This window comes from Ictalurus punctatus, chromosome 14 (genome assembly GCF_001660625.3).
Source record: "Ictalurus punctatus breed USDA103 chromosome 14, Coco_2.0, whole genome shotgun sequence".
NCBI classification, from domain to species: domain Eukaryota; kingdom Metazoa; phylum Chordata; class Actinopteri; order Siluriformes; family Ictaluridae; genus Ictalurus; species Ictalurus punctatus.
In genome coordinates, this window is record NC_030429.2 from 2327941 (window position 1) to 2398062 (window position 70122).

Consider the following 70122-nt stretch of genomic DNA (forward strand, 5'->3'; position numbering starts at 1 on the left):
AAAAACAGAGCGATCCAGACAGTACATAATGAATCAAACGTATAAAACTTTTTGAAATAGATTATAAAAGAGCGCCTGTTCACTGCAAACTGTATGAATTGGCTACAGTGTGAATTTTACTTCAGATCAGCCGAGACCCAGAGCTACGGATGGTGTCCATATTCTGTTTAGTTCGTTTTGAGCTGGAGAGATAACGCTTCATGATGTAACAAGTAAAGACCACCAATTACCATCTTGAATAATTTGGTCAATATCAAGTTGACGTCTTGGACATCATCTAAATCTAAATCAGCCTTGCAGCACTGGCATCAACAACGTTACGTGGAGAACGTACGAGTGACTTTACTGTAACACAAAATCCACCTGAGTTACTTTCCAAACCCGGAGTAGCTTTATCTGGTGTCTGACTCCCTCTTGTGGGGGTTTAGGAATGGTGACACGAGAAAACAGTATACCCTATAAACCCTATAAAATGGTTCTTCAAGGGTTCCGTGGACAGTTCAGGGGTTTTGCACTTCATAAGGTTCTACACCGATCCCCTAAGGGTTCTATGTAGGGACAAAATGAAGGACCCTTAGGCTTCTAGATTTCACTTTTCACTCTCTTAAGTTTAAGGGGCTGCGAGACCAGGATAAGGGTTTGGAACCTGTGATTTTGCATATTTACACCAATGTTAGTTGGCACCCCATCCAGGGTGTCCCCCGCCTTGTGCACTGAGTCCCCTGGGATAGGCTCCAGGCTCCGGATATGCGGTACAGAAGATGGATGGATGGATAGTTCATCTCTTGTTCATGTCTTGCTCGCTCAGTGAGGATCATCACAGGCTACAAACAGGCTGGAAACCAAACGGTGGAGGAGAGTTTAGAGAGTGCTAATGAGCTGAATCTCTTTTTTAAAAGATTCGACTCCCAAGTGCCATTAAAGCGGGGGTCTTCAATCTTACCCACAAAAAGCAGGTGTGGTGATGTTTTGTTTTTTTTCCAACCAAGCAGGACCCACACCTGATTTCACTTGTTTATTCAGTTAATCTTAGTCTCCAATCAACTATCAAATGTGCCTCCAATTTGGCTGTAATGCAAATCTGCAGCAAAAACAAGATGTCCCAGCACTCAAGGACTACAGAAACATTACACTAATTTTCATGAAGACCTTTGAGAAGCTAGTCCTGAAACAGCTCAGACGACTGGTCACAGCACAGTATCAGGACTCCATACAGTTTGCCTACTAGACACACAGCCCATTCACACCTAGACAAACCTGGAGCTACAGTGAGGATTATGTTTTTGGATTTTTCCAGTGCTTTTAATGCCATTCTGCCTGACCAACTGGGAAACAAACTTAGGCTGATGAATGTTAATGCCCCTATAGATAGCTGGATCATGGACTACCTGACCAACAGGCCACAGTTTGAGCAACACCATGGTCCCTCCAGGGACTGTTCTATTACCTTTCCTCTTCACGCTCTACACATCTGACTTCCAGTACTACACCAGCTCGTGCCACCTGCAGACGGTCTCTGAGGACTCCTCTATTATGGGGTGTATTCGTAGTGGAGATGCATCAGAGTACAGAGGGTTGGTTGAGGTTTTTGGGATGCAGGAAAACCTCAACCTGCATCTTAACATGAGTAGGAGAAAGGAACTGGTGATGGATTTCCAGGTTGTTAAAGAGACTGCAAGACCAGTAACCATTCAAAGGAAGGATGTGGAGTGCAGTCCTACAGGTATTTGGGGTTCTACCTGAACTGCAGACTGGACTGAACAGATAGCACCAATGCGCTGTACAGGAGCAGATTCTTCTTCCTGTGTAGACTCTGGTCTTTCAATGAGTGCAGCAGGCTACTAGGGTTTTTCTATTTGGTGGCCAGCATTTTCTATGGTGTTGTATTCTAGGGGAGCAGCAGCACTGCTGGAGAGGTCAAGCATCTCTGTAAGCTGATCAGGAAAACCAAATCCATCATAGGACTGACCATGGACGCAGTTGAAACAGTTAGAGAGGATGGCAGCAAAACTGGAGATCATCTTGGAAAGTTCTGTCCATCATTTCCATGGTGTGCCGTTCAGGAGCAGCACTAGCTTTTGGCTCATTCCACCGTGGTACTCTAGGAAGTGTTATCGGAGGTCTTTTCTTCCAGACTTTATAATGCCTCGTCCAAATGGGACTTGCCTTCGGCCTCCCAGAATGACAGAATAACAGGACAGAATTCATTCATGTAGAGTTGTGCCCAAAAGTTTGCATACCCCCGCAGAACCTGCGGAATCATTAATAATGTTAACAAAATAAGATTGATCATAAAAATCCCACGTTGTTGTTTATTTAGTCCTGTCCTGAATCATCTATTTCACTTAAAAGATGTTTACATATCGTAAACATCTGTTATATGAAATAGCTTATTCACAAGGCAAGATTAGAACTGAATTCATAAAAATTACCCCGTTCAAAAGTTATCATACCCTTGAGTCTTAATACTGTGTCGTTACCTGGATGATCCACGACTGTTTGTCCTGAGCAGTTAAACTGCCCACTGTTCTTCAGAAAAATCCTCCAGGTCCTGCACATTATTTACTTTCCCAGCATATCCTACATATTTGAGCCCTTTCCAACAGTAACTATATGATGTCGAGATCCATCTTTTCATACTAAGGACGATTGAGGGACTCGTACACGAGTATTACAAAAGGTGCAAACGTCCACTGATGCTCAAGAAGGTAACACGATACATTAAGAGCCAGGGGGGTGTAAACTTCTGAACAGGATAATCACTGTAAATTATTTTGTTTAAAGATCTTTCTATTATTATTATTATTTATTTAGTACTGCCCTTCAGACGATAAATAAGAGTCTCCCAGAAGACAAAATACTAACAATTTACACCAATCATCCTGTTCAAAAGTTTACACCCCCCTGGCTCTTAATGTGTTACCTTTTTGAGCATCAGTGAACGTTTGCACCTTTTGTAATAACTTATGTAATGGACTCATGAAGAACTCTCACAACACAAAAACACAGTCGTGGATCATCCAGGTGACGACACAGTACTAAGAATCAAGGGTATGTAAACTTTTGAACGGGGTATTTTTTAAAAATAAATTCTGCTATTACCTTGTCTTGTGGACTGTATGTAAACATCTGTTATGTGAAATAGTTTATTCAGGACGGGACTAAATAAACAACAACATGGGATTTTTAGGATCAATCTTATTTTGTTAACAGTATTAATGATTTAGCAGATTCTGCAAGGGGTGTGCAAACTTTTGGGAACAACTGTACATAGTATCCCATATCCCCCAATCCAAATCTCACCATCTATTTACTAAGCCTAATTGTGTTATCCTTATTCAATCAAAAAATTTTGGGAGAGTTTGTTTATTTTTAAGATAGCTTGTTTACAATATTAAACCTCTGTTCATATTCGTTTTTGACTTATACATGCAAACATGCACATAGTTTTGCATTGTTTATGATTCAGAAAGGTATAAAAAACAAACAAACAAACAAACAAAAAAAACGGTCTGTTTAGTTATCATTATTCGTTACACCCCTCGTTTGAACGGCTCTTCAACTCGTAAATCCTGAAATGTTCAGCAGAAATATCCCATAAAAATGAAACTGGAAAAAAACAACTCGTAATTCCTACTCGGAGTTTCCCAGAAAGCGGCCATGTTGGTTTGACGTCACTCCGTAAACAGGGAACTGGTAGCTGAGGAGACTGACCCGAGTTTACGAGTTGAAAGTTCAAGTTGAAGGTCTCTCTCTCTCTCTCTCTCTCTCTCTCTCTCTCTCTCTCTCTCTCTGTGTGTGTGTTTTAACTGGTTGTAGACGGGGATTTTTACAGCTTCCCCTTGAACGCTGCATTACTGACGCTGCCAAGTTGACTTTTATTATGAACTGATGGCTTAAACAGCTAATTTCACCGTCGTGTCTCAGGTAAACATGTCTCAGGTGGTCTTCAGCAGGTTCTCCAGCTTCTGTCGTTTGTCGGCGCGGAGGTTCTGCACCCAGGCGACTTCTCCGTTAACCATTCGTGAGCAAGAGGACGGGATAAGGTTCAAAATGCAGCTGTTCAGTACCATTTACACAACAACAACAACAAAAACAAACAACACTTACCTTAGAAAAAGTTTCTATTTATTTATTTTAGAAAATTAAGATACAGATAGTTGAATTTTCTTTAATATAAAGCGGATAAACGTGTCATTAAAGTGAAACTGCTTAATATCTCCAAGCATAAACATGATGAATAGATCTTTATGCAGTTGTTGAGGGGGATTTGGCTCCAGGTGTCATCTTTAAAATGTAAGATTATGTTGTGATTTTTAGGAGGATCATTTTGAACAACCCCAAGAAGAGGAATGCTTTGTCTCTCGCCATGTTAACCTCTTTGCAAGAGAACATCCTGTCTGGTATAGATGACAAGGACCTGAGAGTCATCATCATAGCAGGCAGGTCTCATCTTGTATAGTTAAGACTGCAGTCATTAACGTGGGAAAAAAAAATCCAGTAACTTTTTTTTTTCTTGAACGTCTTTTGCTGACTAGCTCAAGGTCCAGTGTTCTCCTCGGGTCACGACCTTAAGGAGCTGACCTCGGTTCAGGGCAGAGATTATCACACCAGAGTGTTCAGGGTTTGCTCAGAGGTGAGGCCATAGTCACCAAACATTTACTAAAAATGGCACCGTCCTTCATCATCTTTTGTTTTCAGCTACATTTTTGTTTTTGTTTTCAGCTACCCACAATGCAACATTTGTAAACACACAGCCATTTTGATTTTATAGAAGAACTAATGGAGTGGTCCGGTCATGCAAATTGGCCTTCTTCATATTATTACACAGCGTTTGTGTAGTCGGTGGTCACCAAACCTGTTCCTGGAGATCTACCTACCTGGTGGCCATCTGACCATCTAATCACTGCCTTAAGAAGATCTCGATCGTGAAACGTGCAGGAAGGTAGATCTCAAGGAAGAGGGTTGGTGACCAGTGGTGCAGGGAATCAAAATGAAACAGCAGAGGACAGGCGTTTTTGTGACGTCACGTGAAAATAAAGGGTATGTAGTAACGGTACAGATGTTCATTTCATTTGAGTCATCTTTGCACATTATTGTTGAAGGTCATGACCCTGATTCAGGACCTCCCGGTTCCCGTGATCGCGATGGTGAACGGTATTGCCACAGCGGCAGGATGCCAGTTAGTTGCCAGTTGCGATATTGCCGTGGCGACGGACAAGTCAAGCTTCGCGACTCCCGGCGTGAACGTCGGCCTGTTCTGCTCTACTCCAGGAGTGGCCATTGGAAGAGCTGTTCCTAGAAAGGTGAATCTCCACACGTGAGAATTTTAAACCTTTTGTTTTTTTCCATCGAGCGTCCTGAACCCTGTCGTCTTTCCGCCAGGTTGCGATGGAGATGTTGTTCACAGGCCGCCCAATCACGGCGCAGGAGGCTTTGCTACACGGACTGGTGAGTAAGGTGGTGCGCGAGGAGTGTTTGGAGGAAGAAACGCTGGCCATCGCACGCCGAATCTGCGATTCTAGCCGCCCCGTGGTGGCTCTCGGAAAAGCGGCCTTTCAGAGGCAGATGGCGCAAGCACGAGATGCTGCGTACGCCACCGCCACAGCTGTCATGGTGGACAATCTGGCGCTCCGTGATGGGCAGGAGGGAATCCAGGCTTTTCTGGAGAAACGCCGGCCTCTGTGGACCAACAGCACCGAGAAAGCACATGACTGACCAGTAACAAACCACACGGGTGGCTCTAAAACAAACAACAACAACAAGAAAGCACCTTTGGATGTAATTAGATTGGAGACCAAGATGGAAAAGTGTGTATTCATAAACAAAGTGCCAGTTTCTGTATTGTGTGATGGCAGGTTTGGGATAACAGAGTGAGGTCATGTTAGGATCTTAACTGTAATAAAAACAGGCAAAAAAAAAACAAAACACTTACCCACTCACAAACTATTTGTTGTGCTCAAATCATTTATTTATTTAAATTAAACAACTGAAAAAAGGAACATTTCTTTAGAAATGATTATTTGCTTGAAAGGTAGGTGTGGGAAAAAAACTGACAAGGCATTTTCGGTCATGTTTATTTTAATTTTATCCAATAACCCCCACACCGTCAAATTAGATTTAGTTTCTTAATCACATAAATTTAAAAAAAACAGAGAAATTGTATCCGAGAGCGGAGTCATCCGTCTTGTCTTCACTTCTCTCTGCTAACTTATTGTCCAAATACATGTAGTTTATTCTGGAATGCCGGACAGGGAGATGATGAAACGTGCCCGTCTCCGGAGCGTGTATACAAATCGGAGTTAAGCGCCGGTGTGAGTTTGCGGGATTTTGAGACGGCGAGTGTGGGCGGCGTAGAACTATCTGGAAAGTGGATTCAGATGAAGCCTCTCCTGGTGTCTGGCGCTCGGCTCCCGCCTAGCCTCAGCAAGCGGCGGCTGAAGGGAAGCCCGATACGTGGTTCGTGACCTGGAAACGGGCCGATGGGGTCGTAGCGTGGGCGTGGCAGGATGCCCTGTGGAATGGGGGGCCTCTGATCGTGCTCTCCTCCGATGATGCCGGGCGGGAACAGAGGCGGTAGAGGAGGGATGTGTAATGGATTAGGAGGATAAATTGGGGGAACTGGAAAGAAGTAACACCTCGATCTGTATCTTCCCAGCTCCTTCTTTTGCTTAAATCGCTTTCTGTACATCTGTGAATTTTAAGTAACAGAGAAGCGTCAGTGAAGTTCTAACTTGTTTTTAAAATCATTTTTTAACAATTGTGCATTTTCAATTCCCGCACCTTTTTCCAGTCTGTATCTCTGTGCTCAGTGTCGGCTTGACTGTACACTGCACAAAGAGGAGAAAAAAACTGACGGTCCACAGAGCTCAAATATATATAATATATAATAATATATGAGAGAGTGCTCTAGTACAGTTGTCTGTTAGGTGTCATCAGTATAGTGTTCAAAATGCTAAACAATAACCTACACCTGTACGCTTAGACATTTGTGTGGTAGTGTGCACACTATATCTATTTTTGCTCTGTGTGACTGTATACACTAATATATATATATATATATATATATATATATATATATATATATATATATATATATATATATATTTAACTCGTTATCAACTCTATAGGACTGCCTGCGTGATGCGCTGATACCTCTGAAGTCACGGTGCAGGAGGTGTTTCCAGAGTGAGGCATCCTGGGTAGCGGAGTGCAGATGTCTACATACTTCGGACAGCGTTAGGAGAGAGTGCACGTCCAGCAGCCGCATTATCCTTAACAGCAGCTCTGGGGGCAGCGCAGCCAGACCAAACAGTGCAGGAAGACCCAGTGCTGCAGAGAGAGGGAGACACACACACACCATTTCATGTATATTACCGAACTGGAGGCCAGTGCTCATGAGGAATGGACTAAGATTCCTCAGGAACACTGCCAGAAGCTCTGCATCTCATTTGCAGCAGGTCATAACAGTAAAAAGGTGCTCTACTAAGTACTAAAGATGCTTGCCATGAAGGGGTTGAATCATTCTGAGACTGGAGAAATCATTCTAAGTTGAATTTGTTGAAACCACTTGAACCCTGTTGGATTTGTTCACTGAAAACTGTCAATTTTGAAAGTAAACCTGATTTGCAATGTGGGTCGAATCATTTTGATTGCTCGTGTATGTGGCTATAAATCTACCGTAACTAGTGCGCACAGGGGCGGCGCAGATTGAAGGACGTACCTTCTCTAGCTGCTGCAATGAGTGGGTAAGCCAACTGGTCCTTAAAAACACGAGACAGTTTCGGCAAGTCTCTGTAGGCCACTCCGGCGTTTCCACCTACGAAGTCAAACAGACAAATAACTATACATAACGCAGACAATAAGTACAAAAAAAAACTTTATTACAGTGTAAAAACATTTCATTATATGCCTGAGCTGAACAACTGTTCCGTGGTGTAGCGCGGTTACACACGACGACACACAGATATTTTCATTTCATTTATATTTCAGTGTCGCTTTCTGCACCTGCCCGCTCCTTAGTCACGTACGCGTCCGGTTTCAGTACCAGCTTCCGTGAACTCTCTACCACGCTGCTCGTCTTCAGAGTGGCTGCGAGAAAACAAAACAAAACAGCAACGGTGACAACACAATCGGAAGCAGCCGTGAAGAACATTCTTATTGGCGTCGGCAACAACGTGCGTACCGTTCACGACAAGTGTTTGGCCCATCGGCACAGCAGCCACCTGAGCCAGGCTGTTCTCACAGAGCGGGTGAGAGTACTGCAGCCTGTAAAGGCCCCCCGCCACACGCCAGCCGCTGGGCATCTCCCCGGCTCTGACGTCACAACCCTGCGGCACATCACACCATCAAACCACACCATCAAACCACACCATCAAACCACACCGTCTTGTTAATCGATCTGATTCTTTACAAAAAACATGGGCATGTCATAAATACTCAACCAATCATCAAGCTTTCTTTGTTTGACGTGTAAAAGTGATGTATAATACTGAATATTTAATATTGTCGGTTTATTATTGTCGGTTTAATATTGTCGACATACTGTCGGTTGCATTGCGTGTGACCTCTGACCTGTGGCAGGAAGCCGGTCTCCAGCAGTAAGACGTGTACCGCTAACAGCAGGCAGTCGGAGGCGCTGTTGCAGCGCGCCGCCTGGTACAGCATTTCGAGAGAGTGAGGGACCTTCCCATCCTCAGCTTCGCAGCACAGCATGGGCTCAGGGATGAAGAGGCCCACCGGCTCGTCTTCATCCTCACCTCTCTCCATATCCGTCTCGTCCGTCTCAGGAGCACATGCACTCTCTCCGCTCTGGTGGCTGCTGCTGGCGCCTGACTGAAGGAAACAATCGCCAGCAAAACTCACAGGATGCTATAATATTCTCATATTATTATTATTATTATTATTATTATGTGGAACGAGTCACAGTCTGAAACGTAATACACCAAACAAACCAAAAGTAAGTGAAAAGAACTGGCTTCTCGGAAAGAGAAAGCTACAGATGCCAAGATGTGGTTATGGTTTCACTTTCCTGACATCTTCCCGTCATTACCTGAGTCTAATCTACAGCATCGAAAACACTTCAAACAAAAGAATGTTAAAACGTCTGTATCGTGTACATCTCGGCACTCACCTCGTGTGTACCTAATGCGGCGGGACTCTCCGGTGTGTTCTGCTGAACAGCTGGGACGGCATGCGTCCGGCGAGAGGAAGGCGACGGCGAGGAAGCCGAGGAGTCGGTACGAGGCAGTATCACGCTGATCATGTCCCCTGACACCACGCCGCACGACGAGAGGGTCTGTCCTGTGTCCGTCAGAGGCTCTTCCCCGTTCAGAGACAGACTGAACTCTGTATCGGCGCTACATAGTGAAAGAGGAACACACACACACACACACAGAGCGGTTCTTAACACTTACAGAGTACATCAGCACAAAAAAAGCTGAATCTAACACGAGGATGTTCGACAAGCACATATAGATGTGAAAGGTGAGGTGTAAGGTGGGAACTTACCTGAGTCCGTGTGAAGGCAGCAGGTCCTCCTTGACCCGGGTGCTGAGTTGGGTCAGGGTCGGATCGGGTCCCTCCAGCTCCACCCGGCTGGTCCGCCTGTTCACTCTCACCCTCAGCTTCATGTTTCTGCACAGGGGAAGAGAGTTATCCCACCTCAGTCCACTCATATCTTACACAACGTTCACTATAAACCTTTAGCAGACTGAACAGTGTGTCAGACCTCCACATATGATCAGTATGTGACAGTCTGTTAGCTAGTTACTTCCCAAAGGTGATGATTCAGGTTGCTAGCTCACATTAGCTGACTGGTTCACCTGGTTATGTTTTTGCTGCACTAGCTTTCCAAAGTCTACACGAACTTCCTGCTTTGAACAAAATACAGCTCCGACACTCGAGTTAATCACTCTTTAAGGACGAGAATGTCAGTAATCATGACTTACCTGAAGTTTGTTTGTTTGTTTGTTTGTTTGTTGATACTGAAAGGGGCGTCCTGCAGTTTAACACAGGGCTGTGAAGACAGAAACGTTAAGATTCGTTCCAGTGGATTTGTTGTCGTTGTAAAAACACAGCTTTGAAATGCGCATGCAAATCACTTTTCCATTCGGAAAGTCTCCCCCGGTCCAGGCAGCTATACGAGTTGTTTTGATAGAAATGCTGCTTTCGGTTTACCGAAAAAGGGAAGAAGGGGAGGGGGAGGGGGAGGGGGGGGGTTTACATGGACGCCATAATGTTCGTAGTTAGCAACAAGCTAACTGTGATGAGTCATGTGTAATTTCCTTCTCAGGACAGCGACCTGTAGAGTCAGTGTTAAATATTTAACATGCATATACATGTCCCTACATGTAGACTGAGCTAACGTAAACACTCGTGTTTGTGTGTGTGTGTATGTGTGTGAGTGTTCATATACACACACAGTATAACTCATTTAAAGGGACTTTGTTTACTGTTGAGCGGCCATATTGGAATGACGTCACGCGTAGGAATTTCAAGCTGTTTTTGTTTTTTGGTTGGAAATTACAAGTTACGACGTCAGTCGATTCGAAGCCCCCAGTATACAGATATAATCCTTTGCTGCGGCTGTGTAACCGGCAGGGTGCAGTGTTGAGTTTGGTGGGATCGAGTAAAACCACCACCACACTGGAGAAGAAGAAGAGAGCGAGCGCTGTGACATACGACACAGGATTCTACTACAGCTTCCATTAATTGGTTTGAAAGGCTAGAATTAACAATGAGTCGCTCTTATAACGACGAATTGCAGTTTTTGGATAAGATCGACAAGACATGTTGGCGAATCAAGAAGGGGTTCGTCCCAAACATGAAGGTAATTCAGTGTCTATCTCTAAAAAAAAAAAAAAAAAAAAACGTGTTGTAGTGATTCTGAATCAATCCCAGATTGCTTTCTGCTCCATGTCAAACTGGGAGTCAGTCACACAGTTAGTGAAGTTGAACTAATGTTATTTACTCAACATTAAATGTTGTAAAGCCTTATGTGAAGTGCTTTATTCTTACGTCATGTAGCCACGTCATTAAACTGCTATAAAACTAGTTACATAACTGTTACACTAGCAGAGAAGAGAAGAGTTGAGTTACATGGCCTGACTCAGACTGACCTGACCTGACTCAGACTGACCTGACCTGACTCGACTCAGACTGACCTGACTCAGGCTGACCTGACCTGACTCGACTCAGACTGACCTGACCTGACTCAGACTGACCTGACCTGACTCAGACTGTCCTGACTCAGACTGTCCTGACTCAACTCAGATTGACCTGACCTGACTCGACTCAGACTGACCTGACCTGACTCAGACTGACCTGACTCAGACTGACCTGACTTGACCTGACTCAGACTGACCTGACTCGACTCAGACTGACCTGACTCAGGCTGACCTGACCTGACTCGACTCAGACTGACCTGACCTGACTCAGACTGACCTGACTCGACTCAGACTGACCTGACTCAGGCTGACCTGACCTGACTCGACTCAGACTGACCTGACCTGACTCAGACTGACCTGACTCGACTCAGACTGACCTGACCTGACTCAGACTGACCTGACTCAGACTGACCTGACCCGACCTGACTCGACTCACACTGACCTGACCTGACACAGACTGACCTGACTCGACTCAGACTGACCTGACCTGACTCGACTCAGACTGACCTGACTCGACTCAGACTGACCTGACTCGACTCAGACTGACCTGACTAAGGCTGACCTGACCTGACTCGACTCAGACTGACCTGACCTGACTCAGACTGACCTGACTCAGACTGACCTGACTCAACTCAGATTGACCTGACCTGACTCGACTCAGACTGACCTGACCTGACTCGACTCAGACTGACCTGACCTGACTCGACTCAGACTGACCTGACCTGACTCGGACTGACCTGACTTGACCTGACTCAGACTGACCTGACTCGACTCAGACTGACCTGACTCAGGCTGACCTGACCTGACTCGACTCAGACTGACCTGACCTGACTCGACTCAGACTGACCTGACCTGACTCGACTCAGACTGACCTGACCTGACTCGGACTGACCTGACTTGACCTGACTCAGACTGACCTGACCCGACCTGACTCGACTCACACTGACCTGACCTGACACAGACTGACCTGACTCGACTCAGACTGACCTGACCTGGTGAAACTGCTAGACCATCTGTACCAGCTGCTAGAAAGCAAGCCTCATTGATTCAAAGCACCTCGAGTTGCCTCGTGCTATAAAACTAAATTTGCCTGGTCTCGCCTTTTCTCAATGCTTCTAAATCTGTCAAAGCTTATTACTATTATAACTAGTTTGTATAATTTTTAAAGAAAAAAACAAACAAATAAACATCAGATGGGCATCATCCGACGTTTCTGTATCGGAAACAATAAACAGCACATCCTTCCATCTCTACAATACTTTATGGCGAAATATTCGTTATAAATTCGTAATGTCAGCGAAAGCTAACGTGACGCCGTCTCAAGCTAGGTCAGCTGATAAATGAGGGTCAACGATGCTGAACTACAAATCCAGCTGCTAAATTATTCTTACTAGACGACACCATGAATATTACGGAAGCAGCTAGGTCGCTTGCGATGAAATAGCATCACGTAACGTCGCCGCAGATCCACGTAACACAGACGAATCATTACGTACGTACGTACGTATATGGAAGGCTGATGGATTAAAACGCTGACTCGGTGTTGTTGCTGTTTCCTCTTTATGAACTGTAACGTGCTGTAGGTGGAGGGTGTCTTCTATGTCAACGAGTCGCTGGAGAAGCTGATGTTCGAAGAGCTGCGAAACGCATGTCGTGGAGGAGGTATCATGGGTTCCTCTACAAGTCATCAGTTAAGAGCAGCCTCGGACTCGTCTGATATTTGACTCGGATGTTTTTTTGTGCCAACAGGTCTTGGCGGATTTCTGCCCGCTATGAAGCAGATCGGGAATGTGGCGGCTCTGCCGGGAATCGTGCATGTGAGCGTGTGATTTGTTGCTAGGTTTTTGCTCACGTAATGTGGTTTGCATGTTTACCGTACAAGCCAAGACTCACAGTAGAGTAGTAAAGCAAACTAGCAGTTGTTTGGGAAGGGGAAAGAGGGGGACTTCCTGTAAGTGCTCCTTGTTCTGAGACGTTAAAGATGTGCTGAGGTGCTGCGTACTTACTCAGCCTTATTTATGTCGCAGAGATCTATAGGCCTGCCTGACGTTCACTCCGGATACGGTTTTGCGATCGGGAACATGGCTGCTTTCGACATGAGCGACCCGACGGCGGTTGTCTCACCAGGTATGTAGGGAAGGCTGTATCGAACCGTATTAAGTCAGCGTGCAGTGACTGTTGATTGTTAGAGGATCCTGAAACCTTTTCCTTGAGAATTCATTTTAGGTCCCTGTGCAGGCTTGTGAATGCAAGTACTGAGCTAACAGTGAGGATGCACCTGTGCAGGTGGTGTAGGGTTTGACATTAATTGTGGTGTGCGCCTGCTGAGAACCAACCTGGATGAAGGAGACGTGCAGCCGGTGAAGGAACAGCTGGCTCAGGCTCTCTTTGACCACATCCCTGTAGGAGTCGGGTCCAAGGGAGTCATTCCCATGAATGCCAAGTAAACACCAACAGCACCACGTATACACTCTAAAACAGTCAATCCTGGCCATGGAGAGCCATTGCTTTGCACATCTAACATTTTAAGGAGAATGTTTAGGACTGATTTATGTGTGTGTGTGTGTGCGCAGAGATTTGGAGGAGGCCCTGGAGATGGGGATGGACTGGTCTCTGCGCGAGGGCTACGCCTGGGCTGAAGATAAAGAGCACTGCGAAGAGTACGGCAGGATGCTGCAGGCCGACCCGAACAAGGTTTCCTCCAAGGCCAAAAAGAGAGGACTGCCGCAGGTACGCAGGTTTCTATCCGCACAACACCGTTCATTGCGCTGGCGTAAAAATCCAGCGCTTAGATTATTGGTTAAATCCGTGACCCGGCTGTTGTGCTGCAGCTTGGGACGCTGGGAGCAGGGAATCACTACGCCGAGATCCAGGTGGTGGACGAGATCTACAATGACTACGCAGCCAAAAAGATGGGCATCGACCACAAGGGTCAGGTGTGCGTGATGATCCACAGCGGGAGTCGTGGGCTGGGACATCAGGTGGCCACAGGTAGGCGCTCTGTTCTGCTCTGCAGCAGTTTCCTTTTGAAGTTTTGTGTGGTTTTATATTGAGGTAATGTACATGCAGTTAGGGTTCTGGTGAGGTCATTCGAAGGAAACATGACCCGAAACAGACGGGTTGTTTTAGTCGCTGTGTGATTCCGAGCTCTTGTGCACACACCCCAGACATCAGATGGATCCCCAAGCATGCGACAAGGTTTTGTGCACCTAATTCCATCCTTCTGTTAAACCCTTCTGAACCACCAGAGGCAGTGAATTTCATCCTCGATACGCATGCTGAGACCTTCCAACAAAGTCACGGTGACCACATGACACATTTACTATAAGCATCATAGGACACCTCGGATGGCGTCTCGCTGTGGACTTGCATGGCAACTTTGTCCACCACATTTTCCTAAAAGTCAGCCTGGTGTGGGATCTCCACCTTGTCATGGAGTCCCTTAACACTTCTCGCCAAACTCGGATGGATTTCTCTAAAGAGAAAATTGCCTTTTTGCTAGCGATCACCTAAGCAGAAAGAGCAGCAGAACCGCGTGCTTTGGCGATGGAGGGATGCCGTGTGGTGAGCTTATTTCGTATTTGTGTTTCGTGTAGATGCTTTGGTAGCCATGGAGAAGGCGATGAAGCGTGACAACATCGTGGTAAACGATCGGCAACTCGCTTGTGCCTGCATCGGTTCTCCTGAAGGTCAGGACTACCTGAAGGGCATGGCGGCTGCAGGCAACTACGCCTGGGTCAACCGCTCCTCCATGACCTTCCTTACACGCCAGGTGAGCTCACACACGGTTCGCGTTTATACCAGTGAGCCCTGCTCGAGAGAGTTCACAAACAGTATCCGCTAACTGCCCCTTTTAGGCCTTCTCCAAAGTGTTTAACACCACACCTGATGATCTGGATATGCATGTGATCTATGACGTGTCCCATAACATTGCTAAAGTGGAGGAGCACATGGTGGACGGCAAGCAGAAAACCCTGCTGGTGCATCGTAAGGGCTCAACACGGGCTTTCCCCCCTCATCACCCTCTCATCGCAGTCGACTACCAGGTAAACACAACCCTGAACATGCGTGGCTGTGTTAGGAGTGCGTTCTCAAACCGCTTTTTGTTCTCGTCGGAGATTATGTAGGATCAAATCCAATAATTTGATCTTCTTAGAAGTTTGTAATTATGGAGGGGAGGGACACTGAGTGTAAGAAGTGCAGCTTGAATTACACTAATGGTAAAAATAGGGTTGAGACGGTGAGCGGGCGATGCTGGATATTCCCTTTGTATCCTTCTTCTCCAGCTGACTGGTCAGCCTGTGTTGATTGGTGGCACGATGGGCACCTGCAGCTACGTGTTGACTGGCACTGAGAAGGGCATGACTGAAACTTTTGGCACCACCTGCCATGGCGCAGTGAGTACAAGGACAAACCCGTCACCTGTAACTATTCAGAGACTGCTGGTCCGGGTTAGATCATAAACATTTAACGGTAAGCATTTTATTTTGGATGTTTCTAACAGGTTTGTATGTTGCCCTTTTGCAGGGTCGGGCACTGTCCCGAGCTAAATCCCGCAGGAATCTGGACTTTCAGGACGTTTTGGACAAACTGGCTGATATGGGCATCGCCATCAGAGTGGCTTCACCAAAACTGGTCATGGAGGAGGTGAGGAACACGATGAAGTCGAAATAGCTTTAGGGGAAGGCATCACTAGGACACTGTATCAAGACAAACAAGAAAAACAGTTGCATGTAGTTTGTGTGGTCTTGTAAATGTGACCGAAGCACGATCTTGTACTTCTCAGGCCCCAGAATCCTACAAGAATGTAACAGATGTGGTGAACACGTGCCATGACGCCGGCATCAGCAAGAAAGCCATCAAGCTTCGACCCATCGCTGTGATTAAGGGTTAAACGTGAGCGCCTCATCACCGCCAGCGAATGGTTAAGCTGAGAGATCGTGCCCACGGGCAAATAAACAGAGCGGATGATTTGGGAACACGGGCGAGAGAGTGGCTGTTGTCTTTATAGAGGCAAGACTTTGGCATGCGTGCACATGATATTGTATGCAGAGAGAAAACCTTTCACCAGATTAGGAAACGTTCATTAAGTTTATTTTTTGGGTTTTTTTTTTTTTGGCCTAACAGCTTTATTGCTATAAAAGCAAGGGGCTAAAATATATTTTGTTGATTGTGATTGAAGATGGATTTTGTGAAAAACAGGAATAAAAGCATCAGTGATTGATGAACTGTCCTGTAGCACTGCAAAACTGTGTTTGTGTATTTGTGTGTCACTGTCTCTCTGCTAACTTTGCTAACAGGCACGGTAACTTCTCTAGGTTTATGATCGAGTGCTACGTTTTGTAAAGATTTTCCCCATATTTCATGGAATTTTCACCACTCTTTAAGAAACTGCAGCTCTGGTTCTTGTATGTTTGGTTTGTTCACATTGCTATAGGACACCTTGGATGGCGTCTCGCTGTGGACTCGCATGGCACCGTTGTCCATTCTCTGCTCTCAACGCGACCCGGATTGCTCGAGTAACAGCAATTCTCTAGACAGCAGATACTGAGCCTGTACTGTTCTACTTCCCTCCATTCAAGCCCGCCGTATCGGTTTCCTTCCGTGATTAGTGGAGTTTTCCTGTGTACTAAAAGTCGTCCACTCGTATATAAAAGGAAAAACTTCAACTCGAGAGGGTTCGGCTGCTCAGCCCTGGGGAGAGCAGAAAATTTTTTCAACAGTTGAGGTGTTCTCATCTGAGGGATGAGAGTTCGTTTGTGAGGTCTTTTAAAAGGTTTTAAAGAGAAATCGGAAGTTTGCCATTTCCCAAGCCAATTACGAGTCAAATAATGACACACCCTACCTCCGATCCTATCGCTCACGCCAGAATATTTCCAAAACCGGGAGCGGGTAAAGACGGCAAAATGATCCATCTTCACGCCGTTCTATTTATTAGAAAATCTGATGGTAAATGTGCCAAATAAAGCATTTTTGTTTTGCTCTACTTCGCTGTCGGTGCCATTCAGATCTCCTCTGACAGGCTGACGGGACCTCTCCGACAGGCTCAGGCTCTGCTGTAGACTACCTGGTGAGCGACGGCCTTCTGTCACGTATATATTTAGTGAAGCAGACTATCTATCTATCTACACACACATATATAAACAAACAAACCTAGGGGACAAGGACCTGTAGGGATATCAAAAATAAGTACAGGCGCAACAAAATGGAATTCATATCTTTGGTGTAGTTCTAGATTTAGGAGCTGTAACAGTTCAGTATCTGTTTAAGTGTTTAGGTGACGGAAAAACTACCGGAAAATGTTTGTTGTTTTTTAAAAATGGAACTGAAGGGAGCTGTCAGGAACGATTTAACCCAGATAGTGTCTTGCGTCGTGTGGCTATTAAAGCATTTAGAGGGAAAAACATTCAGAGAAATGAGCGGTGAATTCTGCGGGACGTGAGCAATGCTGCGTGCTGCTGTTCTGCGTCTCTCGGGTTCTGCTGACCAAGAGGCAAGAAACCCAGTTCCACGACAGGAAGTAGTTAGAACGGAAGTTGTCCTCGTTGTACACCACGCATTAGATCGTTACGGTTCTATATCAGAGGAGTCGACTAAGCTAAGCTTCATGTTCGAGATTCTAATCGCCCCGTGAGGGTTGTATCCGCCATTTCCTGCCAGAACCACACACACTTTACCAGTTTGATTTATCCCCCTATACAACTTAATACAGACTTACGACAGCAGGATTTGAAAAGCTCACTAATTTAAAGTGAATTTAATAAAGCAATTGAATTCAACACAAACAGCACTGATTTTTTCATTTATCTATTTATTTTGCATTTTGCAAACTGCGTGCTTTTTAAAATTCAGATTGCGGTAGTCTTAATACTGAATTTCAGCACTGTGTAAATAAATAGTGTAATGCTGATCATCTTTTTTTCAAGCCTTGATATTTAATCTTGTGTTAATTCTCTCAGATTTCCATATAATGCATAAAGGATGATCAATTAATCATTATTTTGAACGTTTATTATCTGAGAAAAAAAACATGATTAGGTGATACACGAAGATGTATTATTATTATTATTATTATTATTATTAACAGGATGTCTTTGATTATTGCACTTTGCTGCTTTATTGTGGTTAATTGTAATTATTTACTCAAGTGATCCCTGCAGCACTTGAATATATTTTAGAACACAGACTGTTTCAGAAGAAAGGTTCCGTTAGGTTCTCTACTACATCCGGTTCTCAGCTGTGAGGTTCTGGAGCTTGTGAGGGGAAATTACTAATTCTTTCTTTGTAATAATTTTGTTCATGTTCATCTGAGGATAACGCCTAAGAAGGCCATGTCATGTCACTGAGATCAGCACAGAATGTTTATCTGCTTACAGAAACACAAACATGTTCTTCTGTTCAAGGTTCGTCTGCACATCTTCTAGAGACCCCTAAAACAAAGCCTGTGTGAACTGCCTCAAACCGCTTCTTATCGGTACACAGAAGTGTGTCATGCTCTGCGTTTCATATATATAGTAGTGGTTCAGCACAAGCACTTCAGAGCGCTCTCATTATTCTCTCCTGCTTTATTCTATCCTGTATTAACCATCTTTCTGTAATAAACCTTTTTACCTTCAGAGGACGAGTCTGCGAGTGTTGTCTAATTTCCACGACAGTTTGGCGTCTCCTGGCTGGGCTGTGTGAGTCCTTCAGCTTTTCTGGATAACAAGCAAACCGGAGGATGCTCTAGGAAAAGTTTCACCTTTATTGTGCAGAGCGAAAGACTGATGCAGCCTCAACACTGCCTTGTAGGAATCATCAAGAGTTTAGAATTAGAATTTTATGAAGTCATCGTGTATTGCTGTCTGTGTAGAAGGGAGTCAATGATATAGAATTAGAATTTTATGAAGTCATCCTGTATTGCTGTCTGTGTAGAAGGGAGTCAATGATATAAGAAATGTGTGTATTACATTGAGAGAAGTATTGCATGGAGCAATTTCTTATAAGAAGTTCCAGGAACTTCACCTCTGTGACGGCAGAGAGATTTGTGTTTCTCAGATCACAGCTTCAAAACTAAGATATATATATAGATATATATATATATATATCTATATATCTATATATATATACATATATAAATATATAAATATATATATACACACACATATGATTATATATATTCATGTTATATATATCTCTTAGTTTTGAAGCTGTGATCTGAGAAACACAAATCTCTCTGCCGTCACAGAGGTGAAGTTCCTGGAACTTCTTATAAGAAATTGCTCCATGCAATAAAAATGTAGCACACTGAGAAACGGATGAGGGCCCTGCCTGACATTTTTTCCCTCTTTTATGTGCCTCGCTCTGCCATTCAGCAAATGCCCGTCAGCCAAAAAACTGCACTTCACTGTTTTAGGGGTCTCGCTTTCTGTCTCTCTCTCACTCTCTCTCTGTCTCTCTCTCCTTTGTCTCCAAATTAAGTTTCAGTTGTTCTGTCTGAGGCTAAAACTACCTCTTTTCTGGGAAAGCACATTCTTTAACGCATACATCCATTCCCATAATTCACACGCACAAACATGATATTAGGATCAACATATGAACACCCTGTACATACCATAGCCTGTGTCTCAGGATGTGCTTTGCTACATGTTTCCCCCATATTTTTTATTTATACATATATATATATTTTCTTTTACGGCTTCTATAACTTTAAAAGTTTTAATCAATTTAATGTGCTACGAAAATCAAGTGAATATGCATTCTCGTGCACAGACAGAAAAAGGTTCAAAATGTGTGCCAAATCTCTAGACATTCAATTAATCATATAACCTATAGGTTAGACCAAAAGCACGCAGACGAGGAAGACACGGCCGTCAGGGCTATGGACCAGAATTAAACTATTACAAAGGAAAAGTTGGACATTTTGCAAGAGACTGTCCAGAGCAGAAGCGAACTGACAGGTGGAGCTAAGGGAAGGGTGGGGCACCTGGGAACAGAAGAGGTGACATCAGACATGCAAACTTTCAATTAGCTCACAAAGAACAGGAATATATGCACACACCCACATCCAACATTAGTCAGTCTGACAATTCACAAATGTCTGAACCAGTCATGACCCTTAACCTTTTAATGTATAATGCCTCTCCTTTTACAGTTACCATGTATATCTCTTGTAGTTAACGGGCAAAGTGTCACATTTCTGGTAGAGTCGGGAGCAACGTATTCAGTAATAAAACACTGCGAATTAAAAGTATATGTTAATGAGGTAAACCCTGATTGGACGCTGTCAGGGGAAATACTCATTTTTCTTTGTAATAATTTTGTTCATGTGAGGATAACGCCTAAGAAGGCCATGTCATGTCACTGAGATCAGTAAAGAATCTTTATCTGCTTACAGAGACACAAACATGTTCATCTGTTCAAGGTTCGTCTGTCCAAGATCCTAAAACAAAGCCTGTTCGAACTGCCTCAAACCGCTTCTTATCGGTACAGAAGTGTGTCATGCTCTGCGTTTCATATATATAGTAGTGGTTCAGCACAAGCACCTCAGAGCGCTCTCATTATTCTCTCCTGCTTTATTCTATCCTGTATTAACCATCTTTCTGTAATAAACCTTTTTACCTTCAGAGGACGAGTCTGCGAGTGTTGTCTAATTTCCATGACAACGCCAAACCTGATTATTTGTTCCATGTTATCCTGTGTTTTCATTCTCACTACTTAATCATTTAAATAGCACACAGAGATCATCAATCCATAAAGGAAATCATGAAGACACAGAGGGAAAGACAAAATATTTGAATATAAAATATTTAAATATGGAGAATTGTGGAGGCCATGTGGTCAGATCAGTAATTCCCTTTACACTGGCTACTTTCTCTGGAGGCTCTAAAGCGTCGGTATTAGGGGGCCAAGCACCGACTGAACATGTGCCATTCTCCACCATTATGTGAAAATTAGTTCTTTGTCTCACTGTTTGCCCTAAGACCCTCCAAAACCCGATCACATATGGCTTCTTCTTTGCATGATAGAGCTTTAAGCAGCATTTGCGGATGGCACGGCAACAGCCTCCGGCTGAATCCTAACTGTAACCTGGGAAGGTTCAAAACGTAATATCTCCTTTTGATACGACTGAGTTGTACTGATCAGCAGGTATACAGTATTTAACACACCCTGAGGTTTCACACACACACACACACACACACACACACACTGTGTCATCAGCACCAGGCTCCGTGCCGAACGGGAACGCCTCTGTACACAAGATTTGTGATTGTAGGTCAGATTTAGGTCATGTGATTAGGTCATATGATCAGAAACTGGGGGAAAAATAAACTACGGTCGAATTATTTAACTTACGGATCAGAACAAAAGCCACGAGAACAAACTCCACTGCAGTGATCTGACTTAAAAAAAAAAAATTCTAATCAAAAATCAAGGTGTAGTGAAATTGATTATAAATTTATCACAAGCCTGATTATGATCTCGTACATTCATCAGATTGTTTCTCTTAAAAAGAACTCGCTCTCATTTTGTATTTTTAATATCGATGTATCGTGTGTCCGCTTCGTCTCTCTCTTTGCCCGAGTCACACACTCGCTCACACCGCTTCCCCTTGCGGAAATAACACAGTAAAGCTTTTTAACGTTGTTGTGTGTGTGTGAGAATATCTGCATTAATTCACATCAGCTCAGCGTCCCCTTCAAGTTCCAGTAAAGTTTCTAACACACCCTCGTTAACGTCCGCTCCTGATGCAGTGTGAACTCGTGTCTCCGCTGGAGCGCTGAAGACTGAAGGGTTACCCGTAAAAGCTGGTAGGTCTGGTACAGGCGTGTATAAATATTCGTTTTTTGGACGATAGAAAGGAAAATACCCGTCCTGGACGATGAGAAACGGCGCGATATTACAGGCATCGGTGAATTCACCTACGCACGTTATTCGACAGTGTTTGTGCATTCAGGTTCGACGCCAAGCGACCGCATTAACGCAGATCAGTGATGTACTGTACAATTTATATGAGTTACTCTGCTTTTAATATGATGGGGGGGTGGGGGGGGGGGGGGGGGGGGGGCAAAAACAAATCCAAATATTTAACTGAGCACATCAGAATGTTTCATATCTAGGAGAAGAGCACTTTCATATTCGCAGTCACTTCAAAATAAAAACTAAACGCTCCTATTTCAGAACATAAAAAAAACCAAAAAAAAATCAGAATCATTAAATAAGATCTCGGCACGGCTCGGCTTTCCTGCAAGCTCATCACAGAAGCCTCGTTTCAACCGCTCAAACATAAATCCACTCTTTAAATGCTCTACAGGTTTGTTTGTTTTTAAATCTCTACGTATTTGTTAAACCACGGAAAGCGTGCTCACGAATACAAAATATTACCGTAATCATAGTTCATATTTTTTTAAAGCGCCTATATATATATACACATATATATATATTTCCCCTCCCCCCCACATGTTCAAAAACAAAATTCGTCTCTTCGAAATCCCATCCTGCGGCCTACTCTTATGCTCTCCGCCGTGTCCGGTGGTCCAATCACAGACGTCCGTCCCCGTGGTGGTGAGTACGATGACTCCGATTGGTTCGGCACGAGCGCGTCCTCACCAGAGTCCGGTAAAATCGGCACCACGTTTCCCCTCCGGAGCGGAGACGGCCCCGGTTAAGCTTCTCCCCTTTAAGTGCAAAAAGCAGCTTCTATACTAAGCTCTGTCCTTTCGTCGTACGCTCTGGAACTCGTCTGGGTTTTTACAGCTTTGCTTGCTGAAAGAAGGCCTGAGAGGTAGGACACAGAAACGTACAGGCGGTTATTCAGCAGCCAACCAACCTAATAAAAGTAACGATGACTGGGTGTGTAACTGTTCACACTGCTGTGAGATTGTGTTAAATAATAATAATAATAATAATCCCCCATAAATACGACAAAGCGATGTACTCTTATACTCTGAAGTGATTAACAGAATCAAGATGAGACAACAATAGAGAAGGACGGAGCGCGAGATATACCTTCATGTAGTTCTTCAGAACCTTAGTGTCAGGCTGCTGAAGCACTTGACAGAGTTCCTGTTTAAAAAACAAAAGAAAACAAGCCAGTCAGAGTGCAGGCTACACCCAAAGGCCCTGAGCAGTAAAATGAAAACATGCACAGGTTACGCAGACGATTTTACCTGCGTGATCTCAGGCGAGACGTGCAGAGAGGGCAGGTACTCCTGCTGCAGGAACTGAATAAACTCCGGGCCCTGGGGCGAAACACAGAATCGTTACGCAGAGGAGCGAGGAGAGTCAGCCCCCGTTTCGACCGGGCTTGTGAGATCTGTTTACAGTATTAATAACAACAACAACAAGCTAAAAGTTTCTACGGAAACATCTCCTCGACTCACCCTCTTGAGATGAATCATTTTCAGCGTCAGCGTGCACTCGGACAGGGTCTGAAAAGCACGGGATGACAACAATCACGCATCAGAGTTACACGGGATCTGGCATCTCGCCTGCGTTTTATAGATCACCGAGACTCACCAGGACAGTCTGGGCGTCGGACAGGTCGAAGGAGGGTTTGAGAGGAGCCAGGAAGCATGCCGGGAGAATGTGTTTGTAAATGAAGTCTGGAAACCCGACTAAACCGTCTTTACCTCCTGGGGATGAAAACAGAGCGTCGGTTATCGACGGCAGCCGTGACGCCTTTAAACAGAGTGAAACGGTTTGTGTCACCGTGTACTGAACCAGCTGTAGACGGTTGAAATGACAATAAAACCACTTGAACTGGAAATATTCCGATGTAAACTAATGTTTGTTTGAAACCACTCGCAAAATTTAAGCCTAGTAAAAGATACTTCGCCTCGGTTATATGCAAACCCGTCGTCTCGAGCTGTGCTTACCCCAGAGCTCCACTAGTCTGGAGAGAATTATGAAACAGGTCTTCTGGGCGACAGGGTCAGGGAAGTCCACCGCTCCCTGAATTATGGTAAACAACACACGCTCTATATTTTCAGCACCTGAGGAATAAAAAGACTGGAGTGTAAATGGGAAGCTGTGCTGTTCCGGACCAGCTGGGTGGGGGGGTGGGTTCGGGGGGGAAGTGGTGGTGTTTTAAGACTCACCCTGATTGGCCATGACCTCGTTCATACCGCTACTGGCTATGGTCTGGATGAAGCTGAAGTAGCTTCTCCTCAGCATCTGCTTCTCCAGCGCTGCGGTCTGGTCGTTCTCTTCTGCCGGCCGAGATAACACTTCGAAAATGGCCAGAACCAACGGCATGAAGACCTGCTGCAGGAACGGAGAAACCTGACTCTACACACACACACACACACACACACAAACACGATTAGATGACATTTTTATGACTTAGAGATCTACAATGTAAAAAATTATATACATACATACATATACATTCACACACATTTATTTATATATATATATATATATATATATATATATATATATATATATATATATATATATATATATATATATATATATATATATATATATATATATATAGTCCATCTTTAACGTATAACCACTTGCTGAATCAAAAACATATCCATCATGATAAATAATGAGGACGGTCACGTTGATATTTTGTCATACAAAATTCACAGGCAAAGAAGAACAAAAATAAGACTTCTGTATTTAAAAAAATAAATAAATAAATTTTTAAAAATTGTGGGTTTTTTTTAATCTTGATTGTATATGACCGGTTCCTTCTATTCAGGACCGTTCCGGAACAATCTGAACCCAGAACAGAATGAAAGTCTGTGATACGTGAGCAGTCCCTTCACCAGCGCACCTTAAACTTGGCTGTGATCTGGCTGATGAGGGGGATGAACTCCTGCAGGTCTTTGGGCTCGCAGTCCTTCAGCATGTGCTCGCTGGCGCTGGGGATGAACGGCAGGACCTCCTCCTCCAGGCAGATGATCATGCGGTGGAGGAAGGAGCGTACGGCGCTGCGTAACGTGGCCCGTTGGACGGGACAGCTGAGCGCAGGCAGGAACGTCTGCAGGCAGTCCAGATAGACCCCGGAACAGCCGCACAGCCTCACTGTCTGCTTATTACTGAACGCCTTGCTGGTGCGGCTGAGAGAGAGAGAGAGAGAGAGAGAGAGAGAGGTAAAGAACTTGGATGGGGACTATACTGATCTAAGCTGGGGTTCCCCAGCTTTATGTTCAGCCAAACCCCTTCACCCTAAATGTGCCAGTCCTGAACCTTCGCAGTGGGACTCGTGTGATGTGTGTTGTAGCGGGCGGTGTGGGAGTGTACCTGGCAAAGCCCACGGCGTGCCCGAGGCAGTCGGCGAGTGCAGTCTGCCTCTCCTCGTCGCTCTCCTGCGCCAGTTTGGCCAGCAGTGGGCGGAAGGCCTCCATGAGCGGCGTGAGCAGACTGCGCATGAGCACCTGCTTCCTGTCGGCCGGGCTCTCGCCGTTCACGATCAGGATGCCGGCCGTCTCGAACATGAACAGCTGATCGTCGCTGCTCAGGAGCGCGGGGAAACCGTTTTCCTGGAGGAGTGCGAGAGTTACGCATGACGTCTGCGTGTGAGAGAGTGTGTGAGAGTGTGTGTGCGCGCACAACACTTACAGGAGGAGTTAATGCCAGAAGGTCCTGTATTCGGCTCAGGATGTCTTCGATATAGGCATTCATGTGTTTACTGTTAAAAGAAAAAAACAAAACAAACAAAAACAAATTTTTGCTTCCTGTATTATTTCACAATAACATTACTAGCACTGAGTTGCCATAGATACTGACTATACTGTATAGCGTGTCTATAGCTTAGTCCTTTACTAATGTGAACTCAATAACACTATTAGCATTGACAGTGTGTGCGTGCTAGGCTAACCGACTTACTGTAGCGTTTTGATGAACCTGGAGAAAAGGTACGCCACTCTGCTGCGCACCTTCGGACTGCTGTGCCTCAGACCACGATGATCCAGAAACGCCATCTGAACACAACAAACACACACATTGACGCGAATAGCTTGCGTTTAGTGTTAGCGTGTAGACGACGGGCAAGCGGAGTTAAAACTCACCAGGACGACTGGAATGTGCTGAGGCTCCACGATGAAGAACTTGTCATAGCGAACCACGGTCTCAAAGAACTCCAGTGTGACGGAGGTGTGCTGGTACTCGCTTACGCCACTAGAGAGGAGCTACACACACACACACAGATTTAACATTCCTAAATGTTTTGGGCAAGCAACCCTTAATGTGTATAAAATTCTAAGCCCTGCAGTTGTTCCTAAATTGCAGGTGTATAATACGTACAAGACATTTCGTAACATTTTATCAGGTGTGTATCGTACACACATTTAACACACGCAATTAAAAAAAAAACTCCAAAAAGTTCGAGGACGCCTGAAATTCTCAGAGCGGAGCAAGCGAAGGCGTCTTCGTCTTACCGTCCTCATCATGTCCTGCAGAGTGCTGGCTTTCGTGGTGTCGCCGCTGAAATGAGCCCCGTGGGACGCAGGCAAGGCTTCTCCCAACATGTAAAACAAGCGGATCGCCACCTCCACCTCCATGAACCGGGCCGTTTGCCAGCTCCTACACACACACACAATATATATCTATATTTGCAGCAATGACCTAGCACGTGTGTGTGTGTGTGTGTGTGTGGTGAAGCCGGGTCTTACTGCATGGTACTGGTGAAGACTCTATGCACGGACTCCAGTAAGAGTTCAGGAGAGACGTGAGCCAGGCGGTCCAGTAGCATCTTCAGCTGCTTCCTGTACTCCACAAACATCGCCTCGTCTTCGCCCTTAGAGACGCAATTAACATTTCCGTAAAAGGTGCAGCTGATAAACCTTCCTCACGCCGTATTAAGAGAACACCACGGCACAACCAAGTTACCTCGTTTTCAAAGTTGTACTCGTCGTCGTAGGTCAGTTTCTTCATAACCGCCAGCATGATGGCCTGCACGCAAAAGCAAAGGGAAACGTCAAAACGGCACGGCATCGGGCGAGAAAGAGGGGGGAAAAAACGGTGACGGTGCGGCGATTTCTTACCTCGATGTTACTCTTCTGCTGATCAGTAAGAACAGGAAGCTGCGAAGGAGACAGGAAATAGAATCAGCCTACAGAATACAGTATCCGAAAAAAACAGAGGTCGCGTCGACGTTCTGAAGGATCGGAGCTAATGATGGGCTGGGTGTGTGTGTGTGTGTACCTGTTTGAGCACGTGCAAGTAGTCGTAACAGAAGCCCACTATATTCGCCGAAATGTCGTCATCCTCGTGCATGAGCAGCTGCAGCATCAGTGGGATCTTGGCCTCCAGAGCCTGCAGGGTTTCTGCTGCCACCTTCATGTCTGCTGCTTTGGTGAGTCTGGTCCAGCTGAGCACCAGAGCCTGACCCATTCCGTTTACCAGGCGCGAGAACTTAGCCAGGAAGTCCACGTCCTCCTCCTGAGACACACAGCACTACAGTTCACTTTACACTCCGTTACTTTAACTACACAGTGCGAGACAGCTGATGCATAAATAAAACTAATTATTATTATTATTATTTCATTTCCCCTGTTTTACAGCACACGCACCTGCTTCACGCTGAAGAAGCCTGCATTTCGCAGCACTCGTGACAGAGACTCCACCAGTTTGGTTTTGTCCACCGGGTCCATGCCCTTATTGACGATCTCAAACAGACAATCGCACGCCTCCTCTCTCAGCTCCTCCACAGACATGTGACTCAATAACAGATTCACAAACCTGCAAAAAAACAAACAAACAAAAATACACGCTTTGCTTAACTCGCAAAACTGAATACTTCTCACTCGGTCAGCAGTGGCGGACAAACTCTCACAGACTCTCTGTAAACGGCTCCCTGTACCTGTCGTTGGCGATGAGGTTGAGGTCGATCCAGGACACGTATGCGCCGACTACCTCCAGGCACTGGCAGGTGAGCTCGCTGTGACTGCGCTGATACGTCTGCAGGATCTGGTACCACGACTCGACCAGCGCTGGGATGCACGTCTCTCTCATGCGGTCCTTGATCAGGGTGTTCCTGCGCGTCTCCTGCAGAAAGACACGCTCGGTGATTAAAACCACGCGAGCATCATAAAGCACGGACTCTTGGGTTTTTTTTTTTTGCATAACCAGGTACTAAAGATTGAAGTTCTTTTGCGTAATCCGGCTCCAGACTCTGGCTGTAGATAAAATATTATTTTTGGCTGTTTACTTGTTATTTCAGCTCGCTGTGTGTGTGCTTCGCCTTTTATGGGCGTCACCAAATGCAAATTCATCAACACGCGCGCACACACACACACACACACAGGTCAACGGCGTGACAAACCTCGGGGGTGTGCAAGATGTCCCGGTCCACCACCTCGGCGTCAATGGCCATGAGCGTGCGGAGATAGATGTCCAGGCCGTGCGGGTTCAGACCCACCAGCGAGAGCACGTCGAAGAAGAACTTGGGCCACAGCGTCAGGTACTCCATGACGAAGGTGAGCGCAAACACCTGCGCCGCCTTGTTCTTGATGAACGGCTTCTCGGGATGTGCGCTCATCAGCTGTGTTAACAATACAAAACATTGCACGAAAGGTTTAAACTTCACTGTAGACGGTCATCTTTCTTAGTTAAAACGCGACTTATTATTTATTTATTTATTTATTGAAGAATATGGAAAAGACTTTCGCACCTGCAACTGCAGCCATTTCATCAAAGTCTCTCTAATAAGCTGCTGCTGGGGTCCAGTGAGTCTCACATGCCTGTAACGCGCACACACAAGCAAGAGTTACTGGTTCGACTACGAGGGTGTCACAGCGCTCACGAGGACTTGTTGTGCCTACAAACACGACGTGTTTACATTTCCTACTTTCCGTCCTGCTGGCTGCCGTTTACGAGACTCGGATTTTCAGAGCAGTGAGACGGGAGATCTTACCTGTATTTGATCTGATGCTCCAGCACTTGAAAACAGAAGAACTTCACGTGGTCGTCACTGATGGAAGAAAAACAGCAAAACAAAAACACAGTCAAGATCGCAGAGTAAACACCGTACTCAGGAAGCACGGACACGGTACGCGAAAACGCGCTGAACCTGGGTTACTTCCTGAAACTTTACATGTTACGTCTGAAGGCTAGAGAGAACCGAGAAGACGTGCTGAGGACGAGCTCGAGTGACCGCGAGGAGGACGGTCACTGAAAAGGAATCTGAGAGACAGGCAGTATCCAGATAGCAAATTCTTTCCCCTGATTTCAGACACAGGAGAGCTTCCTTGGGCTCGCTCTCTCTCTCTCACACACAAACTCTCTATAAACTAATACAACGGTAAAGCCTGCCCTCGCTCTCGATAAGAAAGGAAATCATAAACCCCTCACTCGTTCTCCTAACAGCACTGAATAACGACAAGTGGGAAAATGTGTAGCAGCAGGTGATGATCAGAAACCAGGGGGTCTCACCTGTAGACGCCTTTGGCCAACGCTTCAGCGCACACCTCCCATCCGTCCTGAGATTCCTTCAGCTGCTCGAAATACGCCAGAGCCTGAGAAGGAGAAACAAATGCATCACTGCGATCGATCCGCGGCTCCGTAACCGATCCGCTCGCAGACGGAACAACTCAACACGCTGCGCAATCAACTCAACTAACACGACCAGCGATCTCTTAACCAGACTTTGGTAAACTGACGTCGGGACGTTTATTCCTGCTAAACTATACGTTTGAATTACACCCAAATTTCACCCCTCGATTTGTCCGAGTCCAAAAAAATTCAGAAGTGAGTCGAGGTGAACTGTTACAATGTGTGGAATCGACTCCAAAGCTTTGGAATTCGAATCAGCGAATCAACTCCCTTTGTTGTTTTTGGATTAAACCAAAACTTCATGAGGTGACTGAGTGGCATTTTACGACTGGCCTAGTGTTCAGGACTAAAACTCTTCGAAGGAGTCTTACTCTCTGTCGGTAGCAGGCGTCAGCGTTGGGGTTCAGTCCCATGAGGGCCTGCTCGTCCATGATGGCGGAGAAAGCCGACTCGCAGGCCATGTGTGGGTTAGCTCGCTTCCACTACAGGATCTCTCCGGTCTTCCAGGCAAACACAGGCTTCACGCATCTGCCAGGAGCACAGACACGAAGCACAGAGATTTAAGGTGCTGTGGGTGAAGTGTATGAGGCTGGAACACAATTATACAGTCTGAGCAAAGGGAAAGGGAAAGGGAAAGTGAAAGCAAGCATCACATGCTGGTGATATGACAAAAAAAATATTATTATTGTTATTATTTTAAATTACGTCAAATCGACAGCATCAATCCAGTACCGTTTAATTGGTAATGATTAAAAACTTTTTAAAAAATAAATAAAAATACATCACTGTATCAACGATATCTCCAGAAAAGTGCATTGTGTAACTGTTTATCAGACTATCGATATGATCGATATATCAGCCGAATATTAGTAACTGTAACATATTTAAGGCTCTTAGGATAACTAGTAACAAGGACACAATCAAGGTAGCTAACATTAGGCTAAATACTGCATTGTGAAAACTAATAAGCAAAAACTACACTATATGGTCAAAAGTTTGTGCACCCCGACATCACACTCGTACGTGCTTGTTGAGCGCAACAGTCCAGATTTATTCTCCCTTTCCTGTTATGACGTGCTCCACTCTTCTGGGAAGGCTTTCCACTAGATTTTGGGGAGTGGCGGTGGGGATTTATTCAGCTACACAACAGTCAGTCAAGGGGGGGGGGGGTTTCAATCATTGTTCATCTGTGATTCTGGATGTTGTTGCACGCTGCCTTGATTATTCAGCCATCCTGAATTTTTCCACATCCAAATGGATCTACTACTCCGACGACCGAGGCACGAGGTCGTGTGGAACATGGTTCGGTGAACGGTCGCGGCACGCAAGCTTAGAGTCAGAGTCTGGTGCTGCAGACTCGACGTCAGCGATGGACGACGACACCCTTTGACTTGGAAAGACGTGTTACATTTTCAAATCCAACCATGAAAAAACACTAGGTCTGTTCAAAAGTGTTCAATGAATCAATTATTATCTTATATTATGTTAATATGTTAAAAGTTCAGCAACTTCGGCCGTCCGAGGCACCGTTTGCGGCAGTCGCGCTCCTGAACATGATGGCCTTCTCCTATAAGGGTTGGGTTTGCGACGACGGCACGTCGGACCCGTGGTTCGAGAATCGGACGCAGACAGAACGAGGCACGAAGCCCAAATCAACACCAAACGCTGGACTGAGATAGAAACAGTGTAAACACCTCATCTCGTGTGGCACTGAAGTGAAATATACAGTTATAAAGTTCGTCACACCAATTTTAAGAAGCATTTTTACATCTACGCCTTTAACCGTGACCCTTCTGACCACAAGTCCCATGTCTTAACCGTCCCAAAACCTAAAGTTAAGGACATGGAACTTAACCTGGATTTATCAGTCTTGACTTGTGACTTCCTCTGTTATAGTCAGTGTGTGTGTGTCTCTCTGTCACACACAGGAAATGGCGACAGTGGCTAAATAATCACCTCTGATCCCTCAGTGTCCAATAGGAAGCTCAGATTACAGTGAACGTTTCGTTGAAGAACATGACGCAACACAGAGACAATATTCTGACCAGTCTCGTGTTTACTGGTCTAATTGGGGGATAAAAGTTCTAACACGATGTGGGGGTTGTTGTTTTTGTTGTTGTTAAAATGGCAGCTTGTTCCAACAAAATGTAGTAGGTTAGTAGTGGAAGTGCTCCAGCTAATGCTAGCTGGTCACAAGCAAGAGTTGCTCAAGACTACCACACTACATAGTGTTCATGTGTTACCGAACCGTTACAGCACACGGTACAGTGTTGTTGTTGTGGTACAGTGTTGTTGTGGTGGTGGTGGTACAGCGCGAGGCCGTGGGGGTTTAGCCGATTAGCCCATCACATGCGTCTCGAGCTCAGTAACGTGGCGTGGCAGAGCGCTACACATCCGCTAACACACACATACACATACACACACGGTGGGCTCGTTTTCAAATAAAAATAATTCATAATTGATAATAATAAAAGTGTAGTAGTTGGATAGATAGTAAAACGCTGTGTTGACGGACGCACACTCACGCGCGCGGGCTGTGGCCGGGTTTCCCCGCGCCTTTATAAAAATAAATAAATAAATAAATAAATAAATAAATAAAAACCCCAACAAAACAAAAGCCACAAAGTTCCCAGTGGATTTTCATAAAGCGAAACATTTGACAAACACCGACAGAACCGAGCCAGTGGGCGGTTTCCATACCTTATTCCCGAGCTCAGGGCTCCATGGTGTCGCGGTAAAATCCCGGTAAAGAATGAATTGTCAACACTTAACGAAGGCGACGTTCGGCGCTCGTGCGGCTACAGCGTGTCGAAGCAGAAGGAGCGGAAGTGCTGGTGACGTCATCAATCTGCTCGCCGGTCAACAGGAAGTAGTTTGGTAGACCGCGGTGACGTTTCCTTTCCCAAAACGCCACCGGGATGAATTTACTCCTCATTCAAATCAACTCGGAAGTATTGAATACACAGCGGCCCTAAAAAGTATTGAGACACTTAGAGTCTCGTTTACAAGCACGAGCTCAAAACTTATTTTTCTCATGATGTAGAAACGCGTGATTAATCACGCATACATACTCTACATCATCGTTTTTATTTTATCTTTTTTACTTTAATCAGGAATTTAGCTCCCATAAAGAGAAATATATATATATATATATATATATATATATATATATATATATATATATATATATATATATATATATACACACACACACACACAGTCACACATATATGTATGTAAATTTTATATATGTATATAATATTAAGAAAACCATTCAATCCAGTACGGGTCATCTTGATCCCCTTTATGCATTCGTGAATGTTTTTGGTTCATGCATTGAGGGGTTAAATATCAAAAATCTAAAAGGTATGAATCATACCTGACACAGTTGGTTATATGACTGTAAGTCATTCCCTTCAAATGCTAGTGAAGTTAGAAACATGTATACCAATGTCGTATGTAACTTTAGAGACGGTCCCTTAATTTCCGCATATCTGCCAATATCGAACCTCCAACCGACTTTATTCCAGTTGGAGATTGACTGAATTTCTCCCCAAATTTCCCCTTCAGGATCAATAAATTACATCCATCCATACATCCATCAATCAATCTACAGTACATCTATCTATCTATCTATCTATCTATCTATCTATCTATCTATCTATCTATCTATCCAAAAGTATTACAATGGAAAGGCAGCTGTTTTGTTTTTGCTATACGTTGAAGACATCTGAGTTTGCGATCAGAAGTTTGGATTTAAGGATTAAATGAAATTAATGATGAAGTATATTTTAACTCTTGTGCTGTTGTAGCATGGGCCAGACTTTAATTGTGTAATTTTCTCTTGCGTGCCCTCTTCTGGTCCAAATCAGAAGTTCTACTCATCTCCACATCTCCCCGATTTCTTTAACACTTGCAGCACTGAGTCAGCAGTTGTGGCTAGATCACGTGACGTCGGTTGTATGGCTGAAAAAAAGGTCCCCTCTACGTCATATGACGAGCATCTGGGTTTAAACAGAAGTAATTATATTCTTGGAAGTAGAATTTCTTTAACATTCCCATTGGCACATCTCAAATTCAAACACCACAGGATCAAGTTATCATTTACAATAATGAACCCTGTGTTAATTACACATTTAATTAGCTCACAAAAGGAAACTCAGCAGTTTTAGCCCAAGTATTTTCCTAACTCTTAGACCCCTAGTCTAATGTTTTCCCACTTTCCCTAATAATACTATGCCTAATAATAATATTTTCACGTCCTTTATTACTAGGCTTCTAACACTGCAGTCACTATAGGACTTCATATATGTTGTGTGTCCCCGCACATACTATAATACTGTATTTGTTTTGTAAATACTGACATCGTTTTTGCTCATACTGTATATATATATATATAATATATATAAGTTTTCATTGGAGATAAATGGTAAGGGTAGAGATGAACTTGTAATGATGGGACATTCTTAGTAATGTTTATATACTTCTGTCTTCATTGTGAAATAAAACCGAGACATACAGTAATATCACGCGTAAGGACTGTATTTTAGACACAAGGCTGAAACATGCATGTTTTTCCAACACCAGATTACACGCCGATACTTTGTCCCACAGAGATTATCGGAAAGTGCGAGTCCTTCCATTTCCAACGACGTGCGTCGTATTCCTGAGCGATAAATGGTTCCTGTGTTATGAAACCGAGAAGCCCGGGTGAAGAAATGCCTGCAAATTGCGTCCGTCGAGTTCTAAGGGTTAATCGTAATTAGAGTAATCATCAGACTGAGGTGAGCTGTGTGCCTGCTCTGTTTGGAGTGATTTTAACCAGGCTGAAAATCAAACTCAGCCCCTCTTTGTTTGTAAAGGATTTGAAGCTGGGCTCGAAAACGTGGCCCTGAGAGCCAGAGCCTCGTGTGTTTTTTTTTCTTTCTTTCCTGCCTCTGTGGGTATAAGCTTGTTAGTGTTTATTTAAATGGCTGGCTTTTTCATCACAATCCATGGAACCTTGTTGAAAATCAAACTGCCCACACTGCCTCATTTTTGTCCAAACCGCTACACTTCCCACAGAGCAGGCGAGCGCTGCTTCACAGGGTGTTAAAGAGATCAGGGGCCAGGTAGAAGCGAGCGGAGTAGCTGCCTTGGCACAATATCCACCGAATCAATAATCCCAGTAATTTTCATTGCTTGGGTGGAGGGGGTAGCCGCCCATTGAAATCGAGCAGAGGTTTCCCACGCCTGTGGCCTGATCGATTTCCCTGCTGGGAAGGTAATTGTCTGGTCCAGTTCTCCTGCACAGTTTCTCTCAGTAGATTTCATCTTAATGCTGTGCATCATGACCCAGTCCTTCTGCAGAGAAACTCCACCAGCACTTCTGAGATTAGTCACTAGTGCTGAGTTATCTTCTTTATTCATTTAGAGCAGCAGTTATTTGTATACACGTAAAGTGCAATTCCAAGAATCTTCATTTAACCCACCATCACCTTAACATTAATGACTTAATTACTTCACATCTGTTATTAAGAAATAAATGGGTACACTTTACCGTTGTGAAGGAAGGTCACTGAGGAACAAGGTTGGTTTCTGTTCTCACTTGCGTTAGAGCAGCTATAAACAGTCGTTCCCTCGCCAGTCTCGTGAGATTAATAGGAAAAGTAAATGCGTTTGTGTGGCGCGTCTAGTGTATTAGAAACAATAACTATTTTTAGATACATATATTAAAGAGGTGAAGTGAATAATGGTCATGATCTCGTTACAGCGCCACCTGTCGAGGGTGGGATATATTTATTAGGCAGGAAGTGAACAGTCGGTTCTCGAAGTTGACGTGTTGGAAGCAGGAAAAATGGGCAAGCGTAAGGATCTGAACGACTCTGACAAGGACCAGATTGTGATGGCTAGACGACCGGGTCAGAGGGTCTCCAAAACGACAGGTGTTGTGGGGTGTATGCAGTGGTTAGTACCTATCAAAAGTGGTCCAAGGAAGGACAACTGGTGAATCGGCGACAGGGTCATGGGCTCCCAAGGCTCATGTGTTTGAGGCTGCACAGCCGCAGACTGGTCTGAGTTCCCACTGTGACCCCTGTCCACCGGCGAAAACACCTCCAAATTCCATGCAGGCATCAGAACAGGTCCATGGAGTCCATTGCAGAAGGTTGTCTGGTCTGATCAATCACATTTTCTTTTACATCATGTGGACGGCCAGGTGCGTGGCACCAGGAGACACTATGGGAAGAAGGCGAGCCGGCGGAGGAGGTGTGGCGCTCTGGGCAATGTTCTAACAGGAAACCTTGGGTCCTGGCATTCACGTGAATGTTACTCTGTCACTGTCGCGTACGTAAAAACACTTATAATTGAAGGTTCTAGTTAAGGCAGTGTGTTCATTACACTGATAAAAGATAGGATGAATGATTCAAGAGTTTGGATAGGATTGGATAGGGCGTGACGTTGACGCTAGAATGTTTTTTCTTTGACTTTGTCAGTTCAGTGTAGTGCGAAGGTCGAATAAAAGTAACATAAGCTCGAGTATGAGGTGTCTTAACAGATATAACAGACACGTACCACTTACCGAAACGCTGTTGCAGACCATGTACACCCCTGCATGGCAACGGTATTGTCTAATATCAGTGGCCTCTTTCAGCAGGATATAGCAGCCTGCTAATCTTCAGAAACCGTTCAGGAACGGTTTGAGGGACGTGATAAAGAGTTCAAGGTGTTGACTCGGCCTCCGAATTCCCCAGCTCGAGCGTCTGTGGGATGTTCTGGACAAACGAGTCCGATCCACGGAGGACCCGCGTCGCATCTTACAGGACTTAAAGGATCTGCGTCTCGGTGCCAGATACCACAGCACGCCTTCAGAGGTCTTGTGGAGTCCATGCCTCGACGGGTCAGAGCTGTTTTGGTGGCACACAATGTTAGGCAGGTGGTTTTAATGTTATTAAATTAAATGCACACGGGGTCCTGGAGTAATTTTTCGCATTTTACAGGAGCTGCTCTGTGGTTTTATTTCCGTCCAGAGCGCCCGTGTTGTGGTGTTTTCCTCCGTCATCCTCTGAGAAATTTACAGGCTGGATTATGTGCTGTTTTTCACCAAGCTCGGTGGTTGTCTGAGTGTTTTAGTCTGGATACACATCTGTGTATGTATTTTCTATGTTGCAGAAAAGCGTCGTTTGACTGCTGCTACTTGCCGTCTCAGATAACGTGTACGAAATAACGTACGATCATGTATAATTCCGTATAATACTAGGATCTTACCGCCGAGTTCAGGAGCCTGTTAAAAATCTGCCGAGAGTCCTTCACTGCCATGCCTGACAGCTGTTATGCACCAGTGAAAAGTAGGAAAGGCTTACGAGATCCTAACGTATGCGTTTCTGTTCGTTTAGTTCTGCAGGTGGGAACGTCGCACATTAAACGTCCTGGTTTGTTTGGGTGCCATTCGAAAGCTAATAAAGATGTTATGTGTAATATCTGAGGAACACCTGAGAAGCCTCGCCGGTGCAAAGAAACAGTATAAACGACGCTCTGTGTCGATTATACACGGTACTTAAAACACCGACACTGTTTTCACGGGGTCGCGGGGTCCGTTCACCTCGCGCAAACTTTTCTTTCCACTTCGCTTCTCACACACACCCACTTTGCTTTCCGAAGCGCATACTTTCATGTGGCTCGAGACAGCAGTAGAGACGAGCAGTCTGGAGGTACGGTGGATGAAAGGCAGAACTGTAACACAAGACCGGATCTTCAGTAGCACTTATCTCTGTTTATGCTTACTGCTTGCTAATCGGTCCGTGTTCATCCCGATGGTGTCGTTTTTTTTCTTTTCTTTTTGTAAAATAGTGTAATGTTTGTTACTCGGATTTTTAAACAGCTTGAAATATGTTCATTAAATGAAGTCAACTAGGCATCTTTTTTGCCTTTGGTAGTAAATGTTATTGCTGCATTTGTGACCCACTTATACACACATAAAGTGCTCTCACGTACACAGTGTTTTCTGTGTATGTGTAAAATCAAGGGTTTTTTTTTTGTGATCAAATTTGAAGAATTTATATTCACTGTAAACATTTTATGGTTAGACTGCAGACACACAAAGACACACACACACACACACACACACACACACACACACAGGACTCAGGGCAATGCGTGATGACTGTCAGATGTTTAATCCGTTCAATACAGGATTGTTTAGTCAGTGCAAGTGCCAAGGAACATGAGTTCAGTGAAGAGCGTGTGTGCTGTTTATGTACAACGTGTACTGGTGTAAATGAAAATAAATCATATAGTACATTAGTGTTCTTAGGACTGAATATGCGGACGACACGTGCGACGTCCAGGTCAGCAGCGAAGAAAAACAAAAACAAATGAACGCCAAAGCGAGAAGACAAACAACTAGACAGAGATACGGCTTAAAAAAAAAAAAAAAAGAAAAAAAGAAGAAAAAAAAAAAGAGGAAGGTTGTTGTTTTCTTCATTCATATAACCACAAAATAAGTCAATTAATGGCATTACTTGTAGATAGATTTATGTTTATATATCTAAAGTGCATTATGGTACAAAAATATAAAAAGGTCAGCAGCACCTTGATACCTTTACAAAATAAATACATCATTCAAACAAAATAAATTACTGCAAATCTGACATCGATAATTATAGGTATAGGTATATATATATATATATATAAACAAGAAAAAAAAAAAAAAAAAAGAATAAAGCAAAGTATTCACAAAGATCAAAATCTATAGCCCGACAGAGCAACGGGATAATGTTTCATCCTTATCTTTATTATTCGTTTATCACTAAATCGAGAATATTTACATACAATAAATATATATATTTTTTTTGCTAGCAACTCTTCCGACTATCACCGTTACAGTGAATACCGCGACACGAGCGTTTTGGTGTCCATGTAGAAATGTCCTATTATGTCCTTTGGAATCTGAAAGACAAAAACAGAAAGACACGGGGTCAGCGAGACAGAGGACGCGGCTCTGCAGCTGTTTATAGCGCGATGTACGGTCTCTAACGGAGGCTGGGTGGACGCTTTTATGATCGGTCGATTAGGTGGGCGAGTTCTAACTCCTCGGGGCCGGCCGAGTGGATTCTTCAGGGGGAATCTGTACAGGTGTTTGCAATCATGCAAAGGAGACATGGAAAGCCTGACTGATCCCGAACCGAAGCCTTCCACTCGACATCAAACAGCGTGCACTTCCTCTGTGCGGAAGCATGGAAATGGACGTGGAGTGTTTGTGTGTGTGTGTGTGTGTGTGCATGGAAGCATAAGATGTTAGCCTCAAGGAAGTAGTATTTCTACTCAAACAGCCCCATTTTACTTTCTACAATTCATGAATGAAAAACTATTCTACCTAAACTGTTTAAAACTTCAACTTTTAAAGCCCAGGTGACGTTTGGTGAAATCTTCAAGAGTAACATGACTGCATAAAGTATTCAAAACGACAGGGGTTTGTGAAACCGAAGCAAAATGATGACGTCAGTCACTCATCAAGCAGAAATACCTCGAATAGAGTCAGGTTTGGCTTTTATTAAACCGATTTCTAGACTTTTGCACTCGTTTTAAACTGAAGCTTGAAATCGTTTCGTTCTGTTGGCAGATCGTTTGTGCTCATTTCAATGATCTGCCAACAGAAGAAGAAGAAGAAGCTTGAAACGAATTCTCAGTGGCTAGAAACGTTTAATAATCTTATATCTGGTTTGCTGTAATCTTATAGGAGGAGATTCCAGATACATTTGACTTTATTCAAGAGGTATTTGCTCTCTGAGATGGTATTTCTTGTAGAAATGGGAGGACTTTTGAGGTGGCTTTACCGTTGTCAGAGACTGACAGTGTTCTAGTGCGCTGCTGCTGCTTGCTGGGCCGTGTGTATTCGCCGCTCCAGGTGGAAGCCGTTGTCTGGTTCGATAGCCATGGGTCTGTTCAGCGAACGGGTTCGCCGTTTCCTCTTCTCGCCATCCCTCCGCTTTCCTGCTTTTCCTTTCTTCTTCTTCTTCATCCCGGCCTTGGGCGCTCCGTCTTTGTAGATCTGCGACTTGTTGGTCTCTTGTGGGAGGTTAGTGCCCTCTTCGTCTTCTGGGCTGAAGCCGATTGGGAGGTTCTTGGTGCCGCCAGCGGGCTTAGGGTTAGCCGTGCCTGGGCTCAGACTCACGCCCACGCCTACGCCCATGGGAACGCCGACACTGACAGCCCCGCCTCCGCCACTGACTCCGCCGCGCTGCTGCACTTCACGGAGCTCGGCTGTATGCACCTCATGCAGCAACTCGTGCAGCCACATGCGCCGCTTGAATTCCTGCAGAGTTCGACCCTTGTCGTGCATCAGCTGGGCATGCGTCACTGACCGCTTCCTGAGGGAGAGAGAGGGGGGGAGGGGGATGGGGTGGTGAGGGTGAATTGAAAAATCTGAGCCAAGCAGCATCATTTTAAAATCCAACCCGATGGGGTTTTGTATGCGACTCTGCATGGATTTCTTTCGCAGTGATCCATGACATGTAAGCAAATGTTGTGTGCGTCTGGTCTTAATCATAATCGTTATTATAATAATAATAATAATAATAATCCAACCCCAACATGGCGCATTTGAACTCGAATCCACAGGATCAACGCCGTGCCAAATCGACTCTCTCGTCGTTTCGACCTTGCGAAACTCGGTCCTTGGCCTTGGGCCTTGTTCAGCCTTTCCCCCAAAAGACTCGACAGTTCCAGATCCCTTCATCTAACCATAATAAATCACTGAGTGATGATGTGAAATGCCTTTAAATAACGCGCTGTGCCGTGGAATGACCTGCTGGGGGTGTTTAACCGTTTCGAGACGTCCTTCGAACAACTAACTCGGAGTTTTAAACGCGGTACAGAAGAGCTGTCTCGAGCGGCGCATTCCTGCGCGAGGGCGAACGCCAGTAATCACACGGAACCTTCTTCAGAGGAAACATGATTCGGACGTCGACAGGCAGCCTAAACTTGTTTAGCATTCTGCATCTAATCGCAGTCCAGGTGCCTGTACCTCTGACCATTGCTTCTGCAGTTGAAAAAGCCATCTGCTATCGTGTGCAGTTTTTTGGGGATACTGGGCACACGGTCCAAATGTCTTGAAACAATTACACATATCACAGCGCTGGTGCTTTCGATGTGCCAAAGTAAAGCATAAATTCAGGGCTATTTCAAAATATTCACTCGTTCACTTGGGAGAGAGCGAGAGAGAGAGAGAGAGAGAGAGAGAGAGAGAGAGCGGCGGTGGGTCTGACCCCTGATCTCCTGCAGCCGAGACAGAGCAGCAAGGCGTGCATCAGAGTTACCAGTAGGTGGCAGCGAAGTAAGACGCGAGCTATTAAAAGTGACGAATGGACTGGTCATATCAGGACAATTTCAGTCAAGTCATACTCACAACATTCCTCTTTTATATCTGTTCACATTTAACCATCCGCGCTCAGCTGAAACCAGCTGATGGATGAATCCCGAGCGGCTTCGTATTCCCTCCACGATCACGCCACAATAGTCTGTTCAAACAAACCCAGTGTGAAAAAATCTCTTCCTCAGACTATATAATCTACCGTTCGGGAATCAGGTAAAGTGCTACAAAAAAACTACAGAGGTGTAAACATGGCTCTTTCCCAACCGTTCTGTTAAAGCGATCTCGTAGAGAAGTATTCGAAGTATTCGAGTGTATCATCCCAAAACGTGTCCGGAATAGTTTACGAAAGCGTTAAGCACTGCTTTATAAAAGCCAGAATCTAGCTGTTCTGGGAATAAATTGACAAGTCAAAGGGTAATAGCTGAATGTCACACACACACACACACACACACACATACACACAAACAAGAAGCCCTTGTACTTGGTTTCAAACGGCCCCGAGTACGAGCAGACTGCGTTACACACAAGACACGAGAAGATACACAACCATGAGCTCGATACGTTCGTATTGTAGACTGCTACATGACGGATATTTCCCCACAGCTTCGGCACATGATGTAAACCGAATAGTTTTGATTTGTCTGACCTAGATAGGAATGATAAAGAGTCTGATTGGTCTGGTCTGAAAATATCCAATACCTGACTGTATACTTAAAGGGCGGGGGAATTGGGGGGTGACACGGACATGGGATCGAAAGGCTCCATTATGTGCTGAAAGAGCGTGTGGAGGCACAGCGTCAGCTTGTTATCATGATAAACGACCCAGACGTAATTATTTCTAACTTCAGCGCATTACAATTGGGCAAAATTGATATTTTTTTTTTGGTTTACATTGAATAAGAAGCTCACTTCATAAGAAGATAGGAAGTGAGGGAGGGGGGGAAAAGTGTGCACGTGGAAGTTGTTGTTTTTTGGTCCACCTGAAGACGTGAAGATGTTTACTGTGTTATTTAAATTAATATATATATATATATTTAATCGAGTGCTGGTAGGATTGTCCTGTAATTGGCCCTGTAATGTAATGTGTACGCTTTCAGAAAACGTTCCTCCGCATGTGTGTTTGATCTTCTCGGGCCGACTTGGAACGCGGCCAGTTTCAACTCCAGCGGGAGGTATTGTGCTCGATGGCAGACTGTCAACGACGCCAGCTTGTCAGCATAAGCTTGTTATAGACGGAAAACGCCCCTTTTGGATGTTTCGCGAGCCCCCACGTAGATAAAAAGACCTCGAGTGGATCCCGATGAAAGACCTGCGCTGTCCGGATCCAGCTCCCTCTACGTGATACTTTAATATCCTCCGCTAAAGCAAAGAGTTTAGTCTGTTAGAGGTTATTGTCAGGACTAATATGGGGTGAGACTGCATTAGTTCTGCCTAACACCAAACCTAACCCTATACTTAACCCTAACCCTAAACCTAACCCTATACTTAACCCTAACCCTAAACCTAACCCTATACTTAACCCTAACCCTAAACCTAACCCTATACTTAACCCTAACCCTAAACCTAACCCTATACTTAACCCTAACCCTAACCCTAACCCTATACTTAACCCTAACCCTAAACCTAAACATAACCCTATATTTAACCCTAACCCTTAACCTAACCCTATACTTAACCTAACCCTAACCCTAAACCTAACCCTATATTTAACCCTAACCCTAACCCTATACTTAACCCTAACCCTAAACCTAAACATAACCCTATATTTAACCCTAACCCTAAACCTAACCCTATACTTAACCCTAACCCTAAACCTAAACATAACCCTATATTTAACCCTAACCCTTAACCTATCCCTAAACTTAACCCTAAACTTAACCCTAACCCTAAACCTAATCTAACCCTAAACTTAACCCTAACCCTAACCCTAAACATAACCCTATATTTAAACCTAACCCTATACTTAACCCTAACCCTATACTTAACCCTAACCCTATACTTAACCCTAACCCTATCCCTAGTTCTGACAAAAAAATCAACAACACAAAAACAAAAAGGCTTCCATTGTCCTGGCAGTGATCACTGCTGATTAATAGATCCAGCAGGAACTGTTTATGGAGTCTTTTCCTTTAAAGAAGAGTGCACTCAGAGTAGGTGGCGGAGTAACGAGAGAAGTCAGAGTGTTCCGAGGTCAAAGGTGAAATGACGCATCGCAGTCTTTGGCGACGGGACACGCCACCCGTGGCCTCGTCCAACAACCAGTCATCACCTTCCACCATCAACAAACAAACATGTTTGGAACTTGCTTGTATGGGAGAACAGACCACACACACACACACACACACACACACACACACACACACACACAGACATATGAATCAGCCCAGAGCTCGATCCTGCATCAACACGACAGCTCCAACAGATCCTCCCTGTAATGCAAAAACTATGAAAACGAGCTCAGTCAGAGCGCACAGCGGATTTTAGTCAGCAGACATGCAGTCTGTGTGTGTGTGTGTGTGTGTGTGTGTGTGTGTGTGTGTGTGTGCTACTTCATGCAGAAAGTCGACTGTATCATCCCACCAAGTGCACACATTTGTCTGTGCGGTTTGTAACGTCATTTATATGATACATTAATCACATTAATGCTGTGGAATTCTCCCAGTATGAGCAAAATTCGAGAAAACAGGACGAGCAAAGGCAAAGGCAAAGACAAACATCTCTCTCTCTCTCTCTCTCTCTCTCTCTCTCTCTCTGTAACACAAACACAGGTTTTCCCCCAAACCCATGAATCATGACATATACACACTGTCACACACCCTCATTCTGTTTCTCTCTGACGCTTCATTAAAAGCTGATTGGAGGTTTAAACCAGCGCGGCGCGGCGCAGGCAGGGCCAAGGAGTGCACGAGCATTATGGGAGATTAGCTTTCCAAAGCAAATGGCTCTCTCCAGAAAACTATGTTTTGCATCCTGGGCCCTGGCCGGGGGTTGCGCCGGACATGAAAGCGCATTTACTCGACTCGGCGTAATGTACTCCAGCAGGAGAGTGCGTTTAGCTTGGGCCGCCGCCTAGTCCGGCATCAGCACTCTCTCTCTCTCTCTCTCTCTCTCTCTCTCCTCACCTCTGCTGCTCCTTCCTCTCTGTAAGCCCACTCTCTATCAGACAGCGAGCCCCTTGTGGCACATCCGAGGGTAGAAACGGATGGCAACTGACACATTCGGAAATTGAGTCACGGCCCGACAAGCCGAGAAGGGAGTGATCTGAGAAGCGGGAAAGGTGGAGAGGTGGAGGGCGTCAGAGCGTTCCGTCGGATGGAGCGCTCACTGCTTAACCCCCCACCCCACTCTAAGTAAACACACAGGTGGGTGCTAGCAATGAAAACAACTCCTAGCACGATCTCCAAATGAGCACATTTTCCATCCTGCTTCAGCCACCCACGTCACGCTCGCACCGCACTCTTCGACAGGTGAGACAGCGTAAGTAAGAGCAGCAGAAAAAAAAAAATAAAACAATTATTTCGTTTTATTTATAGTCTGAAGAATTTTCTCTCTCACACACACACACACACACACACACGGCATCTTTTTTTTTTTTTTTTTAAAGCGCATTGACTTACATTCTGTTGCTGAGGGCGTCGATGGGCCTGCCGTAGTGTGGCACAGGAGAACACAATAAAAACACAGCCAAACACCACTGCTGCAGAATCCTCCTTGAACACAACATCCTTGTAACCTACAAAAAACAAACAAAAACAAAACACACACAAACGTTAGATAAGGATCCGAGCCCACGTGCTTGAGGACGCATCGTTTCTCAGTATCTGAATCATCTGTAAACTTGGCACGGTAAACGGAAATGTAACTTCTGGCCACTTCTTCTTGTTCATTGTGTTGCTAAATTGGGGGTGTACAGGCAAACAGACAACGGAAGAATTGATTTTAAAACCACGAAAATGAATGGCTGTGTTGGGGTTGTTTTTTGTTGTTTTTTTTTTTTTTTTTTTTTTTTTTTTGGGGGGGGGTGTTTTCCTGCACTGCTTTATGAGAACGAGTCGAGGAAAAAAGACGCACGCGTCTAACTCGAACCAGAAAAAGAAGAACAATTCCAGCGAGTCCTCTGGGCCACAACAAAACTTTGCAAAACCCAAGTCAGCTCAAAGACAACACACACACACACACACACACACACACAGAACTTACTCTCCCAAGAACGATGTCTCTTTCTCAGTCTGGCCTCTTGCTTCTGTCTTCTCAGTACTTAAAGACTGGCAAAGTTCAGTCAAAGTGTCCAGGCTGCTGTGAAATAAAACCGAGCGCCAATCGAGCAGTGACCCCCCCCACCCCTCCCCAGATGTTGACGTCTTCTTTTCGGTTTCACCAAACCAACACTCCGGACGTGTGTCGAGAAAAACTCCTCGTCTTCTCTCTTCTTATCTCCACTGAACTCATTGAAAGTTCAACCAGAACGGAGCCAGAAGGAATCCAGAGGCTATGTGATGAGTTGTGATGTGAGGTGTGTGTGTGTGTGTGTGTGTTCTCCAGGTGATCTGAGCAAGGCAGTCTCTCTTCTCTTCTGCTGCCTGAGGCTGCGCTCCAGCCTGTTATAGAGGAGGCTGTGGACCAGCGCAGTGATGGGAAAGTTTATGCACAACTGTCTGAGTGCAGGTTGAGGGAGTGAACGAGGGGAGAGAGAGAGAGAGAGAGAGAGGGAGGGAGGGAAAAGGGGGGTGGAAAGGAAGAGAGGAAGAGTGGGAGGGGAGGTTATGACTCGGGGAGCCCTCACAAAGAGTCGATCCTTGTGTAGAAGTGAGTGTGTGTGTGTGTGTTTCAGGAAGAAGAAAGAGAGGCCAGATGTGGCAAGAAGGTGGCGCCCAAGGAGCATTTCAGCTAGACGTGAAATATGTTTAATGCGTCCCACAAACGAGAAGAGACCCATCTGTGGTAGCGCGTGCGAAAAAAGGTGCGAGATTTCTGAAGACACGCTTTAAAGGGAATTCACGGCATTCTTTACACCCCGAAGAGCCAATTTAGAGCACGTGATAAACGGTGTGAGGAGCCCAGGCCTCGTTAGAAACGAGCGCGTCGGGGTTGTTGCCTCGTATTTCTTTATTTCTCACCGGTGACGTATACGACAGACTAGAGAGCCGTTAACGATGGGATATTTCTTTGGCGCATGTTCGAGCCATTAAAAAAAAAATTCATTTCGGGATGAATTAGTGAACCCCGGACGAGGAATTGTTACGCTGTGCGTTATGTCAAAGTCTTACTTCACTAAAACCCACGGTACAGAATAGAATTTTACAGGAGTCGCGATGGTTTATATTTTAATATCGTCTGACAGGGACGCAGGAAGGCGGTTTACGTTTGAGGGCGCTGGAATAGTAAGCAGCGTACTACGTCTACATGTCACCTGCACTGTATATCTACTGTATATACTGTATTAGTATGCTAATTTTAGCATTTAGCAAGGTCAAACCCTCAGCACCTCCACTTCCTGCAGTCCTTGTACTCCTTCTTATAAAGTGAAAATATCTCGACTATAGCAAATATATCGAGTTTTTCCACAATTACCACAATTCGATAAAACAAGTAAAAGTATTCGTTTTAGACGTTTGTTACTGATTTAAAGTGTTTAAAAGCTTTTTAAAAGGCTAGTGGGAGATCATTCTGCCACCGGAACACTAAGAACACCAATAAGTCTATTTCAAACATGAAAGGAGTAAATAATGACCGGAAATAGGTTTAGTAATCAGGTCTTTGGTTTATTTCAGTCATATAACTGGAAATAGCAGATCGATCGGACTGTAATCGAGATATTTCCACTCGCGAAGATCGTAAAACGTCTTCTCGAGCCTTCTTCGGCATTTTGCTCTCGTCTACAGCTCGAGAAGCAGAAAAAGCCTTTGTGTGTGACGCGCATAGACTCGCGGATTAGACTCGCTCGGATACGCAGCCTTTCATCTCGACTTTTTCCTTCTGCCTTTGAGACTAAACCTGATGACATTTTCTGCTACCAGGAAGTTGGCGTTAATTCCACAACGTCCGAACGTAGCGCTGCGTTCGACTTGCGACAAAGTGACGAGGTCAGTCAACCTGCTAACTGTGATGAGTGATGTATCCTCCTCAAACAGTGAGCTGTAAAGGCAGCATTTTAGATCGAGCAAGCGATCATGTCTTGTATATACAGTAGGACTCGTTTAAAGGTAAACAGTGCCGCAGTGTTTACTGTCCGTGTTGGGGGCGGCCGTGTTGATTCGACGGAATCTGCAGCGTCGTGGAAGTCCAAGTCGTGGAGGCGTTCGTTTGTTTTTCTCCCAGTCGGAGGTCAGAAATTTTTTGTCGGAACCGAATCTGAGTAGAGCTCTTTAGGATTCAGATAAAACCGCCGGGTCGTCGCTTTCTACAGCACCGTGATGTTCGTCGACGGAAAAAGGCGACAGGGACAAAAAAAAAAAAAAAAAATCCAAACCTTTGTGTCATCCTTGGAAAGTTTTCATTAATAGCGACCCACGCGGCTTCATACATTTTTGGCCTGAACTCCCACATAGTAAATTGCTCCAGAGAGCTGGACACGCAGCTTTGAATTTGGAGGCTGTTTATAGGAAACATTCCTGCCCCTCACTGTAACTCAGCTGGAGAGATACCTAAGTGCTCTCCTGAGGCAAGCTGGCTCTCAAACTGAGCAAAATGCACCCAAGGACTTCCTGCTGTCTTCTCTATACGACCTTTTAAAGCAGAACGTGCCCCTGCTCTGAGGGAAGCGTCATTCGGGGTACCAAGGTTCTTCCCATGATCGCACCCACGTCCTGTCATTTCCTGCGTTTCCACAGAAGAGCTCTCCGGTCCAAACCTGGGGGCTACACACCATCCTTCCATTTCGTCGTTTCTCCACTTTCCCTGTCCTGCTTTAATCAGAAGGGTTGAAAAAAACCCGGCACGACCCACCCGTCATCGGGCCGAATAATCCGGCGGCGCTGAGCGCTCATCCAGGATTAGAGCATTGCCTCCTTATGAACGTTTGGCTAATGTTCTGGACCGACTCCAGGACCCCGCAAGAGCCAAAATATTCTCCAAAACAGCTCTGACATGCCATGGAAAATAAATAAATAAATATAAGTCTGTGCCTGCTGTGTAAAAGCCTTTGCTCGGGGATTTTCAAGATTATTGGGCAGCACAAATTCCCTCATGCCAGTGCAAACTGTTGCAGCTGATTTCATTTAAAAAGACATTACGGTTACAGTAACACACGCACACATGGTTAGAACGCGCTCGATCACACTGATGATAACCGAGTTAATCCGATCGCATCGTTATCCGATCTTCCCAGGGTCAGCCTGATCTTCTAGCGATACGTACATTGATTTTCATGGCTTGCTCTTAGCGTATGTTCGCATCCCACCCACAGACACGTCAAGAGAATGCGAGGAATTCCACCGAGCCGGACTTGCCAGCGCACACAGCAGACACGCTCATTCAGCTTTCCCATAGGCGCCTTTAAAACATTAGAGAGGCTTCGAGTCGCACGGTTACATGCTGATAGACCACATTTTAAACGAACCTCCCAGATTTGCTTGTTTATCGCTGCAAGAGATACATCTGTAATCGCACACTTCCTAAAAAAAAAAAAAAAAAAAAAATAATAATAATCTTCTTTTGTGAAGATTGCTTCAGGCGTCACGATATATTTTTGCACTCCTGCTTTTAAGATAATTCATGTGCATCGATGTTTGTGGAGCCCCTTACCATTTATGCATTTTACCAAATTACAGCGCATCAGTCACAAGCTTCTGGACAATATGTGTTCTATCTATTTATTTATTTATTTATTTATTTATTTATTTTTGCAATGCAAAATACTTGACATTATTATTATTATTATTATTGTTATTATTAATTAATTAATTAATTAATTTATTTATTTTTGCAATGTAAAATACTTGACATTATTATTATTATTATTATTATTATTATTATTATTATTATTATTATTATTATTATTTAATAATTAATTTATGGGTTTTTTACATGCTAGAGTATAATAGCAAACAGACTGCAACTCTTTTAATTGAAGACTTTCATTCTTCTTGACACACGATTTTCCCCTAAGTAAGGCAGCAGAGTGCAAAGTAGTGCAGTCTCTGGCTTTTTATGACCCCTTTCCCCCCTATACGATGTTTCCTGTAAGATCTTCTGGTGTTGACCCGATCTACAGTACTAAACGCTCATCCCGCCTGTTCCCTCTTACAGTCCACGTGGTCCTTTCACCACTTACTGTATACGTCGTATAAAGCGGTTCACATTTGCAAAGGGGAAAAAAAACCCCCAGAAAACAAAAAACAACACTCATTCGAGTTCACTAAAACGTCTACATTACCTGCATAGAAACAGGTGGGAAAAAAAGAAGTCTTTCCTGTTCTCCAGAAACCGGTGGAGAACAAGTCAGGAAAGCTGGTGAAGCTTCATCAAAACAGCAGCGATACAACATAAAGGTCTGCTTTTAATCAATTTTCTCCCTGCAAACAATATCTTTAAAATAGTCAAATTGATCTGGTATTTCCTATTATAAGATTGAAATGAAGCAAATATAAAATGATTAAACCGATTTCTAGTCATGCCCTTTTTGTTGTTGTTGTTGTTGTTGTTCATTAAGGTGCGTGTACTGTACTGTCAATAATTAAGTCCGGGTCAAAAGACCTTCGAAAATCCTTCAGTTGCATGTGGTTTTCACTCAGCAAGTAAAAATGCGCTTGAATATTTAATAGTCACACTTTATCTACTTTTTCCTGTTCTAAGATAACAATAAACCAAATATAACTAAGTTTATAACAAAGTCACTAAGCTTGAAATTGTTCTTGTTCTCTTGGTGAACCATTTTTTAAAAAATCGTTTTAAATTCATTTAAAATATTAAAAAAAAAAAAAAAAAAACCCAACGGGACGATCTGCCTATGTAATAAGAAAATCTGGAGTTTAAAACGAGCACAGGCCGAATATATAGAGGCCGAGCAATCGTACGTATTAATTCAATACGTTCGGCCATATTTAAGATGCAGGCAGACACTGCACGAAATGCTAGCGAAGCAAGCGAAATGATCTTGAATATAGTCACGTGCATTTAGTATTTTATAAGATAAGTTGTAAGATAAACCACATATAAGGCTGTTAAGCCTATTTCTAGACATGGTTTTATCCATTTCAGCTCGGAAAAATCCGCCAATTCAGTAAGGACACTGAAATGTCTTGTATATATTTCGTAAAACTATTTCAGTCTTAAAATAGAAAATACTTGATAAATTTCATTATAATTGTATTATAATTTTTATTTATTTATTTATTTATTTTTACACATCCAGAATCCAAAGGCAATGAAGAAGAGCCTTCCAGCTGAATCGCAACCCCATAGATCACCTGGGCCACAACATGACTACCGAATTCACCGGATCCTCCTGCATTCCTTTATCTTTCTTAATTAAACAACTCTGTGTCTGACTGTTGGTGCATTCTCCTGGCAGACACGACTCGCCGAGTGTGGGTTGAGTAACAGGCGAACAGTGCTCTGCACTGAATTAGTGAAGCTGGCTTTCAGCACACGTTCCGCAAGACAGGAGAATTCAGTCTGGAACGGAGCATGAATTATGGCTCAGTGACATGATGTGAAGCAACAGAACCCCCCCTTCCCCCCCCACGGCATGCGATTCAGCGTGCTGCTCGTCTGCCTGGCCACATCACTTACAGATCGTACACGGAAACGTGTTGATTTAGGATCGTCTCTATCGCAACTGCGTTCAAACACTCGACAGCAAAATCGTCTCAAACAATCGAAATTGGCGAGAGAAAGAGGGAGAGAAAGAGAGAGAAAGAGAGAGAGAGAAAGAGAAAGAGAGAGAGAGAAAGAGAGAGAGAAAGAGAGAGAGAGAAAGAGAGAGAGAAAGAGAGAGAGCGAAAGAGAGAGAGAAAGAGAGAGAGAGAAACAGAGAGAGAGAGAGAAAGAGAGAGAGAAAGAGAGAGAGAGAAAGAGAGAGAGAATGCAAAAGAGAGCAAGAGAGAGAGAAAGAGAGAGAGAGAGAAAGAGAGAGAAAGAGAAAGAGAGAAAAAGAGAGAGAGAGAAAGAGAGAGAGAATGCGAAAGAGAGCAAGAGAGAGAGAAAGAGAGAGAGAGAAAAAAAAGAGAAAGAGAGAGAGAGAGAAAGAGAAAGAGAAAGAGAGAGAAAGAGAAAGAGAGAGAGAGCAAGCGAGAAAGAGAGGGAGACTTTCCCCCCACTCACTCACTGATCAAGCTCCATATGCATTGAGTCACAAATACAGGTATCTCATCCTTCATCACGTTATCTTTCAGTGGAAATAATTAATACTCATGTAATATTAAAGGTTTGTAGCCTGTGAGAAGATTCTAATACTCACTCTAGTGATGAAGAACAGATGCTTCTCCCCCCAAAAAACGTCTTAGCAATCCACCAGGATAGTTTCGGAGCTTTTCAGAGGAAAAAAAAAAAAAAGAAGAAAAAAAGATGGAGTTGTTGTACGTTCTCGTTCCTCACAGTCGGCTCTCGGGGACGTGTCTTTTTGTTACCTTCCAGCCAGGGAAGATGTGGCCCGTGTTTAACTTCCTCTGAAGACTTCCTAGTGATAGTGAAGTGAATTTCAATATATATATATACATATACTCATATACAAGGTTAAGGCCCACTGCTGACATCACGAGGTACGGTACGCATCATCACTGACTCACAGTAATACAAGCCATGCTGCGTATGCAATTAGAGGATACAATTACTCACACACTACGCTGCCTACACACACACACACACACACACACACACACACACACACACACACATTTCCATTGTCGGTTGTATCTAATAATGTGTCGAATAGAATCAATGCAGAAACCCATCTCTTTAGTAATCAAGAGAAAATATCTTTAATTTTTTCCCCTAATATTTCTTATTATGAGATTATTACAAACCGAAATCGATTCATTTTGGCCTTAGATGCTTCTTCAAACGATTCTTTTCATATCATTTTGTCTTCTCTGCTTTCTAGACGTAAAAACGTGTGGAATTAGTCAGACTGACAAATGAGTCGAAATGCCTGGAAATAGGTTTAAATCGTCGTACATTTGGTTTATTGTCATCATACGGTAGGAAATTCTATAAATATGATTAAATGCAAGTTTCACTTGCTAAGATGTCTAAGATGGGTTATTATATATATATATATATATATATATATATATATATATATATATATATATATATATATATATATATAATTTTTTATTTATTTTTTGTAAAGGTTGTGACTTTTTCTTTATTTAAATTTTCTTTTTTTTTTTTTTTTACAAAAACAGACAAAAATTGCATCGGTATAATTTTGATGTGTTTCATAACACGACCCAGCCTCGCCACATGGCCGAGGTGCTCCAGAGCGAACCCCTGCGGCTCAGACTTGATATTCTACACGACAAATGACTGTAATTACGTGGGCCTGAACACTACACGTGCTATTTCAGGAACATTAATATTATCATTTAAAAGCCAAATATGAAAACAGGGGGATGAGACAGCGCTGCTGAGTTCTTCTGTTTCGTCTGTCGGAGAGAAGAAACAGTGTGCTGCCATGGTGGTAATTAACAGACGAGCCCACAAGGGAAAGATTCCTGGGTGTTTTTTTCTTTCCTTTTGACAAGCTGCAATAAAAAAAAATATGGGGTCGTGGGGGGTGGGGAGCTTGGGGGGGAATGATGGGCATGCTGTGTTACATTCGTAGAAAGAGTACACTTTGGTTCCCAGCTGAAATTGGCTTCTCACTAGTCTGGCCTGGGCTTTGCTCTGCTCTATGTTTAGCTGTGGACGATGCCGGTGGTTTGGGCTCTACGCTCAGCTGCAGCTCTGGTGCACAGAGCGCCCACCTCAGTGTGTACTTAGACCTTTAGCGTGACCGTACTGTCCTTCTGTGTGTAAGTCTCCTGGAGTAACCATCGTTTTGGCCACTGGTAAACATCGGAAGAACGAAAGCTAAAAAAGACAGACACTAAAAATATCTCTGTGTTACAAAAGCTCAGGGTACACTGAAAAAAGTAAATAAAAATAAACCAAGCCCAAAGGATTCAGTGGTTCGGTAAATATTACAAAAGCACAAACCTGTTCTTTTCTATGACTGGTTAAGTCGGTGGTTCTCACACTTTGTGTAACCAGTGATCACTTTAACTGTAAAATAAATTTTCAGTATGGATTCATTTCATGAATGTTACATACATTTTTCCATATTTTATATATACATATATATTATACTCAATCCTCTCTATACTCTACACTCTATATGCTATTCCTGAGCTTTCCACATTAGGTCTGAGCCCTAAACATATTCATTCTGATTATGTGGGTGGTGATTTCCAGCACTGCGGGGGAAGCTAATAAACAATTTGGAGAGTAATCGGTGTTCCTCGGACACTGTTGCACAGGAGTTCGTTTATATCATGTTTTCCACGTAATGAAGGTTAGGACGTATGCAAGTGCAGATAAGAGCTTTTAATAAAGAGAGACAGGCAGACAAATCCAAAACACGAGACAATAGCGAGGTCAAGAAACAGGCAATGGGTCAGTCGATCGGCAAACAGGCATAAACTGCTAGAATCGAGAATGAGAAACGAGATCAAAGAACATGAAAGAAAATGAGGAACAGGGTACAATCGCTTGGTACGGTGATAACACTCAATACTTCTTGAAGTGCAAAGAGACACGAAAGGTTTAAATGACAAATGTAATCGGGGTGAAACACAAGACAGCTGAGAACAATGATGTAACACCTACGGCAAACAACCAGTGACGATACAGGGGCGGAGACAGGACCATAACAAAAGCATGTGTCGGAAGTAAACAAAGGCAATGTCAATGAAGTGCCAATGCCAAAACTTGCTTTTGCTAAGAGCTCATGCATCAGCTCGCGCTTCAGGTTTCCGAGCACACTGCATGCTACAGCGCTAGCTCGAGGGGAAATCGTGACAGTTTATATTTTTCACACAGTGAAATAATAACAGGTGTAACAGGTGAATGAATATCAGTGCAAACGTTCTTTCTAGCGCCTACGTGTCTAGAAAAATAGGTCTTATCAAGATCATCAAACCTTTCTTACATATAGGACTTTCCACACTATTATATAGATAATGTCGGTACATTTTTATATTTGGTGTCCGAGTGGGTTGGGAAGCCTGGTGCTGGTCAAACTCTCCATTTTGCCACGTTAAGATCCGTCGAGAACTGAATCTGGCAAGCTTTAAGAAGGTCTTGTTTCAGCTATATTAGTCAGTACAGAGAACTGGCATGGATATAAGATAAATCAGAGTAGGTTCCTGGTGCCCATGAGCCAGCGACTCTCTCAGTGTGAGCTCAGAGCCGCTCGAGCTCGGTGCTGTGTGGTCCTCATGCAGAGCCAAGCATTCTCCACCTCTGCTTTCCCATCAGCCCTTATGTTATGAGCTCCCCATCTCTAAAACTTCCTACTTTGATCTGAAGCTTTGACGACTTCCTTTGGCATCCTACACACACACACACACGAAAAAAATGCTTGGTTCTGATTTTGCAGTCTTGCTGGAAATACATTCACCTGGCATGTGTGCGTAGATTTCGCAGCCAAGGCGTACACACTGCTTTACACTCACCTGTTTGTTTTTCAGTTGAAGACCCGAGAGTGATTTTGACCTGCAGGTCATTTGAATGTCTGAGACCTTTTTTCCGTACTCGGCGGTAAATGACTGTGGTTTCTCTAGTGCACAGGTATTTTTCTACTCATACCAGTCGTCGTACCTCAAACATGCTGTGCCTCTTTGAAGGGCTTAAAAAAGAAGATGGATGGCATGAGGTCAGCCTGGTGCCTGGCCTCACATATTCCGCTTCTCGGCCGTCCAACAGAAACGCTGGACACTCGGCACTCGTCCCTGTAAATCATACAGTTACAGGAAAAGTGTGTGTGGGGTTTTCTATGTGTGTGTGTGTGTGTATGGGGGGGTTTCGCTTGGCTGCCAACATGTGACACCCAATTTAACCTTTCTTCAGGGATTATTCGCACCATCTTGTTTTTTAAAAAAAATTATTTACAGAATATTTATTTAAATAATTAACCACCATCTCTCACAACATTGCAAACGTGTGTGCAGGTTACCATGGCGATCTGTAGGTCTAAAGAGTTAGGCCGTTGGCACTCGCGAGTGTTGTAAGCTATTCCGTCAGACACAAAGCAGACCCTGCTCGTGTTTATGCGATTACATAATCATGCTGAAAGACTGAGCGAGTGACAGAATACACGGAGAGAGCGTTAAATCTGAGACGAGCGTGTGCACTGCCATGAGGTATAGGAAAAGTTAAGAAGATATCTGGGTAGAAGCTTTGTGTGCCTGTGTGAGTGTAAGTAACGGCAGGGAGGAGTCGTCGAGACCACCTGGGGTGGGCCGATTGGATGTGATTCTCCTCAGGCTGGCCAGCAGCTGTGTGTTGTTCCAGTTTCCTTTTCTCCAGATTAATGTTAGACTCCATGTTACTGAGGTTCCCTTGTTCAGTCGGCGCTGAGGCGCTGGGTGGGTCTACTCCCTCTGCCAATCTATGAGTATGACAGGGAAACTACAGCAATAATAAAAACACATTGGCCTAGTTTTGGAGAGGAAGCGCAGAAACAACACTCTTGGCCGTGGCATCCAAAATCATGCTTCTCGCAGCGATCCACGTTGTGTCTTCACGTGAATCCCGTCCAGCCGTGAAACACTTTCTATTAATCATTTCCTCCTGTAGGAGCAGAGAACTGTTCCAGAGAACTGTTGCACTCTTAATAAAGAGCTACACTTGTAACTCTATCCGCACTCGTGAGAAATAAACAGTGTCCAGCCTTCATGTCCACGTGAACGAGGACAGACATGAAGCGTTTGTTAGTCAGATCTGGTGCCACTCATCAAAGCGTGTGCTAAATGGCCGAGGAGAGATGCAATCTGTTCTTTATTTAAAGGATCCTGCCTTTATGAAGGAATCATAAAAGCAGAATTGTACTGTAAAAAACAAAACAAAAACAAAAAAACGCTTCCACATGTGCGCACGGTTTGCTGCGAGTCGAACTTGACAGATATGGAAAAGATTCGAGCGAATATATAATACGGGTCTTTTAAGCAGCCTGTTTGAAGCCTAGAATTAATTCTGGTTTTGCTAATCGGATTAGAACCAGAGATGTTCCTAATTACTCCGAGCCCACTTCAGAATGGAAGTTGTCACTTCAGATGTGTTTAAATCCCTGTGAAATGCAAATTACTGTGTAGTGGGAGAAAAAAAAAAAACCCTTTTTGAACGGGTTTCTGCTTGGTGTGTGGCGCAGTGTCTGACGTTTTGGCGCTTCATTTCTTAACGCTAAATTCATTTTAAGATCTCTTCATGATTACTTTGTATTAATGCCGTTGCACCATATATAGTATGAGCAGATACTCGCATTAATTCACATTCTGCTCTGTTTTTACTCATGCGTCCTTCACAAACGCTTGATAAGAAAAGACAACGACTCAAGTGTGAGTGTTACAAAGCGCTGACACTAGAGACTCCTTCCGTTAACGTTAAATAAACTCCCCGTTTCGGAAAGCCTCACCGTATCGATGGTTATACCTTTTTCTTTGGTAAGTAATAACATTTAAAAGAAACTCTATCTGGTAAATGAGCTGTTACTATAGAAACGATGACGTATTAGAACGAGCTCATTAATGGAAACCTGTCGTTCATATTACCGCAGGAACTGCTGTCCGAGCCGCTGTTATACACAAGTAATGCACGCCTCCTGACCAATCAGATTCAAGAATTCAGCGTTCAATATCACACACATCATTTATGTTCATTTTGTTACTTGCAATTTTTAAAATTTTTCGATACACTTTTTTCCCTCCCTGCAATACTAAAAGCTGTCATGTGATTCAGTAAGTAAACAGTCTACTTTTATTCTAATTTTGGTCATTTGCATTTCGCATTTCAAGCATACAACCCACAGACTAATCTGAATAAATTGTGTGTGTGTGTGTTTTAAATGTTAATAGTTTATTGCTGATTCCTGGTATCCTGTATCCCTCCTGAGCCAGTGGGATTAAGAGAAACCTTACAGTTGATCCTTCTCTGTCAAGCCTCACGGCGCTTTTGGAAAAGTGTGTAATGCTGGACACAGTGTCTGAGTTCCGCTCTATATTTAGTGTATTCTTGTAGCTCTGTTCACGTTTGGAGTCTGCTTCAAAGCCAAATTATGTTTCTGGACTTTACTTTTGGATTTTACAAGAATTACTCAAAACTGTCATTATTATTATTATTATTATTATTATTATTATTATTATGAATCCTACCACTATGCCCCTTGAAACACTTGAAAACACTGCAAAAAAAACCCCCAAAACTCCACAGAGGTAGAAATCAATATTGTGCCACTTATTCATGTCTGTTTAGAACACATTAGCTTTTCAATAATAATGTATTCCTATTCAGTTAGAGCTCTAAGAGGGATAAAGAGGAATGAATCTTACATGAATTTGTGGTGTAACCCCTGCTATTAGTACCTTTGTGTGGCGAAAAAAAAAGAAGAAAAGTCTGCTGTGGAATAAAAAGCCCAAAAGAAGCGTTTTCATGTTAAGCCAGACTTCAACAGCATCGAATTGTACATTTCATTGCTCTCTCTCTCTCTCTCTCTCTCTGTAAAAGCCAATAGAAACTAGTTTAAATTTCAGCAACATTAAACAACAATGGCAGCAATTTTACATGCTGTTTTTTGTAAAAAAAAATAATAAATAATAATAATAATCAGATTAAGAACCTGAATCCTTCTCTGAAGCAGTTAAGTCTGTCTTCTTCTTCTTCTTCTATTTAAAAAAAAAAAAAAGTGATTTCCCTGGTAAAACTGATGCATCGCTTGGCCTGCTGCGTGTTGTATGGTACTGTGTTCTTTGCCACTCTCCTTATTCCCTCTCGGAGCAGCACAACTTTCTTAGTGGCCCCTTAAGTCCCAATTTTGCCTGGAAAACTCTGTGTGCGCCTGGCGCCTTCCTCTGTGGCCCAGCTCCTGCTTGGCTGTCCCCAGAAGAGTGGAACAAAGAGGCTGGAATTACAGAATGCTGCCGGAGCCTAATCTCCCAGGACACCTCCATGCATGGAAACTACTGTAAACTGCTGCAAGAAAAACAGCACCTTACACTGGAAAGCACGATGAACTCCAATAGTAAGGCTTGTGTACAGATCTTAATTAAGTTTTGTATCATTTTGAATAATAATGCCTAAATAAACTAATGTTTTTTAAAGCTCCAGAGTCAACGGTTTGATCCTGACAGGGTTACTGTCTGCGTGGAATTTCAACAAGGCCTCCTATTCTGTACATATCAATCTAACACAATTCTGCAGGTAGCTTATTATGTACATATTCATATACCCGGACTAAAAAACGAACTTTTAACTAAAAGATTCTATCCATCCATCCATTTTCTGAACCGCTTATCCTACACAGGGTCGCGAGGAGCCTGTTCCCGGCACGAGTCGGGGGACACACTTGATGATGTGCCAACCCATCGCAGGGCACAATTACAAACTACAGATAATTTAGAGATGCCAATCAGACTCATGTATTTGGACCGGGGGAGGAAACTGGAATACCCGGAGGAAACCCCCAAAGCACGGGGAGAACATGCAAGCTCCATGCATGCTGGGCAGAGGCAGGAATTGAGCCCCCAAACCTGGAGGCAAACGTGCTAACCACTAAGCCGCTGTGCCCCCCACAATTAGTAACCTTATTCTTATAATGTAATATAAGCGTAATATAGTATGTCTTGAAATGTAAGGCTTTGGCAGTCAGGAATCAGCAACTGCTGAAAGATTTCCAGGAGATTAAAAAAAAATCAACATCATGTTGCTATGCAGCACAACATCACCAGTGCCATTGTCTGATTTGCACCGATAGCCATCTCAGAGTGACGTCGACAGCAAACGGCGATGTTATTTGTGTAGAGTATAGCTGGGGGCATGCAGACAGTGGTAAGGGTGTGGTCATCAGAGTGTGTGTGCCAGATGGTATTAAGTTGTTGCTTTGTGTGTGTGTGTGAGAGAGACAATCTTTTCACCGTATCTGGTGCTTGTCTGATGAGTTCTAGATGTTGCATATAAGAAAAGAGGGGATTCCCTGAGGGCCAGACAGGCTGTATTGGATAATACCATAATGACAGAGTAAACTCTCCATGAAGCCAAGAGAACACCACAAATGCCAAGCCCAGACCAGCCGCTATCTGCACGTATGTGTTTGTGTGTGTTGTGGCTGATGTTTCACAGCTCTGAACATTTCGGCGTGTTTTTCACTGGTGTATGTTTCCACAGTAAGGCAGCGTGCCCCCTCACTGACGCACACACTCCTTCCTCCTGGCTCGAGTGCTCCGACTACTCCTTACTGCAGTGCTGGAGGAGGACTCTACTGTAAATGTCAACCCTGCTGAAATACTGGAGTCGGTGATTCACACACCCAATTTTAACCAGTGACTCCAAAAACCGACTGCAGATAAGTTTAAATTTAGTCCTGCGCCGTGCTTTAATCTGCGTCTTTGATTTGTGCTTCTTGTGCAAACTCCTCGCTGGGTTGTTTCTCAGTGCTTAAGGCAGAATGTTAGACATTAAGGTGTCTCATGTCCAGATGAATGCAAATTAGAGAGAAGGAACAGGATGTGCAGAGCCAGGAAGTCTCCTGGGTCCCTTTAATGGAGTAACAGAGAGGTATCACATGGCAGCGATTTTTTATGTTAGACATATGAAGTTGCTCTTAAGCATGCCCCTCACCCAAAATGTATTCATGCATACTGTAACTTTCTAGATTAGTTGGCTCATGAATTTACATGAAGACTAGATCCTGTGCATACCTCCAAAAAAAATCCAAGAAATAGGTTTAATAATCTTACGTGTGGTTTATTGTAATCTTAAAATAGGAAATACTAGATAAATTTGACTAAATTCAAGATATTTTCACTTGCTAAGATTTTTTGGGCATATATTAGGCGGATGTTTATAGATTACGATTCCCTCACCTGTCTCACAAATCACTCCTTCTTTAATGCATTTGGTCTCTCTCTCTCTCTCTTAGCATTCTTTCTGTCGTCCAAACCAACATGTCTGACAATAGTTATAGTCAGAGTAGTCTCTATCACATCTGGGCTGCAGAAGGTGCCTGGCCATCCAGAATAGAGCTAGAATCACCAGCATGACTCCAGATCACTGTCTTCCCTAATCCTTATGTACTCATAACTCAGAAAAACCTAAGTCCTGACGTGGAAAAGTGCAGGGGAACGGCCATTCAGCTTGAATTCTGGGGCAACATTCACCTTGCCTGAGTTCTCTGATATAAACACGTCTGATGTCACGACAATATGGCGGTGCACATCCAAACACTTTCCATACCGCTTATCCTACACAGGGTCATAGTGAGCATGGAGCCTATCCCACAGAACTCTGGACAGGGTGCCAACCCGTCGCAGGGCACAATCACACACTACGGACAATTTGGAAATGCCAATCAGCCTACAGTGCATGTCTTTGGACTAGGGTAGGAAACTAGAGTGCCCAGAGAAAACCCCCAAAGCACGGGGAGAACATGCAAACTCCATGCGCACACAGGGCAGAGGCAGGATTTGAACCCCCAACCCTGGAGGTGTGAGGTAAATGTGCTAACCACATTAAATGTCATCAACCTACATTAAATGTCATTTCTTCATTAATCGAGAGCTTCTTACGAAGATAGAATTCAGACACTAGCCATACAGATGTCATCTTGATCTAGGCATCCATGCTTTTTCAAGCCAAAGCCCTGGAACACTTTTAGATCGGATTGCCGGATCCTGAGTTCCAAGTACTATGCTGGATTCTAGCATAATAGTTGTAAAATAACTCTGGATCATGGGGGACAATAAAAGAACTGACAGCGCAATGTGTGTTAGATGCCAATACCATTTATATTTTTCTACCTATATGTGTATGCTAGTTTTACTTCTAATCTTGTTCATCCCTCTGTCTAGGATTATTTCCACCCGTTTCTGCCAGGGCTGTGGAATGTGCGTTATGGAGCCTAGGCAGTAAATACGGCTCCCAGTGAGCATTAACAGCTCTTGCTTCAGACCTTCACCCATCACTTTTGTTATGATGAATTGGGTCATCCTAAACTGTATCATGTGTTTTTTGGATACACAGGACACCTGGGATCTATTTCCCCTCATTGTTGTTAAATAAATGAATCATTACTGTGCTGGTACTCCACAGGCGAGACAGTAAGATCAAATCTAAACGAAATATTCTGGTGAGTTGTAATTTGAAAGCTTGGTAACATCCATTATGTACACACCCAGAGCTAACACACAAAAGTTGTTGTTTAAAACACCACAGGAAGGAGTGATGTGACCCTTTAGGGCTGTGCGTTTTCTGTGGAAGCCTCGATATATTAGTGAGTCTAGAAGCTGCTGGGGTCAACAGTCTGCTGCCCCGACCACACTCTCTCTCCTTCTCTCTCTCGCTCTCTCTGACTCTCCAGTGCTCTAAACCTCAGCCATCGCCACAAATGGTCTCCGCTGTGCCAACACACACAGGGCATAACTCACAGTCTGCTCCTTATTTTTGCCATGCTGCAAACTCTGTGGGGGTGACACTCCGCCCAACGAGGGCGGGATTCCATGTGTGGCTAAAATTGGTTACACTTGTGGTGTTTTTGAGGTGGTGCTGATGTCATAACCATGCTGTCATCCTGGGATAAAGCCTCCAATAGGACAGTGGGAGGAAGAGGAGGCTTACGATAGGTCCGTGTCAAGAAATGGACAATTCAGACACTTGTGGACAATGCTCTGACTGCCTGAGATTCACTGAGTCACTGAGATACAATGAGTGGTTGTACAAAGACCATGTAGTGCTGTGGAGAAAGCACTTTTTTGGCTTCTGTGTGTGTGTGTGTGTGTGAGAGAGAGAGAGACAAAAAAAGTGTCTGCTCTATTATTAGCAGTAGTGGGCACTCTTGTTCCTCAGCCTATGTGTATGTTTGGTATCTGTGGTGGCGGTCTGAAACCAGTAGTTTTCACTTGTTACTAGACCAAAGAGAGGGAAAAAAAATCACATCTGACTCATAATTTTGGCACTGGGTTTCTGTGCGCTGTCTTTTCGCTCTTTGCTTTTGGAGTTTTATGGCAGTGTAGCATCTGATACTGGAATTGACAGTAGTATTGTATATTGATGACTACATGTTGATGTTTGATATTCATAAAGTATACCATCTCTAAAATCGACAGGACTGACGGAGAGCTACCTCTAAGTAAGAATACCATTGCAACATACTGTATGTACATGAACTGGAAAATAAATCTCAACTTTCATGATTAAGAATTGAGTGAGTCTTGTACACATTTATTCCATTCCACTTGAATGTTTTCAGTTTAATAACTAAGGGGATACATTTGCATATATGTACTCGGTAATACCTTGTTCTGATTATCCGAATCCAAATCCAGTAGTCGGTACGAGTTAGGTTGCCTTATGAGAGAGTGTCGAATGGGCCTATTTTTTTCTATTTTAGAGACCCCCCTCAGACAGCAGCATAAATGCAGCTGGCTTCAATTGCAGTTCAGAGAAGGAAAAAAGACAAAACAAGACCCCACAAAGTTTAACGGAAACAATCTGGGCTCCATAGCATCAAGAGTTGGCATTTTCTACAGACAGCAGTCTACACATATAGAATACATACAAATACCCTTAAAACCACCCAAAATCTGTCCAATCATGTTTTAGTTGATATCAAAACCTGCTGGGTGTTCCCAGGGGTGGCTGTTTACTCCCAGTGCACTTCCCAAACACCACTGTAGGGTAATAGTATATGGGATTTTGGACAGTTTCACTACTTTTCCTAAAAACTAAATATGGTACTGACGCCATGTTGAGTGAGATGTTCATTTTCTTGAGGCTGTTGCTTTAAGTGGTTCTGTCATTTATTCCACAGGAAATATACATCAATCAGCCATAACATTAAAAGCACCTGCCGAATATTGTGTAGGTCCCGTTTGTGCCACCAAAATAGCTCTGATCCGTCGAGACATGGCCTCCACAAGACCTCTGAAAGTGTGCTGTGGTATCTAGCACCAAGACGTTAGCAGCAGATCCTTTAAATCCTGTAAGTTGTGAGGTGGGGCCTCCATGGATCGGACTTGTTTGTCTAGAACATCCCACAGACGCTCGATTAGATTGAGATCTGGGGAATTTGGAGGCCGAGTCAACACCTTGAACTCTTTGTCAGGTTCCTCAAACCAAAGGGAATATTTACAAGTACTCAATGCATGGCAAGTAGAGAACTAGAGATCAGTCTTTCTTCTTCCGTTTCATGAATGTACTGTCTTCAACCAAACTCCTGTGGTTGGTCTTCCCTCTTACACAGTCCCCACCTAGATCGCAGTCTGATTTCAGGAAAGGCTACTCCACTAGGACTGCCCTGTTTTGGACATCAGCAAGACATGTCAGCACGTCTTCAGTTCTCATAATGCTGGATTAATCTGCAGCATTTCATTCTGCCCACTGTCAGAAGCTCCTGTCAGGGGGGCACACTGGCTTGGTGGTTAGCACATTTTCCTTCCACCTCTGCGATTGGGGGTTTGAATCTTGCCTCCGCCCTGTGTGCATGGAGTATACATGCATCTTCGGGTGTCACCCCCATTCCAGAAACAAATTGTCAAATTGTCCATGGTGTGTGAATGCGTGTGTGATTGTGCCCGGTGATAGATGGCACTCTGTCCAGGGTGGTCCTGTGTGCCCCGAGTACCCTGGGATAGGCTCCAGACTTCACCGTGACCCTGTGTAGGATAAGCGGTACATAAAATGACCGGATGGCTGGAAGCTTCTCTCATGTAGGTGCAAGAAGTTAAGGCAACACCAAGTGAGAGACTGTTGACTTACCTTATTCTTGCTACACTGACTCGTCCTTCCCATCAGAGGATACATTAGTCTTAGCATGTATTTCAGCTTGCCTTACAGATATCTTTGCCAGGATGAAGAAGCCCTACCTCTGATCTTCAACATAGAGCTTCTTGTCATTCAAGCAAGTCCCATGATCCAACAAACATCAAGTTTTGTTCACTGTCATTACTACCATCAAGGTCTGCTAGGGGTTACAATCAATGATCAGCTTGCCTCTATAAACCACAAGGCATTGATTTGCCAATGTTTCAGGTTTGCTCTATTTAATGCAGTATAATATCACGTGTTACGACTCTAGGAGCTGTGATGCTTTTAGCAACTTTGATTGAATGACTGGCTATTCTCCTCACTTATGAGACGGGGTGTGTGTGTGTGGGGGGTGGAGGGGATTGGGCTGTCTATATAAGAAAGACAGTGCCAGGAAATAGGGGCTGCTTTTGCTTCTGGTGTGGGTTTCCTTCTGTGTTCCTAGACTTCCCTTGAGTAGAACTCGCCGGGTCTGGCCTGGTTGCTAACACTCTGGCTGGTAGATCGTTTTGTCTAACTCGCAAGTGACTGTTGTTTTGTGACTGGTGTGTGTAGCGATAAACACATAGAGGAGTAAGATGAAACTCCAAAACATCCTAAGAATATTGTATACCATTGTAGATCAAATTTGAGGGAGGACCTTTAGTAGCTGATCAATTTAGTAAGTGTTGTTCTGGCTTTTTCTTAGGTGATTTAAACATTTTATAACTTTGTCCACTGTCATCTGTACAGACTATGACAGTTTGAGAGTCAGTATCTGATCACAAATTGAAATTCCAAAAACTTTCCCGAAATGTGAGACAGATTGGCTGTATTTACCCCTGCAGTAGTACCGACTCCGTGTTAGAAAATAAAATCAATAAAAACACTTCCACATCATTTTGGTAAAATTGATTTATGCTTTTGAAAAGCAAAGTCATTCTACTGGTTTTCACCGACCGTCAAACATATAGTTTTATTCATAAGGGTTTCTTAATCCTTGATCTTTTTGGGTTTCCTTTTCATTATTTTGTTTCTTCTCTCCATTCTACTGCTGTTCATCCTTTTTTTTTCTGTAGCATATTCAATTCAGTATGACTTTTTTCAACTGCAGTGCCAAAGATTTTTGTGTATTAGAAAAGAAAAAAAAAACCCATCGCAGTGGTTCCTTCATCTTAATCAGCTTGTTTAAAATACAGACTGCAGGGCTAGAATTTTGACGCCAGTCTTATTCATGTGGAAGGTTCAACCCAGTAAAGGATTTCCTCTGCTGGATTTAATAGAGGAAATCAAACTCCTCTTTGCTCAAGCCACATTTCTCCACAGAGTTTAATTAACCTAATTGTCTTCATTTTCCCCCCTCGATGTTAAACAGTCATTGTGGAGTTGTACTCATTATCTCCCACCTCCGTTTGAGCTACTGCTCTGTCTAGTCCTGAGCTGAAGCGAATAAAAACCCACATAATAAAACAGAAAGAAAGTGCAATTAAACCTCAATTACACTTCACTGTCATTTTATTCTTACAGTTTTGTTATGAAGTTGTCAGACACTCTACCACCCTCTAGACACTTGGGTTTTTAATGTGATTACCACAGAGTCCAAAGCTTCATTTCCCGTTCCAGTAAACACCACATACAGCCGCTCACACTCAGCACAAGCTCACATTTACGCACACCCAAACTTGATAACACTCACGAAAACAACGTGCAAGCAGATTTACTAAACAGGTCTATGGAAGATTTTTTTTTTACTACATTTTTCTTTACACCATAAAGTACACTAAACAACTATATTATCCCAGTGATAGAGATGTAGTGATAGCAACAAGCGTGGTCCTACTTTATCTTGTCCATGATGACCATTTGGCATCTATTGCTAATATCAGAAGCCCAGAAGGACCAAAACTAAAATGCTGCACATTTCATTAGTCTAGGTAACATTATTACAGATGTTAGGCTGCTTCATAAAACTCACTGACAAGACAAAACATTAATTGTTTTTTAATTAATTAATCATTAAGTAATTCTTGATGAGCTAGACCTATTTCTATTGGGCAGACCCTTCTGACATTTGAGCAGAAATATCCCATGAGCCAGCCACACATATTGTGGCTGCTCAGTCCCTGCCTGGTTAGCATCAGCTGCTTAGCCTCCTCAACTATACTGTGCTGATGGCATCTATAATCCATGGGATATTTCATAACTAGAGCCACCCAAAATTAACCAAATATTGATGACAAAATACACTATAATATTGAGAATATAATGATAAAATGAACAAAGTTACGAAAGTCATGTGTACCTATGGCTCATCCAAACTGCACTGCAATCATGGTTCAGGTACTCCAAATAACTAACTAATAATATATTTTTTTTCTGTGCAGAAGCATCATCAGACATGCACAACCATGGGCAACCATGTGCACAGCTTAGAGAGAATAGTGTTCTCAACATTCAGCATTCACAAAACAAAGAACACTTTCACTATCACTGTGATTGATGGTCGAAAAGTTTGAGCTGGGATCATGCCAACCTTTCCCCACTTTCCCCAGGAGAAACTATGACACAGTGGTTGGTTCCAAAAAACTGCAGGGCAATGCTCTTTTACATGAGTCATTATAATTTCATGGCCAGAGACCTAGGAGTAGATAAAATACTGCACCAGTTAATGGCTCATTTCTATTGGCCAGGCCTTCACAGTGATGTACCTCAGATGTGTGAGTCATACAGCAAATGTCAGCTTGTGAAAGCATCTAAAGGTACACCAAAAGTGCGTCTTCCACGTATCAAGATCTTCTTGAAAGAATCGGAATGGATCTGGTCAAGCGTTTGGGAGGAATGGTTGAAAGTTTGTGATCCAGGAGGTGCCCAGGCTTCCAGGGGACTTTCCCCCAATCAAGTGATCATATGGGAATAAGCCAATGGTTGTGTTGGGCATAATTAAAGAAAGCTTTGAAGATCCCCCAACACCCAGTAAAATTAATTTCCTAAATGTTTGACCTGAGCAAAATACTGGTCACTTATGGGAGCAGAATGTGCCCTGGACCCAGGAAAGTCAACAATGGCTCTACAATAGACACATCCAACTGAGACAATTTGCACCACCACACTCCCCATACTCCTCACTTCTAGCTTAAAATGTCTCACCAAATAACAAGGATCCTTTGCGGTGACATCGCAGGCTGGGGAAGATGACCATGAGGTATTACGAACGCACAGCAGATTTAGCACCTAATCACATTAACAGTGGAGAGAGGTGGTTCCTGTTGTTCTGGTGATAAGATATGAGAAAGACACGGCATCCCAGGTTGTTTTATGAAACAGACCTTAGTCTATTCGCTACTGCAGTTCATGTATTCCCTGAAAGACACCCAAACAAAGCAATAATAGCCAAGGGCATGCAGTTAACTGACGTTTCGTCCTTGTTTTGTTTTGCAACTCAGCATCATCGCTGACAACATTGGGGCCTAAAAAATTCAGAATCAGTTATATGGTTATATGGTTTGCATTTTAGACGGTGGAAGTGGACAATGAGTACTGAAAACCTGGAGGCAATATTTGGAGGGGTATGATTGGGGTATGAATGACTTACCAAATCTGAACTTTGGCAGTGAAACGTTATTAGGCTTTTGTGCAAGCTTGGATTGTCAACAACAAACACTTTTCAGACACAAGGTTGAATAAAAAGACACAAAAAGAACAAATACTGTTTAGACACAAGTTTGCTCATAAGTGTACTTGGTACCAGAGTACGATGGGTCAAAGCTCAACAGTAGATTTTGTAATTGTATAATCAGACTTGAAGCCATATGTTTTGGACCCTGGGGTAAAGAGAGGGAGAGAGAGCTATAAGCTGATCTCTTGCTAGTGAGTTGGCATTGTTACGCAGGGCATCAGTTAGATTTACCAGGTGAACCCAGGAGAATCTTTTGCTTTTTATGGGGGCATCTTGCAGTAACATTGGTGAGAGAGGAATTTAACTCCCATCTCTGAAAGGATTTCTCCCTTATATGAAAATGAGTTTGGGTTCACTGAGTTTGAATGGGCCACGTCCATTTCCTCAATCATAGCGGCAGCTGCAAGAAAGCAGAAAAAGAAGCAGCTGCAGAAGTTAAATCTCAGGTGTTGGAGGAGTTTGGAGAGGCCAAAGATTTTTGAGTGGCCTCTATTGGCAGATTGTTAAGTAATATGGAAATAGGAGCACTTTTAGCAACTGATTAACATTCAGGAGGTAGTGCCAGAAATCTTTGGTGCTTTGGAGTGACTGAGGTTACTCTGGTGGTTAGAAATCTTCAAAACAGCAAGGCTGCAGGTGATGATGAGATGTGGTTCAAGAGGTTAAAGCCAAGGTTGGGGTTATGTGGTTAACACCTCTCCAATGTTCCATGGAGATGTGGGGAAAGGCCTATTGAGATGAAAAATGGGATGATGGCCCCTATTCTTTAAAAAAAAATGATTTTTAAAAGAGACCACACCTAGGCATTCTAGGAAATTCTATACCAGGGATCTGGAGTGAAGACTCCATCTGATAATTGAACAAAGGCTTTATAGCATACAGTCTGTGGAACAGTTGACCAGTTCTTAACTCTCAAATAAAAATCATGTCCTTAAAGTATGACACTCTGGGCTGTTCCCTTCAGGTGAGAGGAGAGACCTTGCCCCTGGTGGAGGTGCATAAGAACCTTGGGATCCTATTCACGAGTGATGGAAAAAGAGAGCATGAGATTGAAAAATGGATCAGGTCAGCAACAGTAGTGTTATAGTTCCTGTAATGTTCGGTGGTGGAGCCGGAGCTCAGTTTTTGGACGAAGCTCTCTATTTACTAGTCAATCTGGACCCCTGTCCTGACCTACGGTCTCAAAGTGGGCTGAGTTGCTTGTTTGTGTTCTATGATAGGATAAAGACCTCAGCGGTTTGGGAGCACCTCAGCGTAGACCTTCTCAGCCTGTTGTCATCACAACTCCCATCCAGGAAAGCAGAAATAAAATAAATGAATATAATAATAATAATACGCCAGGTAATATGCATTGCCATAGTTAAAGAGATGATTAACTGTATTTTGTGTTTGTTTTTTGATTAGGTTTGTTAGTTCACTTTGTGTAAAGTTAGAAGGGATATTGTTTAACATTTTGGTATATTTGGCTTCCGAAGATTAAACCGCGTATTTTTTTTAAAGAGAGAGAATCAAATACAAAGCAATGCAATCTTAGTCTCACTACACCTTTCATCCTGTGGATGTGCAACCCGACCTAAACCGGGTCATAACAATACATATACGGTTCTGTCATATTCAGTGTTGTTTCTTTGTTTGCAAAATTGATGTGGTTATCTACATTTAAAAGCCTCATAGTTTGTGATCAAAGGGCTGGAAATAATTTCGTCATCTTGGTGATAGCTGGGTTCTGGGGGTTTCTGTTAACTAACAGCTCGGTAAAAAGTCACGTTCTATTAAAGCCACCTTGATCCTGTCCCAACCTGAAAATGCTTTCCAGAGTTCTGGAAGGAAGCTCAAGGTTACCCCTTGGCTTGAAAGTGAGCTTTGCTTTAGTGCTTACAACCGTGCGTGCAAGATTTGCTGTTTCACACCGTCAAAATTCCTGATCTGACACAATGTGCTCTGTAGCCATATTGTCCAAGGTTGAAAATGCTAATCCAAAGCAGCACCATAAACCTCTCTTATTTCCAAATTTCAACACCTCATGCATCCCGAATAATATCAGCAATGATCTGTTCTAGTACTGACTTGGTTTTAGTAAGCAGTGGTCTCACTTCTTTGACTGCCTACAGTGATCTTGTTGAGTTAAACTATATAGCCAAGAACTATTACTTTAGTATCCTGTAAATACTACTACTACTACTACTACTACTACTAATAATAATAATAATAATAATGAACTGTAATAGATTATAAGTATTTTAGTTTCCCACATGCCAGCAAAGAATTCCTAATAATTATTATATAATAATTCTGTTAAAATATTCACAGTGAAACTCTTCATTCTTCTTGCTACTGAGGCGCCATAGTTGACAGGTTCCTGAATGCCCCAGATGTTAAATACATTTAAGACCTTTACAGAAGTCTAACACTTCATAAAACAGGATACAAACTCTGTTTTCAGGAAAGATTTGTCCATTGCACAG

General features: G+C 43.6%; 5 protein-coding genes across 9 annotated transcripts; 2 read left to right on the plus strand and 3 right to left on the minus strand.

Moving 5' to 3' along the window:
• The first annotated feature begins 3644 nt into the window (after positions 1–3644).
• On the plus strand, positions 3645–6348 carry echdc3 (enoyl CoA hydratase domain containing 3). 2 transcript variants are annotated; one of them, XM_017485466.3, is made up of 6 exons: positions 3645–3746; positions 3928–4046; positions 4321–4442; positions 4539–4636; positions 5106–5306; positions 5386–6348. In XM_017485466.3, the coding sequence occupies exons 2-6, from the start codon at positions 3934–3936 to the stop codon at positions 5716–5718; spliced, it is 867 nt and encodes a 288-aa protein (XP_017340955.1). In that variant the 5' UTR covers positions 3645–3746; positions 3928–3933; the 3' UTR covers positions 5719–6348. The 2 variants fall into 2 exon arrangements, with proteins under 2 accessions (XP_017340955.1, XP_017340957.1); XM_017485468.3 differs by lacking the exons at positions 3645–3746; positions 3928–4046 and adding an exon at positions 3770–3927.
• Positions 5950–18958, minus strand: fbxo7 (F-box protein 7). 2 transcript variants are annotated; one of them, XM_053685759.1, is made up of 11 exons: positions 18780–18958; positions 9951–10018; positions 9511–9636; positions 9134–9359; positions 8575–8835; positions 8186–8330; positions 8008–8091; positions 7724–7819; positions 7156–7332; positions 6784–6830; positions 5950–6691 (listed from the first exon to the last, which is right to left on the minus strand). In XM_053685759.1, the coding sequence occupies exons 3-11, from the start codon at positions 9630–9632 to the stop codon at positions 6377–6379; spliced, it is 1473 nt and encodes a 490-aa protein (XP_053541734.1). In that variant the 5' UTR covers positions 9633–9636; positions 9951–10018; positions 18780–18958; the 3' UTR covers positions 5950–6376. The 2 variants fall into 2 exon arrangements, with proteins under 2 accessions (XP_053541734.1, XP_017340953.1); XM_017485464.3 differs by lacking the exon at positions 9951–10018.
• Positions 10623–16417, plus strand: rtcb (RNA 2',3'-cyclic phosphate and 5'-OH ligase). Its single transcript, XM_017485461.3, has 12 exons — positions 10623–10831; positions 12752–12830; positions 12918–12985; positions 13196–13295; positions 13455–13611; positions 13742–13898; positions 14000–14159; positions 14765–14940; positions 15026–15214; positions 15455–15565; positions 15696–15815; positions 15955–16417. Exons 1-12 carry the CDS (start codon positions 10739–10741, stop codon positions 16060–16062), a joined length of 1518 nt encoding a protein of 505 aa, XP_017340950.1. The 5' UTR covers positions 10623–10738; the 3' UTR covers positions 16063–16417.
• Positions 18959–22189: 3231 nt separating the features above from the next.
• xpot (exportin, tRNA (nuclear export receptor for tRNAs)) lies at positions 22190–32516 on the minus strand. 2 transcript variants are annotated; one of them, XM_017485460.3, is made up of 25 exons: positions 32358–32516; positions 30029–30185; positions 29538–29620; positions 29020–29076; positions 28777–28846; positions 28429–28647; positions 27967–28151; positions 27677–27845; positions 27309–27545; positions 27149–27187; positions 26994–27056; positions 26777–26901; positions 26543–26687; positions 26174–26293; positions 25992–26086; positions 25725–25794; positions 25407–25645; positions 24937–25222; positions 24248–24437; positions 24026–24142; positions 23667–23782; positions 23531–23578; positions 23318–23389; positions 23157–23213; positions 22190–22925 (listed from the first exon to the last, which is right to left on the minus strand). In XM_017485460.3, the coding sequence occupies exons 2-25, from the start codon at positions 30116–30118 to the stop codon at positions 22899–22901; spliced, it is 2919 nt and encodes a 972-aa protein (XP_017340949.1). In that variant the 5' UTR covers positions 30119–30185; positions 32358–32516; the 3' UTR covers positions 22190–22898. The 2 variants fall into 2 exon arrangements, with proteins under 2 accessions (XP_017340949.1, XP_053541785.1); XM_053685810.1 differs by having other exon boundaries at positions 27309–27560.
• A 5278-nt stretch (positions 32517–37794) lies between these two features.
• Positions 37795–51636, minus strand: pthlha (parathyroid hormone-like hormone a). Of its 2 annotated transcripts, none has more exons than XM_047159974.2 (4): positions 51407–51636; positions 44625–44740; positions 39470–40003; positions 37795–38582 (listed from the first exon to the last, which is right to left on the minus strand). In XM_047159974.2, exons 2-3 carry the CDS (start codon positions 44729–44731, stop codon positions 39493–39495), a joined length of 618 nt encoding a protein of 205 aa, XP_047015930.1. In that variant the 5' UTR covers positions 44732–44740; positions 51407–51636; the 3' UTR covers positions 37795–38582; positions 39470–39492. The 2 variants fall into 2 exon arrangements, with proteins under 2 accessions (XP_047015930.1, XP_017340134.1); XM_017484645.3 differs by lacking the exon at positions 51407–51636 and adding an exon at positions 45208–45702.
• Positions 51637–70122: the final 18486 nt, after the last annotated feature.

Excerpts from the sequence above, each read along its gene's own strand:
- echdc3 (XM_017485466.3), top strand. The coding sequence starts at position 3,934 with ATGTCTCAGGTGGTCTTCAGCAGGTTCTCCAGCTTCTGTCGTTTGTCG. Across the intron at positions 4,443-4,538 it reads GAGAGTCATCATCATAGCAG|CTCAAGGTCCAGTGTTCTCC; the intron begins GCAGGTCTCATC and ends TTTGCTGACTAG. Across the intron at positions 4,637-5,105 it reads TGTTCAGGGTTTGCTCAGAG|GTCATGACCCTGATTCAGGA; the intron begins GTGAGGCCATAG and ends TTATTGTTGAAG.
- fbxo7 (XM_017485464.3), bottom strand. The coding sequence starts at position 9,632 with ATGAAGCTGAGGGTGAGAGTGAACAGGCGGACCAGCCGGGTGGAGCTG. Across the intron at positions 8,092-8,185 it reads CCAAACACTTGTCGTGAACG|CCACTCTGAAGACGAGCAGC; the intron begins GTACGCACGTTG and ends GTTTTCTCGCAG. Across the intron at positions 7,820-8,007 it reads CGTGACTAAGGAGCGGGCAG|GTGGAAACGCCGGAGTGGCC; the intron begins GTGCAGAAAGCG and ends TTGACTTCGTAG.
- rtcb (XM_017485461.3), top strand. The coding sequence starts at position 10,739 with ATGAGTCGCTCTTATAACGACGAATTGCAGTTTTTGGATAAGATCGAC. Across the intron at positions 13,899-13,999 it reads AAAAGAGAGGACTGCCGCAG|CTTGGGACGCTGGGAGCAGG; the intron begins GTACGCAGGTTT and ends GTTGTGCTGCAG. Across the intron at positions 15,566-15,695 it reads GCACCACCTGCCATGGCGCA|GGTCGGGCACTGTCCCGAGC; the intron begins GTGAGTACAAGG and ends GCCCTTTTGCAG.
- xpot (XM_053685810.1), bottom strand. The coding sequence starts at position 30,118 with ATGGCCTGCGAGTCGGCTTTCTCCGCCATCATGGACGAGCAGGCCCTC. Across the intron at positions 26,294-26,542 it reads TGCAGGACATGATGAGGACG|CTCCTCTCTAGTGGCGTAAG; the intron begins GTAAGACGAAGA and ends GTGTGTGTGTAG. Across the intron at positions 23,783-24,025 it reads CAGACTAGTGGAGCTCTGGG|GAGGTAAAGACGGTTTAGTC; the intron begins GTAAGCACAGCT and ends TTTCATCCCCAG.
- pthlha (XM_047159974.2), bottom strand. The coding sequence starts at position 44,731 with ATGTTGTGTTCAAGGAGGATTCTGCAGCAGTGGTGTTTGGCTGTGTTT. Across the intron at positions 40,004-44,624 it reads GACGCCCTCAGCAACAGAAT|GAAGCGGTCAGTGACGCATG; the intron begins GTAAGTCAATGC and ends TCTCTCCCTCAG.